The sequence below is a fragment of the Numenius arquata genome, chromosome 8, assembly GCF_964106895.1.
Source record: "Numenius arquata chromosome 8, bNumArq3.hap1.1, whole genome shotgun sequence".
NCBI classification, from domain to species: Eukaryota; Metazoa; Chordata; class Aves; order Charadriiformes; family Scolopacidae; genus Numenius; species Numenius arquata.
In genome coordinates, this window is record NC_133583.1 from 44,805,149 (window position 1) to 44,877,237 (window position 72,089).

Genomic DNA, 72,089 nt, shown 5'->3' on the forward strand with positions numbered 1-72,089 from the left:
TGCTGTGAATTTAAATGGTGCTTTTCATCTTCTGTGGTTCTCATAGCTGAGGCTTTCTCAGGCAATAAAGCCAGTTAGATGTACCACATCTCTGTCTTTCTCTAATGCCTGATGGATTTGGGGCTGTTCTTTCTGGAGGCTCTAATTCCTGCAGATAATCTTTATCAGTGTTGCTGTGGTTGAGTTCCTTCCCTGGTACTGGCATCTACAGCAGTACTGACAGAAAACTGAACAAAAACCTTGGCCTTTGCACCTCCTTCTGTCGGACTGGGAGCTGAGAGGTATCAGTGACTTCTTGTTTTTTTTGAACTGGTGACCTTCAATGTTCAATGCAGGAAAGTGGCTACTAAAGGGTTTGCAAAAGCAAGAAAAGAAAGCGTGCTGCTTGAATAATTACACTGTTTGAAATAATTTGGAATACACATCCTAGTGACAGTTTAGTCAGAGTAGTATATTTCATCCAGTCTGTTACTTGAAATTATGTGATCCCATTACACTAACCTTACACAAATTTGGTAAATATTACTAATTCAGGTATGTATCCTGTCTATTGAAAAATCATTTGACATTCACAATTGCATGATTTTAGTATTTCTGAACAAAGCTTTCATTGGGAAGTGAGACTGATTTAGAAGAACTCATCTTCTCTTACAACTAGTTGGAAACAAATTAATGCCTATTGTAATTTTCAGAGGGCTTAGGTTCTTGCTTTGGCAATTGGTCTGTATTTATTTTGAAAGTAGTTTTTTTCATAGTACTGTGTAGCCATAGGTTACTGCATTTTATCTACATGACATTTTAAAATGTACCTATCTTTAATCTGTTACCAAGATTCAATCAGTGGCAAGTTTTTGTCTCTGCATGCTACAAACCTAGATCTATATTCTTCAGAGGGAATTGCTAGGCAATGTTAGACAGTAGTAGTAAATGGCTTATGGTTCAGCTAGCCAGTGCCAGTTTTCTCAGTCTGGCACACAGTTCTTGCTAGGAAAAAATGATGATTATCTGGTTTTGGTCGTATTTGTTGCTTGGTAAGGTAGGAGGTGGCCAAGGATAACTTAACCTTTTCCTGTTGGTGAGGTCCTCAGCTGCGAGGGATGTTTTTTAATTTGGATTTCCATCTTTTAAATTGTATACTATGATACTGAACACTCCAGAGTTTTGAGATTGCTTTATATTAAAACAGTAGAAAATTCCTTTAGATAAATGAAAAATATGTATATGGAGTCTTTGTACTATTCCTTGTTTCCTGAAGCAGATACATTGTGACAGTATGCCTTACAGTAGTTTGTACTGGTGGGATTCTGCTCTTCTTTAGAGTTGCTTTGTTGTGCTTTTCTACTGACTTCGATCTTGAAAAATCTCTAAACCATTGTACTCCTCACGCCGTCCAAAATGCCTCATTTTTCTGATGAGACATATTTGTTTCAAGCCTGAGCCAAACAACAGCAGTCTCAGGAAACAGTCTCTCAAAGTGTGCATTGAGGTAGAGGATATTTAATGTATGCTTTTCTATTTTTGAAAACTTACACATCAGAATGTTGCTGTTACCTCCATGCAGTGTAAATAAATATTTGGCATTGACCACTTTTTCTTTATTCTTCAACCTCACTCCTATAATGCTTCCTTTGTTTTTAGCAGAAAATGTCTTTTTAAAAATGTTATGGGTGTATACAGTAGTGGGGGACTTTTTTGTCATTTTGCAAGTTACTGAGAGTACCTGTCTGCTGGTCCATGGACATCTGGGCCTTTTCTCTGAGCAGCTGCCATAGGACAATTCATGACTTGCAGAGCTGTATTCTGGACTTGAAGAGCCTGTTTTTTTTCCCAAGTTTAAAAAGGTTTTGGTCTCATGCACCTGCTTAATGAGACCAGGGCCATGAACTTTTGATGCTGTCAATCTCTTCTGTTGTATTTTGGATTTTAAATTGTTTACCATATCAGGTTGCTTATTTCATAAGCTTAATGCTGGATGTGTGACTTAATTGGGCAAATAACTATGATTCTGACTAATTCATCAGAATGTGATTCTAGATCTCCCAGCATGGGTAACCTCTAAAGGTTTTCATTTTGGATTGTAATAAAATCTAATGTTAGTGATCATTCAACCCTTTTTCATCACATAGATGCTGTCTCCCCAAAAGAAACAAATGCAAACATTTTTGGGATTTTTTTGTTTTCACTGTATTACCATAGATGTATTTTTCTAGTTCAGACAGGTTTAACCCCCTCCCAAACCTTCTTTCATACCTTTCTTCTTGAGTAAGATATTCCAACTGCTGTGGTGTTTCCATAGTTGATCTCCTCTAAGGTAACTGAAAATGACTGATTTTTCAGGACCACCTCTAATCAGAAATAATAGATGTCTCTTTCACTGGTGTGTACTGTGAACGAAGAAAGCTGGTGTGTGACTTCTTTTCTTATATACATAATCTGAAATTACTTCCATTACATCTCTCCTGTGAACAGATCATGGACTCTTTTCCAGATTTACTGCTACCAAAGCAAAAGACCACATTGAAAGGTATATTTCCAGTCCAGCAAACTCTCCATGTCTGCATTCATGTTTCCATGAAATTACAAATCAAAGTTTTAGAAGCAGAACATCTGAATCAGAATAAAGCATTCTTATTCCGGAACAGGTGAAATCACATAGTATTACATTAACATGCCTATGAATCCACATGTAGAAGTCCTGAATTTCTCTGCTCCATCATAACGATAACCAATAAAAGTACTGATCAAGTACAGAGCAGAAAAGTGGCACTTTACTTGGCTTCTGCCAAGACTTCTCACACTTCTTGTGTTTATTGCTAATGTGAGCTTCCCACTGTTTCATTAAACAGGCTGTTTGCGGCATCCTATTTTCTTTAGCAGATTTCTATCACAGCAGTTATTGTCAGACTTGACAGACTGGCAGCTGGAGATATGAACCAGGCATAGTAGGAAAAAATTTAGGTGATTAAGGACTCTTATCTTTTTCAATTGCTTTTCTCTCTTTTTTTTTTTTTTTTTTTTTTATTCTCTAAACTGAATTTTGTCCTGTTACTCTCCCAAAGCAGAAATGTAAGATTTAAGTTTTCCCTTTTCTCCTGTGGGTAGGAAGTAGATTACCATATGCAAGCTGATTTGGAATAGAAGAGAATAGGGGACTGTGCTAGAAGTGGCATATTTCAGTCTACTTTCCAGGTTTCGCATTAGGTTTGTGTTAGAGTGTAGAACTGGACATTGTAGGTGGCTCATTGGTGACTGTAGAGGTGTGAGTACTACTAGTATGCATGGGGGAATTTTCAAAGGAAATGTAGCAATGTTTAAGTGTGTTTTATTTTTTTCTTTTGAGGCGTCTGCTGTTTGCTAGCTGAAGTCTGAATTTACTTTTTTCTGTGGAAGCTCTTTCAAAGGGGAAATTTGTGAGCTAAGCGTGCACTGAGCATGAAGATCATGGAAGTGTATCTGGTTTGGAGAAGTATTATCTGGAAGCATTAACATCTGAATTAAGTCAGTGAAGAGAATATGCTGTAGGCAGTATCCAAATCTCTGGAAAAACGTACTGACCAACTTGCATGGCAATATTTCACTGCTTATGTTGTAACAAGAATGTGTGTGTGCTAGAGACAGGGAGAAGATAGTGCTTAAAAAAAGAAAGGTTTGTCATCAGCCTTGTCAGGTGAAGCTCCAACAGAAAGAAAAGATGTGTTTCTGAAGCACACATGTCCTATTTTATAACACTTTCCTGGAAAAAGTCTATTTAGTGGTGTCCACATCATGCAAGAGATGGGATTTAATCTCTGATTAAAGGCCTCCCAAAAGCCTTTGTGGTAACTGAGGCAGAAAAGTATGTACAGATACAGCTGTATGTATTGCTATGTCTTGTGCAAACCAAAGTTAAAAGTCGGGAATTAATGGGTTTGAAAAATTTAGGAGTGTGGAAGGCTGATGCATCCGGATCATATGATCTTGTGTCTGTTAACAGGTAACAGACTTGTGATACATTACAAAAATGTACCAGAAGGCAGTGCAGCAGTCCAGCAAGGCTAAAGGAAATGTACCTAAGTTACTGAGAAACAGAAACAACATCTGTGGCTTTCTAGCAATGAGATTGTTTCCTAAGGCTAATGTGACACTTTGCTATGAAGGATGGACAGATCGTGTTTAATTCTGTTTGAAATTTGTCACCTCTAAAGATAAAGTTATGTCAATGTTTATTTGCCTTAAGACAGTAATCGCTTCAGCATATATGCTCCTGCAAATAGGTCTGCATCATGAATTTCTTGTGAAACATCACATTAATAGGTGCTTTCCTTAGAGACCTAGTTCTACGGCGCATTCACATCATTGTCACCATATAACCTCCCTTTCTCAGACAGTTACATATCTGATCTTAGGACTATTTTCTTCTCTTCCATACAAGAGGTGGCTTTGAAATTGGTTCAAAACAATTGCTTTACTGTGTGTGGCCATTATGAAGGAACACTTGGGTCATGGTGCTCAGATAGCAGTACCACTCATATGAGAATATGGAAAATTGTGGAGTCTAAGGTCTCTGAAAACAAATATATCATGCTTTTCTAACTTAGTGAAAACTTGGCAAAAATAAATGGGAATTAGTTTGCCAAACAGAAATTTGGGAAGGCTGAGAGGGGGAGCTAGGAAAATCACCAGCAGGTCTGTTAAACTTTGATTCTAAGAAACCGAAGAATGGCTCTCTTCATTACTTATGTTAAGTCTCTGTGGTCATTTGGAGAACAACAATGTGATAAATAACAATCCAAGTGGATCAGTTCAATCAGTCGTATCATCTTGCTTGGCTTCACCCTTTGATTGGATAGCTAATTATGTGTTAAAGGGGATGTAGTAGAGATTGCGTACTTCTGTAATTTCTGTTTCTTTTAATTCAGAAAGTGCAGTATGGAATCTCGGCTTTTCAGAAGTCTTTGACAACAGCATGCAGGCAAAGGAAACTGAACTGCAGCACACGAATGGTGACTGTGGTCTTGCCAGCACAGAATCCCCTGTGTGAATTGAGTAAATCCAGTTTATTTGGCTTAGTATACACAGATTAGCTATATAGTAATTCTAATGTTGATTTTTGAAGCCCGACCCCATGTACATATGCTTTAAAGGTGGTACTATCATATGGCATTCTTGTGTGATTGGTGAATTATTTGGTTATTTTATCCATTGTCTTCTTTTAAGGTAGGGTTGCAGATAACTTTTCTGTTTGTTCTGAGATTCCCAGATATCTAAAGGCTGTAGAACATTGTAAACCAAAGCATGGAATGACATAAAAAAGAACTTCAATCATAATGCATCTTCTGATGCTTAGCATTAATGAATTATTATCCCACAGCAAGTCAATTTTGCCCTAGAAAGTAGCCTGAATACTTATCAACTTCAGAAAGTTCAGGAGCAGCTTATTAGCATCACGTAAGATGTTTGATGATGGATAACATCACATAAGATGTTTGTGGAATCAGGCTTGTATTTCTAGAAAGTCCATTTGTAGAAGACAGCTGAACTAACAGGACTGATGGTTTTATGGTGGTCCACTTTGTGGACGGAGACTAAGAAGATAAGACTTTTCTTCTTATAGTGAGTTCTCCAAAGGCAACTAATTTGAATTAAAAAATGCCAAACTTTTTTAGGATCAATTAGAAAATTTACCTAAGCGTATTAATAACTCTGCAAATGAAGGAATGATCTTCTCATCTCTGCAGGGTAGTCCACCTCATTTAGGTTTTTTTTAAACCATTGTTGTGAAGATACATGTGCTCAAAATATCATCTGCTGTGTATTTTTCATATCTTTCTGTTCTTAACAGGAGGTCTAAGACCTCAATCCTTCTTGTGTTGATTTGGTGTCATTTTGTAAGTGGCACAAACTTCCTTAATCAATTCAGTAAAGCAGAAAGATGGATGGGACCTGCTTTCCAAAACTATTTCCAGAGATAGTGGAAGGCACTCAGTGGAGGCTTATGTTAATTTAAGCTATTGAGTAGGCAGTCTTGGCCACTGTCTTCCCCCATAGGATGGGGAATAGAAGTTTTTTCACTCCTGCTTTAGCCACACATTGTGTCACTGATGAGTGAATGGGCAAGGATAAAGGAGGTGGCTGAATTACTGCGCTCATCTCATCTTCTTTTTAACTGCTGAGATTTCAGAAATGGTGCCAATTAGAATAAATTGTAACTGCAGTTTTGGCATTCATACTAAATAAATTTCACTAGTGAATCGAATTCTGTATAATGACTTTCTTACAATGGTTCTAATTCTGCTGGTTTTACTTGGACAGAAGTCCTATTGAAGTCCCTGTAAGAACTCTAGGATCAGCATTTGGTATTTGCCTCAGTTCAGTAATTGTTTTCTTTTATGCGACTTTTTTTAGAGTGCTCTGACAAGCAAGGAATGAACAGCTTATCTTATCAAGATTTATAGTCAATAGCTTCTGTAGTCTTGTGAAGAAGACATCTGCTGTGCAAATAGCAAGGTTAAAGTGATTGCGCATGAAGTAAATACAAACTTCAGCTAGTATTTTATCCTGAAAACCAGTCTGAACAATACTTAGATAACTTCACATGATGGAAGCCCTTTCATAATCTTAACCCATATACAGTTTTGTCAAATCCAAGGTCAGATAGAATTTAAAAAATAAGCTTTATTTGAACTTCTATAACCATGATTTCATATTTGTAAGCATGCTCTTTAATAAAAAAATACTACTGTTTGGTGGTTTGTTTTTTTTTTTTAATTCCTACATAAGTCTCAGAGCTTGATTAGTTGTAATAGAAAAGAAAATGTTATCTATTTGCTTAGGAAATGTCTCCTAAACCATTACAGCTACAGACAATAAAGACAAAAGGAGTTCATTTCAAATTGATTAATGTGTTGTAAGTATCTGGAATTGCTTGGTCCAGTCACTTTGTTGCTTTCTCATCTCTCTGAAAAATCAAATGAAGCATCTCTGAAGATTCCTGATTGATGCTGTCAGCTGTGTACTGATATTACAGTGCATTTCAGGAAATGTTCAAAGTGGAGCAATAATTTTCAATCTATTTTCAAGTATGCCACAGTAAAGTTTTTCTATCAGAGCATACAAAGTCTTTTTTTCCCAAAGAACTATGCATTTTTGTGTGTTGTGCATTTGTGGGTGGGAGCTTTTACATATGGATCTTTATAAATAGGCATGAGAGAGTGATGTATTGGTGATATTGCCTACTTTTGTTGTACCATGCCAAAATGCATTTTTTTTTTCTCCATAACCCATACTGTATATTTCTCTTTTGTAAGCCATTTGGAAGCCATTTTTGGAAGCCATTTGTAACTTGGTTTCATTCCATAAGGTATGTACAAATTTTCCAAATCTTGCTACAGAATGCTTCAGGACCAAATCCGGTAATTCATTGGTAAGAATGTTAAGGTACAGGAAACTGTAAGAAAGAAGATGATTTTCCTCCAAAAAAGGGAATTTGGATAAGATAATATCATTAATTCCTATATTTGTTTTTCTCAGCTTGCAGCGAAAGTAGGAATTACCTTAAGTTACCCATTCCACAGTCTTGTGTGTATATGATTTGGCCAAAAGAAGTTCACACACTTAGGCTACATGAAAAGGTATAAAAATCTTACTGCTGATTTGATTACTTTATGAAAGCATTCGATGAACAAATAACTGTTAGTCAACAACAAAATCCAGCAAGAGGAGCATAACCTTTTGTATCTGTAGGCTGTACATGCACACTCTGCAGGGGATCTCTGGCTGTAATAGAGGTGGAAATACAGAAGAACTCTAAAATTCTCTCAGGAACCCCCTCCAGTTCGTAGCAGAATGGCTGGCTGTTCGCCATACTGTCACTGGCTGCTGGCCAGCACCAGTACTCTGTGACCCCTTCTGATGCAGCTCATAGGCCATGAAGGATGAGTTAATGATGTTTCAAACAGCATTAATGAATCAAATTTTAAATGTGGATTCTCACCCGCAGTGGTGTGGGAAGGTCCATGGCTCTGAGCAGAAGGAGCCAGGGAAGAGAAACCTTTTAAATTTAGATTTCACGTAGGATAACAAAAGGTGCCTTTTTCCTCCTATCACCACCATAACCAGCGTTGGTTAGTGTCTTTTCTTGCCATAGCAGGAAAAAAGAAATAACTGAGTTTATTAGCATATTATATTGCTGTGTTTTGTATAGAATATCTTGTATATGCGCTCTGAAAGCTTCCTGAAATATAATTATCAGCATTCTTCTGTCTTAATCGAAAATACAATGGAAAGTCCCAATTCAGGAAAAAACCCCATATTTCAGCCTGTACTTAACTTTCATTGACTCTAATGAGGTTAAAACATACTTGTAAATTCTAATATGCTTAAGTGTTCTCACTTAGAAAGTACTTAGGAAAGATTATTTCAAAATATTAATTCTGAAAAATGTAATGCTGACCCCTTAAAATTTCATTGAGCACATTTTGTAAAGGTGTTATGCCATCTTTTGAGAGCAAAACAATTCTGTCTTGAAAATCTGCAAGTGGAGCACAAACACAATGAAACCAGTCTCAGGATCATTGTGATGTAACTTGTGAAAATTCATTAAGTAAGGTCCCCTAATGATAATGATTTACCAAAATTATTTACTTTAAGTAGCTCAACCAGTAACACAAGTGAATATTCTTTTGCAGGATAAGGTTGCTAAATTGTGTTCCGTTCAGTTTGTATTTGCTTGCTTATTGCAGCAGTGAAATAGGCAAAGCAGTTGTGTAATCAAGTCTTTATTGTATTGGTGTAATTTGCGTATTTATTGTTTCAGAACCATCACAAATTGTTATGAAATGAACAACACTTATTTTCATGCTGTATGGATGATTGAAACTGCTGAATGAATTTTTCTGTGCTGTTTTGGGGTTTATGTGATAAGGAAGTATCCAAAGACACTCTCTAGTTTTGTTTGTTGGATAGCAAAGTATATTCTCTTTTTAAAATGTCAATATATCCAGCCTTACACTTTTTTGCCAAGGTAATTTTGCACCACGAAAGGTATCAATAGGGTTGTGTCCTGAACACCTTCCTTCCTATGGGCATTATTTGCACAAAATTATTATTACTTGTATGAGCAGTGCCATTGTTTTCAACTTGACTACATTTACAGGGGTGTACTCTCTGTAAACTTGGCCCAGTGAGGCCTACTACAGCTCCATTAATGTAAAAGGAAAATCCTTTTGTTGAATTCACTGAAAGCTGAACTATGCTTACTGTGAGCACTGGTAAAGGTTCACCATGGTGTCTGAAAACTCATTCTTCAAAAAGAAAGGCATAACCAATAGAAAGTGGGTGGTTTTTTTTTTTTTTTTAATTTTTATTTAGAAATGGGGGGAGTGGTGGTGCTTTGCCTAATAAGGTCACTCCTGGCAAGAAGACTTCTGGTCTTAGTTTGATCTTACTCAGAGGCTTGATTGTCAAGGGCTACTCTAGTACCTTCGGCTAGTCACAGATCAGTTTGTGGCTCTGTGTGTGTTTTGTAGAACAGTGCCCTGTGACTCCCTCATTTCAGGTACTCTACTCCTGTTCTATGTGCGTGGCTACATGTTTTAAAGGAAGTTAATAGTTCATAAGATGTTCCAAAAAAATTCTGTCTCCATTTTCAGGTGCTTGTATTTTGTAGTGTTTCCCTTTGGTTGGCACTGTATCAACTCAAAGCTTTAAAAACAATAAAATACTTACTGACTTTGGGAGAGGGGAAAGGCTGAAAGATCGACCATGTATCTCTTAATATTAAAATTATAACAGTAGTGTTATATACGGTTTATGTTAGCACCTCTGTCAGCACTGAATCACCTTCTTGCAGGAAGCACATTTTCCAGACTTACCAAGTAGATGAAATACTTCCCTTAAAGTATAGCAGTTGCCCCCTGTAGAGTCTTTGAGCTTTGCCACCTCCTTGTCCTTCTCAAAATGTCCTGTGCTTCTGGCTCTGTAATTTGAAGTGAGGAGTTCCTGCGCTCAGGCAGCAAGAAGACAGGTTATGGCAGGAGCTAGTCAGTATTACGAGAAACATGTAATAAGCCATACAGCCTGCAGAATTCTAGAAATGATAAAGGGGAGACTCTTAAAGACAATTTTCTCAAAGTAGTCTCATTAACCTGTGAACCAGGGTTAAGGGATAAGAGAATTCTTGATCATAGACTGGAACCTGCTTCTTGTGTTTATTGGAAGCTTGTTTTTCTAAAGGTTATAGAGTGTATTTTCAAGGAGTCCAATAGCTATGCTGTAGTAACCTGCCCTCTCTTGATTTTCTATCATTACTGCTTGCAGACTGAACTAAATCCCAAATGGTAGTTCCCTAAGACAGTAACTGGGAATATCTGAAGGTAAACAGAATTTATAGTAGGTTTTGATTCTGGAGTCTTTGCGTAAGTAATCATCTGAAATCAAGTTGTTTTCACCCCAGGTGGTGCCACAAGAACTGGGTATGGCAGCCCATCTTCCCCAAAAGCTTTTCTCTCATGACTGTTTTAAGATTAGGTAGGGACATAGCTCCTGGGTAACAATTATACTTCCCTATTGAAATCATGTTTTGGAACTAATTCTTTCATAATTTTTATCACTATATAAGGATATGGAATATAATTTTGTGAAATTCCTTAAATAATTGGAAAAGGCTTTTGTTCTAGAAAAGAGGAAGTGTGTGGGTATGCAGGGGTGGGTGGGAGAGGGAAGGGTGCACAATAGCTCCTACCATAGTCCAAACTATGCAGGAACAGAGCTATCAGCAAAGTGGAAAATAGGAATCAGCTTTGTTTCTAAGGAAAACAACTCCCAGGAGGAAGCAAAAGTCCATATGTAATACCATAACTGCTGATGTGCTGTTCAGCTTTGCTTCCCACAGCACAATGAAAGTTCAGCGTATTTTGTTTCTTAAAGTGGTATCCATGAAATTATGGAAATTCTCATATATAAAATTTAATGCAGGGCATCTACTAATATAACGTCACTTGCTGCAATGTGTATTTTCCTGTGTTCTTCATCTGCGGAGGGGGAGGTGGCAGCACAAGAAACCTGTAGGAAAATTTGCCCAGCTACCCTTATTCAACCCATACTTACAGACCTATATTTGTCTTCTTTGTTGATTGTCCAGATTATACATGCTTAGAAAGGGTCCAACACTTTGAACTCTAGGTCCCTTATTTCAGCCAGTTACAAGGTGCTGATGCCCTTGTCTTGCCTACATGAAAGAGGCAGGAACAAACGTTCTGTTCTTGCAGAACCTGGTGGGTGGGCATGTGATGAAACTGCCTCTGACTTCCTTCTACCCAGGAAACTTAAGCAGCGGGGTGGAGGTGCTGGTGCCCCAGAGCCACATGTGACACATGGTCAGGGAAGCCAACCTTTAACTTATATGAAGCTTTTGCCCTCATAAATACTGCAAATGTAACATTTCAAATTAAAATAGTTGCATTGGTAAATAATTATGGTTATAGTTATGCTGCTGCTGTCACTTGTAACAAGTAGGAAAGCTGGGTTAATGAGGTAAAATCTCTGTCTGTTTCATGCCAGTAAAAGTTTTGTGTATGTGAAGTTATATAGGCAAAATTGCTGCTGTAATCTGTTCTGTGGATTATGGCTTTGTTGTATTGGTATAATGCACATCACTCTCACATTCACAATAGGAGAACTTTGGGGGTATCCCTCTATTAGAGTGCTCATAGTATGGCGGTAGCGTGAACAAATGACAGATGAGATACCTCCTATATGAGATACCAATACTTCTTTACTTGTGTTGCTACAACTTCACAGCGAACTTTCAGGCCCCTCAATACAGAGTAATGGAGAAATTGAAAATCAGCACAGAATATTAGGGTTTTTCTCATATAGTTCCCATCAGGAGGCATCTTTCACATCGGCTGTTAACAGGTTAATGTCAAAAGTGCAGCCATGTAAAAAATGTTAGTTGAACGCCCCCTAGCTGAAATAATTTTCAGAACATGACTACATTTCCAGGGGTTTCCAATACACAGCAGGGGGGATCCCTCACAGTTCCTTGTTTGTTGGTTTCAACTCAGCCAGGCAGTTACTCTAAGGTTGGATACATTTGGATGTCTGTATATCTATGGGTATATTTATGTTCATATACTGATCCTTTTAGAAAAGTATTTTGTATTAAGGAAGCAATTTTCATTTTCTGTTCCTTTTAATTAGGTTGGTACAAAATTTGGAAATATGAGGTTGTGTGTACAGTTAGCTTGCAAAACTCATCTGAAAACTATATTACAAAGCCATAAATGTGTTCATATTTCAGAGCCAAATTAAGCGATTCTACAAGAGCAAGTGTCATTGAGCTCTGTACTTTCTCTGGTGTTATATATTGCACAGGCACTTCTCAAAGCAAGAGAACTCTGCCTTTTCTATTAGTACAACTGACTGATCTTTGAATAAGCATTGGTTTTATCTTCATCAAACCGGACTTTTCAATATTGGGAAAGAAAAGAAGGAAAAACTTTCTTTGTAGTTAAGTCTTTTTTCTATTACATATACACAATGGCATTGATTCTGCCCCTTCCTTGATCAGATTGCTCAGAGTAGATCTGTCCACAGGAACTTCTGAGTCTGCCAACCCTGCATACATTCAGCAAAAGTTTTATTGTATCCAACTCGTGAATGGTTGCTATTGCCCATATTCTCTCTCTCTCTCTCTCTCTCCATAAGCCTCATTTTAATTTCATGTTAGAATGAAATACATGGTCACTTTGTATAGCTTTGGATTTTTTAAAGTTAAGTGTATCAGGTGATTGCTATGGAGTTTTGGACAGGCTCTGCTGTGAGTTTCTACAACTGCTGAAAAATGACACTTAGCTAGAAAGCAGGTGATAGGAGTGTTAGAACGGCCACGCAGCCCTTCCATTGCAATGCTAACATCACTATTTACACATTATACAACAGGGTGTTTGATGATGTAGTAGTTTTATCACACTTAGATTAGCCTGGTAGTTGCAAAAATCAAGCTATTGAAAATTACAGACTGTCTTTCCTGACATTATTGAATGAATTTTTGTTGTTTCAGTGCTTTCTGTGCATGTGAGAGTGCATGAAAAGGTGGACTGCCACCACAAACCATCTACATGTTAGATTCTTCTATTCCTCCAGGCAGAAATCACAGAGCTGAACAGCAGTAATTGATAATACACTACATAAAATGCTGTCTTGTAGTTTATAACAAGCATAACAAAAGTGTATTCAGTATGCCTCAAATGCTAAGCAACAACAGTTGTGAGGAAAAAAAATTGACAAAGGTTCAGCATTTCCATCCCCTTCAATTAGTGCTGAGCAAAACCTGCTCTCCCTTGTATATCAAAAAGCAAAAAATAAGCTTTTAAGCATCTTGTAAACCAACATCATCTTGTTATTCTGTAAAATATATAAAACCAGCAAAAGAGCACAACCTATATGTTCTGCTTAGTGGATCACACTTACGTTTACAGCTCCTTGTAGAATGAGAGTAATGCAAAAAACTCAGCCTGAGATCTCTTTTTATTGTGGCTACAGCTGCAGCCAGCAGGCTAGCCCAAAAGTTGATGGGCTATCTTTTAAGGCCCATGGTCCTTTTTCCGTCTTTACAGGAACCAAGACTAGGAGACACAGACTGTAGAGTACCTGAAAGCACAGGACAGTAGCTCATTTCCAACCATGACTACCAAACATTTTAATGGTTTAAAGCTGTATTTGCGATAAGTACAGACCTTTATTTAAAAATATCAACGAGACCAAGATGTCCTGTAAAGTTTTAAGCTTACTCTTGCACAGTTCTTCACTAAATGTGACCATGATCAGAACATGGTCTATTGAGAAGACTACAATGACAAGGTATGGCAAGCATCCTAAAAATTCCCTCCACTTTCTCACAGGAATTTTTTCTGTATTAATTATTTTTTATTCTAATTTGAAAAAAAGAGAAAAATACATTTCTCTCTTCTCTGTCTCCATTTCTTTCACCAACTGGGAATCACACTGAAAATTAGACTGCTAAATAGTAAGAAGTTAGTACATTTATCAGGTCTTCTGCTTTTTGCTTCATACTTTAAAGCAGTCACCTAAGGCAAACTGCATTTGAAAATCACCAGCAACTACAGTGGTATTTGTGCTTTTTGCATAAATGAAGAAGCGATGGCTGCAGATATACTACTTTCAGCTAAGAAACTTATTTGTTGCTAAAACACTTGAGAGGATAGTTAGTCTTGAAAAATTAAGAAAAAGATTTTAGTTAGACATTAGTTTACCTCTGTAAGTCTTGGATATGCCAAACTACAATGATTATTATCAGACCTTAAAAGAATTACCTACCTACACTAAAATTAAACAAAAATGACACAAACTGTGCATTGCTGTATTAACATATCTGAACCGTTATTAATATCACTGCCACTTACACATTATTTAGAGTCCCAAATTTGATACAATTGCTGTTTTCTGTCAAAGTAGCAAACTGTAATAAAGGAACAGAAGAAATTAAAGTTTGACCTATATGAGTTCAGCATGTGTTGCAACCTTTTAAAAAAAATCATTCTGCCTTATTACTTTCATGTTTACCTAAATAGATAATATAGTCATGAAAGCTCAGCAAAAGAAATGGGTTCCCTACTTAGATACATAAAGTCATTCCAGAGTTTGAGGGGCGCATAGCACTGACTCAGGATTTTGGTTTATCCCTGCAATTGGCACTTCTACAGCAAAGACCTGCGTTTGGATCCTGATTCTTCTAAAAATCTAGTTCTAGACCCTTCTGTAACAAAATATCAATATGATGTCCTTCTATTCCAGGAACTACAGAAAGCTCCTATTACAAACAGATGGGTTTATCTATTACTCATTACTGCCTCAACCATGACATTTTGTCGCCATTAGAGTATAATCTATCAGGAGGAAGAACTCTTTGTTGCCTGTCCAGAGCTGTAGTAATTAATTCTCTATAGATCCTCATTAGAATGGAAAATTACAATTGTGAAATTTACATGAAATCCTGTCGGGTTCCTCTCTTCTCTCTTATCTGTAGCAATGTCTTAGTTTGAAGAAGCAGAAGGACTCTTTTCCTTTTCTCTATTTTCAAAATAAATGTTCTGCTGTTGGAAGTGAAGAACGTGGGCACTGGAAGAAAAGTATCACATGGCTGGTAACTTAGTCATTACATTTTTAACCATGATGGAAGTTTTGTGCTTTGCACAGCCATGCTTAATCTGTGCTGGTTGTTAATTTTAAGAACTAAGCTTTCTAAGCTCTACACTTTACTATCTTGCTTTAGCTGATCTCAGGATCTAAACAGGTTTATTACTATTCACTAGGCATTTTTTTCCTTCTGCAGACTGCTTTGTGAAAAAGGAAAGAAAAATCAGAAAAATTAGAAAATCTTGACAAATTGAAAGTCAAAACTCATGGGCTTTCACATTATTTTCCTGCAGAGAGCAAGAAAATTTGCCCTCATTCTTTACCACTGACATATCGTATCATGAATCCAAAGCTATTAAAATTTAGTGCAAATCTAACTCAACTCTGCAAACGTGAACACTTGATTGCATGTTGGTAGAAGCAAGGTTAAATGTTAACCATAGTCCTTTGTGTTGGAGTATGTCTGTCCTCTAATGGAACTGCTTGCTTAGTCTCAAGTGTGGGCTGAAGAAGAAAGGATGTGCAGGGAGAATAGGTGTCTCTCAGAACACAGAATTAAATGAGGGTTTGGTGTGTATAGGGTGGCTGCTCTTTGGCTATTTTCCTGTAATCAAACTTTAACACAGTGGTAACCACAGAATTGTATTTCCGTGGCACATCTCTTGGCTCTCCCTCTCGCTGTAGTGGTCTATAGTCCTAATGGGAAATAAGGATCACATAGAGAATTTTCCATAGATTTGAAGAAATTTCCCTTCCTTGACCAAGGAGCATGAATGGCCGATAGCATGCCAATGTTAGGCCAGATCTATGCAGACTAAATTCAATCTGTATATGCAACATCACTAAAGCTGATGGAGGTGGTCCTATTTGTGTAGTGTGTACAGAAGCTTGAGACTTCACTGATCTTCGCTGTGATTCTGCTCCTTGCGCTGAAGTTACTACCCCTGAGGCAAAGCTAGCAGAACAAGATATGTGAGTTTGTATCTCTGCTTATATACTTTCCAACCTGACGGGTTAATGCAAACCCAGCTTCATTGTTGACATAAATGAAGATGTCAGGTTTGGGGTGACTAGACAGAGGTGTGGATTTTTACCTTTCTACTGTCCCTGCTTAAGAGGATAATCTTTTGCAGAGACAGGTAACTGTTAAGAGCAGCCACGCTGATTTGCACTAATAAACTTGCCAAGCCTTATCTATTCAAGCTGGAAGTCTGAATTTTGCTCTTTTCAATATTAATGGATCTTCTACACATCATCTCAAAATTAACAAGAGCAAGTAATACTTTTGCAATAGTCTTAAGGAACACTTTTAAGGAAACTCGTAGCTCTTAATGATTACTGGGATATGTGACCTTGGATTTATATCTAAAGCTGTTAAAAATTTGACTGTCCCTAATTGCCACTTTAAGTGATAGTCAGATCATCATATCTTGTATATTTAGCAAGTCTAAGTTTTTTGAAGCTGCTTGAGATTTGACCTTGTGTAAATGCTTTTTAAATTACTCAGAATCATTTCACAAATCTAATTAGCATGTGATAAAATCACTTGAACTCACCTCATTTGACCCTAGTCCATTAAAGCAACCCATGAAGTTTTATTTGTCTATTGTTACATATTACTCACTGTCATTTCTATATGAAGAAAACTTCAAAAAGAGAATTGCCCTAAACAGAAATTATAAACCAGTGTATCACACTTGCAGTTTATAGCAGTATTTATCTTGGCCAGCAAATTGTCATGTGTCTCTTCTGAGTAAAAGTAAGCCATGCTCTGGAGGGAGAAAGAAAAAAAATATCTGTGCTATGCTTGTAGGAGACACCATTTAATCAGCTAGACCAGTTAATAACTCTTGCTGCCTTTTTTATTTGTCAAGGGCTCAATATTTTTTCAATATGAGGTCTGCTTCAGTGTGCTTTAAATGGCAGTTTATAATTAATGGTACTTGAGTGTGTCTCTTATTTCAAAAATTCATACAACATTCCTGGTTACAATTTATACATGATTTTAAAGTATAATTAACGTTCAGCTTTACAAGATATATGCAAACAGATATGCAAATTTGGAAATAAATATGCAAACATATAAAATGTTGTTGAATTAAGTAGTCCTTAACATTTTTAATGAAATCAATATTTTATTCATATTTTGCACACAATTTTGAGTACTTAGTGATTTGGTAGTTCTGAGACTTCCGTGGACCATGTCTGAAGATTGATTCTCTTATGGCTCATCTTGTCTTCCAGTCTCCTGAACCTCATACTTCCCTTATGGAAAACAGGAACTAATCCAAACCCCTCTAAATTATTGGGATTCTTTTCCACTGTGTGGATATTTAAGATAGTAAACTTAGCATGTTACTGAAACAATGGAAAATAATCTTTATAAAACCTTTCATATTGAATCACATTAAAGGTCTGTCTAGCCCAATATCCTATTTCTAACAGTAGCAAAAAAAATTCCTAAAACCCCACCTAGAGAAAAATATGAAAATGTACATCAAATATATCACCTGTATATTTTTCTAGCCTACAGCCCCTTGTGAGTCAAGAAATGTCTGTGGTGGTTTCTATGCAGTTAGTTACCCTCCTGATAAAATTCCTGAAATTTTATATATATATATATATAATCAACAGAATATATATGTATGTTTTGTCCCTGACCATGTTGGTGGCTCACCAGTTTACCAGTGTCTTTCTAGCGGCAGAGATCTCCAAATACAGTATTGTAGATGTAGTCTAACAAGTGATGAGTCTCTATTCCCTTCCCTCAATCTGCTGATTATGCTGTTAGTACAGTCCAGGATGATGTGGGCTGTCTTCACTGCCAGTCGCACTGCTAACTCACTGCTGCAAGTGAGGACACTGCCTCCACCTGCCCCAGCCCCAAAGAGAGGACCCTGACAATCCCTGCAGCCCCAGAGCTGGAGAACTGTATCCTCCCTCAGGAGCTCATCTGAGTTAAGACATCTGATGTGCTAGGGGTGGTTGCTCCAGTCAGTGCTGTTGTCCATATGGAAACCAGTCCCTTCCTTCCTACCATGTGACAGTGATGACTTTTTGAATATTCTGTCTTCCTTTGTCTTCGCGACTATCCCCAAACATTTGACTGATATTTTCTTTCTCTGGATGCAGGAGGCTATTTTCACTGCTAGACGGTGCTGGTAGCCCTCACTTGTATAATCTTATCCATAAATTTGCTATATAATTACTGTCCCTGAATACGTGCTCTTCCTCAGCTTTGGTTGGCCACACACTTGATCCCTACCAACAAAATGTTATCTTAGAAGGACATGTAGTTAAGATACCCAGACAGGCAAGGTATAAAGATGTATGGAGTTTTGTATTTAACTGATAAGAGAGAAAATCCTCGGGGATCCTGAGAGAAAATCAGTGTTCTGGCTGTAGTTGCTAGTAAATAACTAGGTATTAGTACTGGGAGACTGATAGGTGCTTCACTGTTATAAGAGGTATATATGTCGTGATAATGTGTCAATAGATTGACCTAGGAGCTCAAAAAATACTGCTGCTTCAAACTACACCCTTTATAGTGTACTTGTGTAATGCACACTGAGGAGAGGCACAGGGAACAGTTGAAGGGTTTGGTGTCATAAAGGCCAAAGGCTGAAGTAGCAGGCAGTGTGTAGAGAGGCAGGTTTCCATTCTGTCTTTATATTTAAATGTAGAGTGGATGAGTGTGGATTCAAGTCACAGAGCACCATAGAAGGCAGCGTACCCTATACAACTTCCAATCTCAGAACCTGAACCAATGTTAAGCTTTACAACACTTCAGGTACTACAGATCCTAGAAGATGACTATCAGCTAAAGAGCAAATGTGGTTTCCTATCCTTGGTTTGCAAGATCGCATGTCGAGGCTTTAAGTCATTTAGCATTACTACATAAACTTCTTACTTACATAAAGAGCCATGCTGAAGTATATGTTGTTGATTATTTAAGACTTGCTAATTTTAATAAAGTTTGTAGGATTGGTCCCTTACATTTTTTCAATAAAACCTAGAATATGTTTCATTTAGTTTACATCAGTGCACAAGTAATCAAAATCGTAATTATATCTCTAAGAAACATCACTTAAAAATAGACATATGAATGCTGTTTTCATCATTGCAAACTGCTATTTGTGGTGCCGTGTTTTGGTTATGAGATGTAGAAAAATTTATCTGCCCTTGCAGGTGTGTACTCAAAATACTATTTCAGGGCAAGTAGTGCTATAGTATAGTATTAGTGCTGTGGTATTTTTCTGAGAGTTAGTTATTTATTTGGTGCTACAGATATAGTGAGTGAAAATCATACCACTGCTTCCCTGTACATCTGTGGTAGTTTCAACATTTTTAGGATATAATTGACTGAAACCAAGAAGACCTGATGTACTTAGCAAAACAGTGTTCTGAGCTATGCAACACCCTCTGCCTTCAGGCCAAATAACCTTGGTCTTTAGAAGGCTATATGTAGGCAATTGCTCAGTTCCATATGCCTTTTATTCTCTCAGCATATTTCAGGGCTGTTTTCTTGCAACATTTTGTTTTTGTGAGCTGGATTTCATTTCAGCTGATTGCCCAATCCCCTCTTCATTCTATTGTAATTGGTTTTTGAATTGTCTCAAATTCTCCAATGGATTTATGACAATCTGAAAATTAACAATGGCCCCTTAATTGCACAGGGCTATGTGATTCACAAAGTCCTTACTTGACTAATATTTCTTTTCCCCTCACTTCCAGCCAGGCAATCCTGTGTGCTTTTTAAACCAGTGTAGAGGCAGTAAAATGTGTATACATTGAAACTTTTTTCTTCCTGGCACTCCATCACTTGGAAAGCAATCTGAGGCTTTTCCATAGGCTGATGTATTGGCAGTAACTTATAAAACCCCAAAAATATGGAAACATGGTTTTTGATTATGCTATAAATTGGGATTATTTCCTTCAGGCAGGCGGAAGGACATGCCAGCTGGACTTTATATTTTGGCTGTTAGAAAGCTTTAGGAGCCAAAATTATAATTAGCTCACTCATATTGAAATATGTTCTCCCTGGCTGTATTTTTTTTTGCCAGAGCCTGATACAATTCCTGAAAGATGCAGTTCCTCTCAGCACAGGAAATATGCATCATATTGTTGGCAGTAACCAACCACCTGTGCAGTGGCTGGTGCAGTGCTTGCACAAGGAGGCAATACATCTGCTACCTGCCACGTTCTGGGTATGGGTCTGTGCTGCAGGGACTGGTGTAGAGGGCATGGACTGGCTCTTTGCTCAATACGTTAACTGCAGGGATCTACACTCTAGGCAGATGGGGTATGTATTGCTCAGAATTGCAGGAAATGCTTCTAAACACCAAATTTGAAGAAAAGCAGGGCTAGTTCATCAACAAACCATCAGTGCAAGAAAGTTGCTTGTATTTCAGCAGCACCTAGTTTTGTGTTGTAAAGTAGTACCTAAGATCCAGTTGAGATCTGGGTGCTGCCTACACAGTTACTCTTGCACGCTGTAATTAAGTGATGGGAGTGAAGGTCTGGTAGGCACAGCTGAAAGAATCTTTATCAGGGGACTTTGACAGGAGATCATGGGCTACAGCAGAGGATGCAAAAATCTGCTAGACATCCTAAGTGCTTACTGGGGTGACTAAAACCTCACTAGGATAGTTGAGCAGGCCAGTGAGCGTAAAGCTAGTCTGGAAATATTTTCACTGACATTCGTCTGTTACTCTTCTGATTTTGGCTTAGATGTGCCCACTGTGAGAACTGGTCCATACCGGCTATAGCTCACCAGAGTTGAGAGTAAGAATGAAGGATACTGAGGCACAGAATCAAGCACTGACCCCTTCAGATTTCATAAAAAGTCAGGCACAGCACTGCAAACAGAACCCAGATTCTCTTGTTTCACAGTTCAGTGCCATCCAACGGTTCATTTTAACTTGACTTTAACTAGCTTCCCCACCACACACAGCACTTGGACTACGTATGTGCAAGCTGGATGTTTCATCATCAGGTGGTAAAATGCTTTCACCTAATAGTTCTCAGATTCTATGTTTGCATGATCCCTTTTACTTGAACTTGTTTTTTCTATCTTTGTTGTGGCTGCTTATGAATTAATGGGGCAGTTTATCACAACAAACCCATTTCAGAATTCTTTTTTGGATATTAATTTGATTACTATGGTGATTATATACTTGAATATTTTGAATCCTTTTTTTTTTTTCTTTTGTTTTGTATAAAAGACTTTTTTGTGACTCTCCCTTTTACTACTTTCTTCCCAGAGGAATATAAAACTTTCTTTAGGAACATAATTTAGTTTGGGTGAGAGACTGAGATAAGGTTCTAGCATTGGGGGAAAATGAACAGGGAATATTCAGGATGGGAGATGTTATGTCCATATGAGAGTTGTGCACCATTCACAGCTGTGGATTTAATTAGCTAGCTCTTCCAGATGAAGGGGCCAGGCAAAGGCAGCCGCCCCTGTCGCCTTGGCATTGGCAAGGTATGTATTCACATTACGGCAGGGGGCTCCAGAGCAGCAGAGAGATTTCACTGAACAGCAGCCAGTCATCCCGCAGAACTGAAAGGTACTTTGAAGAGTACTAAATAGATTCATTTTATTTATTATTTCAACTCAAAACCCTATAGTAAGTCTGTGAATTGACTAACTCATTATATGGACAGCATCTTCTCAGTTTGAATGCCATAACTGGTTTTGAAACTGATTCTTTGCAGACATAAGAAACACATGGAAAATATAATTCTTGCAACTACAAATGCATTTGGGTGTTTTGGTAGTCAAAGAGGAGAAATTCAAAGCTAGAGTTCAAGAAAGATCTAAAATTCATGGACCACTTACCTTGAAGTTTCAAGACAAGCTGTTAAATGTTACTCTATGAGGCTGATGATAGTAATCCAGCGAGTGTTTTCCCGGGTAGAAGACGTGATGCAAGTTTCTCTCCTTAAAACTCTTTGTTTTTCACCTGCTTAAGGATTAGAAAAAAAATTATTCTTCTAATGCTTGAGTTGAAGTCTTTCTTACTAATGTTAGTAATATTCAAAGGAGCAGTTTAATACAGATTTGACTTCTTAAGTAACAGGCATCATGTATCTTGGTTTTGCTTAGACCCTTGAATTCATGCTAATCTTAGTTAACATCTCTATCTCTGCTTTCTTCACATAAGAAGAATGAATACTCTAGGTGATGTTACTACCAGATCATAGAATCATAGAATGGTTGGAGTTGAAAGGGACCTTAAAGATCATCAAGTTCCAACCCCCCTGCCATGGGCAGGGACACCTCCCACTAGACCAGGTTGCTCAAAGCCCCATCCAGCCTGGCCTTGAACACTTCCAGGGATGGGGCATCCACAACTTCTCCGGGCAACCTATTCCAGTGTCTCACTACCCTCACAGTAAAGAATGTATTGCTAGTATCTAGTCTAAATGTCCCTCTTTCAGTTTAAAACCATTACCTCTCGTCCTGTCGCTACAGATTCAGATCATACTGAAACACTAAACAGAACAAAATGTTTAGAACTAGAACTCCAGAAAGTAAGCGCAAAGTTGTATCACTTGAAAATTACTGTGGTTTCCATGGTGAAAATTTAGAAGGATTGTAATACAATTTGTGACATCTATAAAATGTTTTTTGTTGATTTCAAAACACATCTTCTGTGTTTTGAAATCAATGAAATGTAAATGTTGGGAAGGTGGTAACAAATATGAATGGGGTAAAAACTCGAAACCTTCACTGCCTGAAAAAAGGGGAACACTCATGCTTTCGTGCTTCATGTTCTGGAAAGTACTAGTAGCTGAATTGTAAAATCTTATTTTTGTAAGTTATACAGTTACGTACTTGCTAAGGTAGTATTTTTTCTCTTTAAAGCTGCATGTGTATTATGAAAACGGTTGATTTCCTCACTTTTTATTGGCTTAAGTCTTGACAACTTAGTTAAACTTTTTTTTGGAACTAGCTTTTAATTAAAATACATGATACCACAGTAATTCTCTTGGTTGTTCATATTTTGATAGGACTGCATATTACTAAAATAATTCTGATCATGCTTTCAAAAATCTCCATTAAGCAAAATGCATTGGTAGCAAATATCTGTAGATTTTTTTGTTTGGATGGATGGGGAAGAAACACATACATTAGAGGAAAACATTTGTATGTGCTTCAGGCCGGATTCTAGCACCTTTGTTGAGTATAATGGTACTAATAAGCACTGTTTTGCTATATTCCTAGTGATTTGCTACAGAATAGCAAATGTAGACAAAGATCAGTAATCCCACCGATTTAAGCACACTGTCTTATTTGATTTTTACCTCTTGTTTTTATGTATGTAAGCCAAGGTGTACAAAGCAAATAGATGTTGTTCTAAGGCTATTTAATCTGAAGTGAGTCTTGCTTTGAAATTATTTTTGCTTTTTGAAATTTGTCTGCTTTGCTGTCTGTGCCTAGAGAATTTATAGTCCTAAGGCTACTCTGCCAGCTGAGGATAACACTACTGTAGCAGTTAGCAAATGTTTTTGATGTATGAACTTACTTCTTGACAATAGACTTCTCTTAGTTACCTATTGTGGAGCCAGGGGCTCCATGGGCCTCACAGTAAAAAGCAGTAATATTTCAGCCAGATCATCTGCAAACTCAGGCTGATGGTGACCATGTCACAGGAGCCAGTAGGAGGTCTGTTATGCTTCCCTCAAATAGAGGTGGTTAACCATTAGCAGTTACCTAAAATAGTATTAGATGTCTACAATGAAAAAGAAGCTAGAACTTTGTTTGTGTGGGAGAAAGTAATGTAAGAGTGAAAACTGTGACACAATAAAGGTAAAACTTCATGCCAGTATAGAAGTTCTCTATATCATTTGATGGCTTTAATACAGAGAAGTGGCTGTGTGAAATAACAAGCTGTACTTCTCTAAATTTACCATTGAATAAAGAATCCTCAAAACCAAAAAAATAAGACCCATGAATAAATGAATAGGCAATGAGCTGTCAGCTGAAAAGAAGCAATGAAAAACTAGAAAGAGAGAGAGAAATCAAGAGAATTAGGTGCCAAAAAAACAAGGTGCCAAAAAAATCAGGGTCTGTCATATTGGTACAAGTAATGATCCCTAGTTCCTCATTAGTTCCATATACAGTGTATGTTGCCAGAGTCCTTTGGTCCTACATTAATTTACAAAGTATTTTGATAAACAAATTATTCTTTGCACAAGAAGTACCAGCGGAGACAGTTAAGGGAGGAAGCCATGTGTAGGAGCAGTCATGTAGTAAAGGCACAGAATACAACCAGGGGTTCTAAAGTTTACTGAAATTTGGATCTCATCTAATGCAATGATCAGACCAACAATAATTTTTCTTCCCAGGTCTTCTACAGATTACCAAAGAGCATAATTTTCTAACTTCAGTAATTATTTATATGTGATACTAATATTATAGAAACACTAAATGTACTTCATTGTTTTTTATACAGTGCAAGTGACATTGAGGAGAAGCCATGCAATTATCCAGCTGTACTTACACCATTAAGGGAGTTCTTTCTGAATCACAGGTAAGTCAGAGAAATATTTTGGCTTTGGGTTTACGGGTACAGAGCCTGTGGTCAGCAGTTGGTATTTGGCATGCAGCTGCCTACTTTATCCATTTTTATGCCCTAACTCATTTCCTTGATGTAGGGATTTAGGGACAGGGAAATAATTTCATAAATTATAAGCAAAAAAAAAAATAATCTGTTTCATCTACTTCATTCTGGAGAGCCATTGCATAAAAATTGTCAAAACCATATTGCTGTGGGTTCATCCCTGCTGCAGTTCCATTGATTACACTGGAGTTAAATCAAAGATGAATCTGTCTGCTCAATTTAAATCTAATGATTGGTTAAAAAGTCGGGGGGAGAGCCCTGTCTAAATCCAGTGCTGTTTTATCCTTGTGTCAGCATTTAATTCCATTTGCATATAAGCCTATTTCCCTTCTCTAAATTTAATTTGTTAGAGCTTGGCCCTCAGCAACAACAAAGTAATTGCATGCAGTATTGGGCAATGGTGCCAATACAGCATGTGCTATAAAAATGTCTCACGCAAATTTATAAAATGTAGTCATTAGTGACATTCTGCCTGGTAACAGCACTTTCTGGATATCTGAAAAGAAACAAACCAAAACATCAAGTTACCTCATGGACATGCGACATCTAATAATACACATATGAAGAAGCCTTTTCCTAATGTCAGCTACTAATTGCATTTCACCAAAGGAAATGAGATATCCATGACTTATATGACCAGTAGGAATTATCCTAGAATTCTTTGAGACAAGATAAAACTGGCTGAGGCTTAGTTCTTAAGCTACCCTAGATATCATCTGTGACTTTGCACAATGTACTTTTGCTGCCTTAGTGGGCTTGTTTTAAAATGGGGAGGAGTGTTTGGCATTGTAACAATATACCTTTCTTGTTTCACTGCTGCACTCCACTGCAGTACTGTTTACTCATGTCACCTAGCCTCAAAATGCTCAGTCCAGTTTTCATTTAGACCTATCACCTGCCCTTCTTACTACGAAAAGATTTTTCTAGGGGAACACGACCTGATGGACAATCATTCCAATTTAGTTGTTCTTCCAAAGGTAGTGCTACCTGCCTCAAGTTTATAGAATCTTTTATTCTCATTTTCCCTATCCTGAATATTTGGTTGCACCCAAAGGGAAAACCCCCAAATCAATAAATTCCTTAGGATTTAATTTCAGTTTATCTTTCTGCTTCAAAAATTAGCTTTTTCATGATGCATTCTGATGCATTAAAATTAATCATGACAATAGATTGTTACATCTTGTCACTTTTGCACAACTTCATGATCTATTGAGAAGTTATTTCAATTTCAGCATTTGTGGAAAGAAGACGCTGATGCCAAGAGGTAAAGATACTGGCCTGGGGCACTGCGCAATATTGTGCAAATAGCAGAGTCGGGAAGAAAATCGAAATTTTCTGAATTAGAGCCACATGCTCTGTGCCCAAGGCCATGCTATACATACAATATAAACTCACAATATAAGGAGAGTGGAAAATAAAAACATATCTTCCCACTTTCTGATCTCTATGTTTAGGTAAATCAGGTCATTTCCTAACATATCAGATCTTTTTGATACATATTGTTCCTCCTATGGATAGGAAAGCCCACTATTACCCTTGTTACTTACTCCCATTACCTCTTGATGCACTTGCAGCCTATCCTCAGTAGGATTAGAAGGCACCCAGGACCTTTCAGGAGGCACTTACCACTTTACAGGATTAGAATAAGCCCGCCTTTGATGTTTTTGTGATCACATCCATCTGTCATAACTGAACGTGGAGAATTAGGCTTTATTTTTATTTAATATTATTTTATTTAATATTTTTGTAAAAACATCAATGACCATATGTTGTTTTTTTAATACATACACTAATATTTTAAAAGTCAAAAACCACCACAGTTATTATCAGCAAATAAATCAGCAAATAAAGATGTGGTTTCACCTGATTTTAAGTTTTAACAATTCTACTCCATTTGAGGCTCCTTCCTCTTCTTCCATCCATATATTCATTACAAATGTCAGATGAGGCTAATCCTTCATGTGACATTACTACAGATGGTTACATAGGGGACTTAAACCAGATGCTGATTGTCTGGATAATCTGGATAAAAGCTGGTAACCTAAACCAAATCCATTTTGTGTATTACTCATGCTAACAGTTAAGATACATATAAAATCTCTTTTCCCTTTAACACTTGACATTAAATCTTATGCTTTCTTTTCATACTTTCAATGTTTTTATTTTGGAGAGGGTTCTTCTACATCTCCCACTGTCCTTCTACTTCAGGTAAATCATGCGCGTATGTATGTACATAAACAAGATCAGGGGAGAGACACTTTCTAGATAAGAATGAATCCCAAGTTTATCTTTTGTTTTAAAATCCCCATTGGGTTGAAAATTGGCATTCTTCAACAGGCACACCTGAAAAGTAACTTTAATTTATTTCATATGAAAGGTTTTAATGGAAGCATTAACAGGAACAAAGCAACTCCATTTTGTACTTTCAAAGAGTCTTTAAAGTTCAATGGTTAGGATGGAAGCTGATAGGAGTGCCTTCTGGTGAGTGGCCTATACCTCTGACCAGACTCGAGTGTTTGGAACCCATTTTTCTGTCTATTCAGGAACAGAAGTACCCTATCTTAAATGGGATTTACCCTGAATATTATGTATACCTTTATTTGGAAGACTTTCTTTCATTTAGTAGTGGTGTTTGTATTCTGAATTGCAGAATTCACAAAAAACTAGTTAGTCTAAGAACAACTCTCTGTGTGTTAAGCAGCCAATTATTTTGTGATATAAATATGTTTAACTACAGAAATGTAGACAATACTCAGAATATGTGCCATACTATGTCTTATTTATTCCACTGGTACGTACACATTCCAGTGAAACAGAAGGTTCCAAGATGCCATAGATGTAACTGAAGGATGGACTGGCTGTTTATCTGAGAATGGGAGACTGCAAGTTTAAACTAATCAAAGCAGTGAAGTGTGGTTCTGGCAGGGGCAAAAATATGATGACGGTTGGCAGCTGAGATCTCAGCTAGAAATGCTTACAGGAGGACTCCTTATACCATTCCCCTTCACTTCCTTCTTCACCCCCCAGGGCTTCTGTGCTTGTGTTTGAGATGAAGTAGGAATGTGAATTTTTGTTTTATTCCTGGGTGGGGAACTCCTGCAGAGGAAAAGGGAGAGAAAAATGTGCAGTGTTGCATCTAGTATCTGGATCCTCCCTTGCCTACTTATAACTACTACTGAACACTGCTTGTGGCTAGAGGACTTGGAGAGGAATATACTAGGTTATTGTTTGCCATTTAATATAATGCTATTTTGGGCTCTTTCAGCTCTATTATTCTCTTTTTTTTTTTTTTGTAATTAATAAGTTGTACTTCTATGCTGGTCACTAGTCTTGAGGTTTAGGAAAATAAGTTTAGTAAGAACCCAAGCTATGCAACTATGGTGTGGATTTTCATCTACTGCCTAGCACACTTGAGATTTCGGTTAGGATATGCAGCTTGAGCAGGCTCCCATACGATAAATGAGCTAGGGTCTAACCTGATCTCCCTCTCAGCCAATGCGCTATGAGGGCACTGGTCCGGAGCACGCTATGCGGTGGAAAGTTTCAGTGATTCTGTTCTTACTTGTCTTGCCCCTAGTGGGTACTAGAGGAGCAGGTAAAGAAGCCAAGCTCCCTGGTCAGCCTAAGCAAGTAGTGTACTGAGGTTTGAATACCAGGATTTCATACAGCCTTCTGTTGCCAGTCAAAGCTCTCAGGTGGACAACGCTCGTTGTCTGTAAGTTAGTAGTGTCTACCTCTCTCAGAGTCCTTACTGTGTCACTGATTCTAAAAGTGCATAGATCACACTGTTGGCTTAAATTAACATAGTTCTACCAAAATCAACAGAATCCAGATGACTTATACCACTAGAAAACCTTGATCCTTCCCTTCATGAACAGAATGATATGGCAGTGAAGTGCTTGCTGTGGGACAGATAATTCTCTGCAAATTGCTGAAAATGTTTAGAAGAGTAGTCTGTCATTAGAGCATACTGCAAGGAAATCTGGTGCAAACCTTCTGCAAGAAGATGAGTAAAGACATATTGTCCAGATATTTTCTGTCGTTAATAGACACACTGTGATCAGATACCATCATAATTGTTGTTCATTATGAGATCATAAACCTTTATAGTGGAAGAGACGGTAAATGCTTTGGTCTGAAAGGTTAGCCAAAGGAAGACAAATTATTGCAACAGATGCGTAAAGGTGAAAGAGGTGAGTAATTACATGAGACGTTGTTAGCAAGGAACAAAACTCATACAATTATGTGTTTTGCGGCAAATGAGGTCTTGGTAGGATGATGCACATTACACTAAATATTATGATTAATAGTGATAATGTTATTTTAATGTTTGTGGTTATCAAAGAGTGGAAGCAATAACCGGATCTAATTGATAGCAACATTTGACTAACCTTTGACAATTACTTTTTTAAATGTAAATTTTTAAACTGTGACTTTAACAGTAGCAGTTCCTTAGTGATTTATTTTAGAGGCTTACAAAAAGTATGAAAAGCGAGTAACATTCTATTATTGACCATGTAGATGTGGTTGAAAGACCTGTGCATGGGCAGATAATTTACTACCATCTGTTTCACGTTAGAGGAAATGGCCAATTCAGTGGAACTATTTCTTTGCATGTTGTAAGCTTGAAAATGCCATTTCATCAGTAAAAAGTCTGATTCATCAAGACTAGAACATCACTTCCAGAAATGCTGTTTAGTGGAGTGTGTATGTATGGAAATGATCTCCTAGTATTGAGAGGGTCCTGGGGTCTGGGTACTTTATGATCCACGTATCTCTAATTCATCTTTTGCTTTTGAAACATAACACATGTTCTAGCTGCACTGATATGGGTTCTTGCTTACTGTAGTTAATGGGTTATTCATCCTCTTTGTCCTTGACATAATCCTAAGTATGTGCATAAAACTCAGATCATGTTGCCCATAAAAACCAATCAGCCCAGGGTTCTTCTGTAAGGTGTCGAACATTCACCCAGAGCAGATGGTAAAGATAATGTTTAATAAAGAGTTAGAGGATTAGTTGGAACAGAAATAAGCTAAGAGAAAGGGATAATTTCATTTCATATGAAACTCCATGACATTTCATGCACCCAAGGACTGATTAAAATTATGCCAAAAGCTGCTCTTTTTGGCCAGTTTGTCCTAATACTGACCCTGCTTATGTTGTCAGCTGCTGTATCTGCATGTGTTATTTTACCACTTTGTGAATAACTCAAAAGAAAGCTCTTCTGATTCTCCTGTGGCTGGCAAAAGTAATTCTTAATTAAATAAGAACAGGTGAGGTGATAGGATTCTGCTAAATGTGTTGAATATATTTAAGCAACTGATACCTCAACTGAGGTTTAGAAGAAAGGTTTTATAGGTCATTTCAAACATAAATTAATTTTAAATGGTAGTTTTCATAGTGTGTGGAGTTAAGCTTTGGATTACCTTAAATATTTAGATGCTGAATGAAAATCAGAGCAGTGGATAGTCCATAAATAATTTTTAGTCTTGTTTTAGGAAAATTTATTTTTGCCATCAAAAAGGTAGTGAAATAACAAAACCTACAGATTTTGCATATCGTGTAGCTTTTGTAATGAAGGCCTAACTGTCCTTTAATAAGGCTTAATCAAAGAAATTGAACAAACCAAACCAGACAGAAGCAAGTATTTTACAGATAGGGTGTTTCTGGGCCCATGGTTGTCCTCTGGTATAACTTTAGTCTTATAATTCAGAAGGTCTGACAAAACATGTCAGGTATGGATGCTGTAGAAGCAATGTAAGTGGAATCTACTGGTAAACACAGTGTCCTTTGTTCTGAACACAAAATTTAAACTCTTTGAAACTGTTCTCATAAATACATGGGCTTAGAGAAGACATTTTAGAATGGTTGGTGGGAGACAGAATACAAGGATTTCTTTTAACAGTTACGGCACAGGAGTAGAACAGGGTCAAAATCCAAACTATTACCTTTCTTTACTGAGACTCAGTTGTCATTGAAGTATAAAAACAGATGTAAGCATCTCTGGACTCGTTCCAGATGAAGCTCAAAGCTCTAATCAGCCTTTAATGGTAGCCCACTGTTAGCCGTTTCTGTAATGCCGGAAGTCAAAAGTATTCTAGAATCAACATAGTTGCTTTTACACTGAAGTGCGCCAAAGCTGAAACTTTTGAAAGCCTCTTGAAGTTTGCTGGCTTGGATAATATCACTGCCTATGAGCTCTAGAAGTCAGTGGAAATTTTCTCAAAACCTGCTCAGCCATCTCCTGCTCTTTACTTAAGACAGTGTTTGGCTGTCTTAAATAAAGGCCCAAAAGCCTTTTCTTCTGCTGCTGATTTTTCCTACCTTAAGTTGTGCTCCTGTTTCTCCAATTGGTTACTTTTGAAAATGTTTCATAGGACACTTCAAATAGCAAAGTCTATTTAAAATAGTCTGGATTAACATAAAAATAGCAAGACAGTGTTAAGAATGAACTGGAAATTAATGAAACATTGATTTCACTGACAATAATTGTACTTACTACAAAGAGCAGGTTTAGCTGACTCTTGACTTTGACAACTACTGATTGTTGTCAAATAGTTTACTATGAAACTATCTAGTAAAATTATTTCCAGATTTCCTTAGGTTTGGTAAATATTTGTCCATATTTCATTGCAGCCACCTTTTGAAACCACAGTGGCAAGAGTAAAGCTCAAGAAGTCTGTCAGCTGATACACAGTATTAAAATCAGATAATGCAGCTCAGCAAGAGGAGAGGGTCATATCACACAGCTGAGATGAGACATAGATAAGTCTAAAGCAAGTTATCTCAGCATAACCTTGAACCGGATGCCCTTTTAAAAACCCTTCACTCCCCTTCTCCCCCGCCCCCCCAATGTTTACAGTGCACATCAGCTAAGCAGTAATAAACAGCTAGAATTAACAAAACTGGAGATGGGTGGAAAGAGGCCTTAGAAAGCGTGACATTAAACTTATCTTTAAGGATATTTTTCACCAAAACATGTTTTTTAAAATGTACAGATAGAATAAATAGATTGCCTAGCTGAATTTTTGAATGGAACAAGAAATTCAGGTATGAAAGGACTTTTTCTAGTCAGGACTTCATGTTAGTTGAATAATGATTGCACTGAAATGTATTGCAAAATGAAGAATTTTTTTTTAACTCTTATTCATGTTTCTCCACTTAAATATTATTCCTGCTACTATAAAACCCAGAAATGATAACTAAGGACTAGGTAGGAGTTTTAATTCTTTCCCAGATTGTGAACGATTAACATACAAGTAATTTCTGCTGGCACTTAGAATGTTGTTCACCTTGTAAGTCCCTTCAGTTACTCACTCTTTAGCCTGCCAGTTAGTGTTTTCACATCATCCTCAGATATTGCTTTTCTCTTTTCTATCTGCATTTTTCTGGTCTTGTCAGGGAAATGTCAGAAAACAAGCGTTGTTTTGATTTCTTCTCCTTTGTTCTTCTCAACTAGTGGTTTTTCAAAAGTTTTCGGAAGTCAAATGTGCGTTGGTTCTTTTTTATTCCTCTTTTATCTGTATTGGTTACCTAACTTGCATCTTCCAGCTGTAATCTCTCCTTTAATGGGGTCTCTCATGCTGCTTTACTCATAAGGTGAACACTTGCTTCACTTTTGTATCTGAATTATACAGTTATACTTCACTAAGAGATTTCTGATTTTGGTAGCCTTGGAATAAGTGAGATCCTAGCACTAAGTGTTCCACATTTTGGATGCATTTCTTGTGTGCATAGTTACTGCTCTTGACTTGGATTAATAGAAAGCATTTTTTTCTGTGAGGCTTTTATATTCGAACGCATCATTTCTTCTTTCATTTTTAGATGCTTGTCCAAAGGAAGATTAAAGTTATGCTTGAATATCATGAGACACTGATTTTTTTAACAGAAAACCCACGAATTATTGATTGGCCCAATGTAAGTGTCTCTGGAACATACCCTTGTGACGACAATAACTGTGATGATATGTGCTTTTCTGTAGCAATAGTTTTATTGGCATATGTAATGTTTATGCTTCCTAGTTACATCAATGGGTTCTAATAAACAGATATCATGCAGCTATAGCAAACTATCTAATAGTATTTCTCATACCGCTTTTCCCAATAGAAAAGACAAGCCAGTAGCAGGAATACTTGTCACTGCTTTTCTTTACAAATACTCTTAATTTTTACCTCATTTTAGGCTAGGGGAACTCCAGAATAATACAGTATATCACACATGTCCAAAATTCATGGTACAGCTAAATTTTCTCTCCCTCTCTAACTTCTGAGGTCCCTGCTGAAGATTAACTGTCTTCCAGGATCTGATGGAAGTTCATACCCGAGACAGATCTCAGCCTGTAGCTGCAATTCTGTATCCAAAAGAGTATACACAATGACTCAGTTCCTGCTGCTAGATTATTGCTGCACCTGTGACTTCTTAAATTAGCCACAGCTGGACTAGCTGGGACCTACTGGCTGCCAGTGGAGAGCAGCAGACTGCTTCAGGAACACCCATGGCTTCTCCATTGCATGCTGTTGAACTGAAAAACAGCACTCAGGCACGAGAAGGGCAATGGCAAACTCAGGTTCTCTTTCCTCTTATAGGAAATAACCCTTATTCAGTTTTAGCTGAGCCAAAGCCATGTTGTAACACCTGCTTTCCAGATAACCACCTAAATTTCTGCATACTGAGGAAAAATAATAGGCAAACTCCCTTCTTAATTCGGAAGAAGACCTCACAGTCTTTACTTTACAGGAAGTAAACTATCATTTTTCACCACTTGCGGCTTCTACTTCTCCAGATATGCAAAAAAATCCTGGTGTGGAAGAAGAACTTGAAAAATCTATTATAAAAAGAGATTTGGAAGGTTTTTTCCACCCAGTAAATCGTGGATTCTTTAAAAAAAAAAAAAAAAATCAAATCCAAAACAGAAGCAAAGAGTCACCCTTCTCTGCCCTTCCTTAGTTTTCCTCTTCTGGAAAAGCCTATAAAAGAGGAATGAATTATATGCTTTAAGGATGCCCTTGATTAGCATAATTAGAGAAGCAATTCTGCCTCACTGCTTTCTTCTGACACAGCACCTGTCCCCTGGCTCGGCTTACCTGTGCAAGTCACACTGTTTGAGCTGAGTGCCACTTCATGCAGTGAGAATGTGGAGGAGCTGGATACAGGAAAGATTGGATCACCTCATTTTCTAGTAGGATCATATCTTTCAACCTCCTTTCTTAAAGAAATATACAAATTGCTCCAGGTTTCCAATGAAGAGTGGTAAGACACAAAATATATTCCTATTCCACAGAGGTTAAATTAGTGGGTAGGAAGTGTTCACTGATGCCTTGATTGCTTGTAATTGCTAATAAAGGAAAATGGAAGAAATTCTGCTGTTTTGTTTTGAACAACTCTGTCCCCTTATGAATGTGGACAGAGGTTTACATAAGGAAATCAAACCTATAATATTTCCAATACAAATAAATGCAAGTATAACACTTTAGGTCTTTAGCAGATACGTATTTCTGGGGGATCCAGATTCATTCACTTTCCTCAGCTGTGCTCTTGTTGATAAAATAGAGCTGTTTGTGACACTAAGTGTGGTGAATTTGATTTTGCTTCAGGTTGACATTTCATGGCACTAAGTGCCTTCCTTGGTGGAGCTCTTGGAGACAACCATAAGACCTTCTCAGGCTAAACAGAGCTCCTATGATGGCTGTGTGGTTGCTTCATGGTTCTCTTTGAGTTTTTGACACTTAGTAAAATGCTAAAAATGTGATGGAAGAGTGAAAAATGAACGGAGAACCACAAAGACTACCTATTTGTTTTGTGTACACTTAAGTGGCATTATTCAAGCAGGTCAGTTTACTTGGAAATCAAATTAAAAAGTTATTTGAATGGAGGATGGCAGGTATATTTATCATTGCTAATCTGGACTAGGATTTTCTCTCCATTGATGCTACAGGAAGTCATGTAAATAGATAATGGTTTTACGTTTTCAAAATTTATATATTAATATACCTACATGTAAAATATAAATGTCTAATTGTCAAGCATGGTGGAAGTTTGTAGAGATTGTCTTGTGAATCAATAACAATGAAGCCTTGACTTTGTGAAATTGAGAGCCTTGGATTACAAATCAAAGTAAGTGGGGGCAAACCAAGAGTTAATGTATGGCAAGGCTGCTTAAGATCAAGGGCACAGTCTGTCTTTTAAGGGAATCCTCTTTATGTTACTGAGGCAGAGTTTGGTGATACCAACACTCGGCAATGCCACACAGAGAGAAGATAAATTTAGATTGAATGATTTCTCAGTTAAACAGGGACCAACAGGGAGTTTATAATAAAACAATTTACACTCACTTTGGAATATGACAATGGCAATTTTTCTTGTGCTGAAAACAAACCATTACTGATATATGTTTGTGACACAGCAGGAAGGTTTCTAATACAGACTCTTTCCACATCTATTCAGTAGCAGATGTAATTTGTCCAACTTGTCTGGCAGTATATAATATCATGTATTATTACTACTGTCACATTTTCCTGTGATGCTAAAATTCTGGTAAAAAATTTAAATTCCTTTCAAATCCCCCAGAAGTGACATATGTCCTTCTGCCTTGAAGGTTTAGTTCTTAATGAATTAGAGGCTTAAATTCACTCATCTGTTTTTACATTTCACTAAAAATATTTGTGATGTAATCTCTGATTCTAAAAAAATTATCAGGTAACATTTTGACATATATACCAATTTTTCATTCATATACTGTAACGTAAATCAGGAAGTGTTCCTTTGTCAGTGCAGTAAATCAGGGTGAAAGAACTGACTTCCTTCTTGCAGGAAATTTTAGTTGCACTTAAAATGCTTGATAGGAGAAGTATTGATATTACTTGTGTTTTATTTTAGCTGTGTCAGCAGGAGGAAAGGATGTCAGTATTCCTAATCTAAAGTCTGAGGTCCCAAGTTTCTGTCTTCTTCAGTATGGATCCAACAAAGCCCCACAGAAGTACAGTCAGTAGAGCGTAGTGACAGGGAATTGCTTATAAGAGCAGCTGAACTCTCAGGTGATGTTCAGGACCACTTTTTGTCAGATGGAACTATCATTGCTCCCTAGCATCAAGCAGAGACATTTCTAAGACTTTCTTGCTGAAAATAACATGATATTAACCCAGCTGATTCTGTACTAGAGAAACAGCTGGTATCTATAAACGTAGGATCTTGAAGAATTGCCCATCTAAAGAAAGCTTTGGTTCAGTATAGGTATGCACCATTGCTGTTAGGGGAGAAAGGATAGCAGAAATTAATTGCAAAGTATTGATAATTGCACTGAAATTTCTGTGCAGGCCCAATGGGAACATTCTTCCCATTCAACTTTCCCTTAATGAAAGTTGTATACAGACTTCAAAAATATTTCCCTCTTTTGAAGAATAGAGCCCAGTTTCTTCAGTTCTTTCCTTCCTACTTTGTTTTTACTTCTGAGGAAATATTCAAGGAAAAGCAAGTGCTGGTTACACTTTCATAATGGCAGTAGGATCCTCTGCTTCATCATGAGAAACTGTTTTGGTAGTGGTGGAGAAATATCTAGGACCAGATTAGTAATTCTGTGTTTCTATGTTTTATTTTGTGATTAGCTTTCCACAAGCGTAGCTGAGGGAGGAGAAAGCCTAGAACAATAAAAGGCAAGGCTCTGTTATTAGATGAGATTGTCCACTGGAGGAAAAATAGGACACAGCCAGAAAGCTTGGAATACCATCATTCAGCTGTGAAGCTGAATGATTGCCAAACACATTAGTAAATGACAAAATTGTCATTTGTAATTTTAAAATCTTAAAATTTCTGTTTGGTCATTAAATATTGCTAAACATATGGCAGGTGAATTAAAATGTAATTTGCAGATAAATGAAAATGTAAAACTTTAACTTATCTAATTGAAATTTAACTATATATATAGAAATATTTGCAGATGCCAGCCATGCAAATCATCAAGCTAAAACAAAGGTTGCTTAGATCAGTCCAGTTATTAAAATTTGATATAATATTTTTGGAGCCTTTGGCTAGGCAGAAATGAAGACGACTATATTAGGGTCTCCAGAAAAGAAATTATTCACCTGTCTTTGGATCCAGTGTAACTGAAGGGCTTGGGCTGTTCTGAGCACAGGAAAACACGCTTACTCTGCAGTATGTATTGGGTTATTTTGTCGTGTAGGAGAAAGGGTAGTGAGAAAATTATCGACTTTCACAACTGCCTGATTCAGTAGCCTTGGCAAGAAGAGAATGTGTTTCTTCCTTTCATAGTGATCTGTGATGTCTCAGGGATCAGTGTGCAGCTCTGTGTCACTGTTTCAAGGGCATTGAGGGGGCAGATAAAACCCCCATTTTTTAATGTCACAAATGAACTTGCAGTTCTGTGAGTAAGATTTAACAAGGGAGATACTTTGTCACATCACATGTCTTGGAATCTGTTTAGAAACACTTTCTAACCATCCATAACTGAAGAACTCCCATTAGGGTAAGACAATTGAGAAGAATTTTTTCCAAATTTCTATGTATTAGATATTTACAGCTCCTAATGTGAGACAGAATTTCATCAGATGTAGGAGACTTTGAACCCTTTGTGGCACTTCTGTTTGTCAGAGGCAATTCTGTTGCATCTGAAAACTTACTCATTAAGATGGTACAATTTCTCATTAAACAAAGACTGGCGAAGCTGGCAAGCAGTAAAAGGAATCCAAATGGGTGTAGCGTGGCCTTTTCCACTATCAGTGTCAAGCAAAATGGTCTAGTGTAACTGATTCAGGCTTGCAGATTTGTATAATTTTGTCAGATACTGGCTATCGCATAATAAGAATAAGATGCTGTAGACAGATTGCATTACGGGCTAAATCAGACACCTTTCCTTGCAGGCTGAGAAACTTTCAAAATATTCCACCCTTCAACTGTGAAATCACAGGCTTCTAGAAACAAATTACTAAATACATCTCCAAGTAGGATGTCATGGTCGGGATTTTTTTTTCTCTGTACATGAGTCACTATAGAGCAGTATCTTCCCTGTACTCCAAGCTGGTAGGTGACAATGGGCTCATCTGGTGGTGATCTCATATCATATTCAAATATAGCAACATCTTGATGATATTATGATGATTACCACTTTGCAATTGGTATGTCTTAACTTGGCACAGGAACATAACATTCTTAATGAGATATAGCAATAATTTGCCTGTCACAAAATGATCTTTCCCTCCCAAGTGACAGTGTGTTGCCATTACAAACATATGTCCCCATCGACTAAAACAGTAATGAATACCGGTCTAGCATTATCATATTAGATATTTATGCCATTTGATAAAGTGTAGAACTTAATCTGGATCAAAACTGTTCATATAGTCCATGAATCCTGGAGTTAGTTAAGGCAGTGAGGATATTTGTCCTCTTCGCCTGGCCCGCAGGAACCTTCAACTATTCAGGAAATAGCTGGGGCAAACAAAGAGATTTTCAAAGAAGACTAGAAGAGTTAGGCATTGCAGTCTTAATGTAAGTTTTTGTAAGCAATTCCTCTTGGAAACTCTGAGCCATTGTTCATGTAAGGCTCAGTTTTGTACTCCCTCTTTAGGCTCTGAGCCCACAAATTTATATGGGATTAATTTTAAGCATGTGGTCCTGTGGACTTCAATAGGGCTACTTAAGCCTGAAGTTAGACACATGTGTAAGCATTTTCAGAATCAGAGCTGTAGGAGAGATTCCCATTTATTTTGATGGGAGTTTTGCCTGAATGCAGATTGAGCCCATGTGTTACAAAAGCCATTCTTTGACGCTCCAGTTGGACTGTAGTAACTAGGGAGAAGTTGATTCAGTGAGATAAATGTCTATTGCAAGTTTTTGTATACTCATCAGAGGAAAACTATTTTCTTACTGCTGAATTTTTGTAGTGTTATAGGTTTAAGTTTACTTCATAGTACATAGTTGATACATAGCTTAACGCCAATATTATCTAAATTCTGTACTGTTGGTTTTGTATTTTGGTTACTATGAGCGTGATGGAAGAGATGGTACAAATCTTCAAAATACACATTTTATGTGTAGTGTATTTTTTTATAACCATTGTATCATTTTAAAAAGAACTGTATTTCTTTGCTGTGTTGTGAATTTTGGTCATTTTCTTATGCAATCAATGAGGATGACTGAATATTTGAATAGGGTAAAGCTATTGACCATTGAGATGTTTAGAATTGTGTTTGAATCATGCATATAACTACTGGTCAAAATCTAATGACATTATGTAGCTCAAAACAAAAAAAATAATTCACTTTCTAATAAATATTTTAAGATTAAGGTTACCATTTCAACATAATAGCATACCTCCTGCATATTGGTTTGCAGGATCTAATGGAGACCTGGGCTTCAGAGGATTGTATTAGTTTGTATAATGCTGTGCTTATTGACATGAATCTAGATATTGCAGTCTCTTTTTGAATTAAACTGTTTTTTGAAGTGAAAGGGAATCTTAAGGTGCAAAACTTGATATATTTTGTGAATGGGGCACGACAGCCTGTGAACTACTCGTCAGCAGTGCAATGTCTGTAAGACAGAGGGCAGGGACTGAGGTAGATAGATACAGGAATTTGTGACACGTTGGAGCCAATGCCCTGGAGTTCCGGTATGGACTTTAACTACAGGACTGGGTATGATTTCACTGGTAACATCTCACCCGTGTATTTCCTCTCTGAATGCCGAAACTGATCTGAGTCTGGGTTTGAGCATGTGCTAGTGGGGCACATGCTCCCTCCAGCTAGAGCCTATCTCTAATTACAGGGAGTGGTATGTATTAGGTTGCTTTAAAAAAACACTTTCTTTTCAGAAAATGATGAACTGGCTTTAGCTCCAGCGTACTACCCTAGTATGTTGCTTTTGAAAACTAGAAATATGAAAGAAATTCTGAAAATTCATGTGACTGGCACTAGGCTGCCACATTGGCTCTGTCCTGTAGGATCGGAATGAGGGGTCAGGCACACAAACAGGAGTCATGAGATGATGCCAAGGAAAAATCCATATGACTGGGGAAAGAGCATCATTTGAACTATTTGTGATGGTTGATAGGAAGTCCTCTTGAATAGCATGTAATTTCCCCCACCCCCCCCCGTTTACATGCTAAGAGGTATTTGGTGGGATAGAATGGAGTCTTGGATGGCTCGTAAACAGTCTTTGCAGTATATAACAAAATACTATAATCTTGTATATCTCAGATGCTCTTCCATCTGTTTAAATACTGGTTTGCTAATATAAATTCACAGAGGCCAGCTTACAGCAGCCATCATTTTTGGACAGTACTAAAGTTGAATAGGTTCAAACTGGTGACATGGAAGTGCAAAACTGTATTTATCTGTGTCTTGACCTTTTGTCAGCACAGTTTATCCTGGATTAAATTTTTTTTTACCAAAGGCATTAGAATCACTTGAATAATTCTGATGTAAACTAAGTTTGGGTCATTCTTATTCTAACACCTCATCAGCCAGAATAATGTGATGAAAAATGTCACTAGTCACTTTGGGAAGATTAAGACACTACTTGTTAAAGTGATTGGAAAACCTCTGATGTGTGTGAGAAAAAGAAAATCTATCCCATTTTTACTGAAATATGCAGAGAATCTTTAAACTGCTCAAGCAAGGCTATATTCCAAAATGGTACGTTATTAATTTTGAGCAAGTAAGTACAAAAAAAAGCACACAGAAGGTAAGTAATATAGAGCAGATGCAAAATATTTCTTTAGTAATACTACTGGAATGTTTCCTGTTACATGACCATATTTGTATTTGCTTTGTAAGAAACCATTTGCTTTTGAAATAAAATCACATTTCATACTTGATGTAATTTCTGTTATAATAAGATGAAAATGTATTTAAAATGCTACATGGAAATGATTTCCTTACAATGCCCCAAAAGCTGGACTTAGCAACTGGCGAAACTGAGGAAGAAAAATTAAATGCAAAACTGTATCACTGAGCCTAAAGTTCTCTGTGTTTGGATACTTAGTCTTTTGCCTCTGGTACTACAAGTGTGTTGACTCAACCCACAGACTAGTAACTAGCATGTAGAAATGAACCAACTCTGAAGTATGTAACATTTATGCCATAAGCATAAATGTCAGAGGTAATTAGCAAAATTGGGGCAGCAAAAATTTTACATCTGTGAAAGCTGAAAGAATTTAATATTTTAATGATGTAATGTTGCATACTAAAGTTCCTGTGAGTTTGAAAGTCCCTATTGAAATAGCTATTGACAAGTTCTTTTATGTACTCAGTGCACTACCTGCTCAGCAGCACACTGTCATTTTAGAGCAATTGCCCAGCAAACTTTTAAAATGCTGTCACAAAAAATTGCTAAAACAGAGGTAGCTCTTTAATTTGTCTGCCACTTTTCTGTCACTCCTACTGCACTTTATGTTGAGTGCAAGGTTTAGCTGTCACATCTGAAGTCCTTCCACATATTTCTAGAGATTGGGTTGAGGCCATGTTGCCAATTTGTCCTACAATGTTAAGGGAAGTTTTAAATAAAAATATTTTATTCACACTTCTTTTACTTGTACTCTTTAATATAGAGGATTGGAAATTATTCCTCCTATAGTTTGGGAAACTATTTGGGATTTGTAAAATTGAGTTTCAGTAGAGACAATGATTTGTTCAAATCCAGTTGTTTCACAGGATCATGTGTATGTATGTTTATATATGTATGTGTATACATACCTAAATGTATTTTCCCTAGTTGTATATATATATAAATATATGTATAATTTATATACATATATAACATATATATATATAAAATACAGCTGCTTAAGACTGGACTGTAGTTGACGTCCTGTCCATGTATAGGCTCATCCTATGAAAATTTTCTGCTTATGCAAGTTGAAAAGGCTTCAGTGGGAAGTTTGAGAAAAACTTACCTCAGACTTCCAAGTGGCCAGGATGCTCAGCTGGGATGTGAGAGAACATTAAAGGAAGAACAGGAACATTCTTGTGTGCACTGTATTTTTGTAGTGGTCAGTGGTTTATCCAGACATGAAACAATAAAGCATTTAAAAGCTTTGAATTATCGTGAGATGGGAAAACTATTCTTCACAGTTCTAGATCCAGGAAGTTTCTTACATGTTAGCTACTCTTGTGTGATGCTGGAGGCAGAAAGACAAAAACATAATTCAATTTTTTGTACCTCTCTTCTAAAAGCCTTTATTATCTGCTTGCTTTTTTTGCGGGCCCTTCCAAGCAATAAAATTCCTCGTTATCATTCTCCCAGGGCAGAGTGTATAAGGCAGCTATGTCAGACAGCAAGTTCTGTGCCAAGAAATGGGGAAGAGTTGCTTTAAGGCCACAAGATAGTTATGTAGGCATCAGACTTCCATGTGGTTAGTACTGGTCTTCACTGAATATCCTGAGATCATGAGCTAACAGTAGGAAATGTCTGGGTCTGTTATCCTTCTTACAAAGGGAACAACTATGGCAGGTATTGCTGACTCTACTGTTGAAATTGAGTGTAAAATTCTGAATTACAGCAACTTGATCAGCTAAACGCTGTTACTGCTAGAAAACGATTCCTGCTGTCTGAATCCCATCACAATTGGAAACTGCATTAGGAGACAGCTGAAGTTCATTATCACATGGATCATTTTTTGTTTTCTTATTACTTAAACATAATTTTCATATTTAGCTTTCAGACTTTTTGAGGGTGAAATGGGAAAGAAAAAAAATTACTGTTTATGGGATTACTTTTAGATTTCAATGAAACAAAAATTGCATTTTGATTTTCACCATCATTTAATTCTCTCAAGTGAATAGTTAAAAAAGTAAAACTATGAAGAGTTGAGTATGATATATGCATTTAAATGGTGGCAGAAAAACTTATTTTAACATACAGAGTTACCAACAGTTTACACATTTGACTGTAGGGGGAGTGAATATTCATAATAGAAGAAATTTCACAATATGGAATGACATTAGTAGTTTCTGACAATATGTAGATATCAAAGAATGAGCACTGGCACATTAATAAGGAACTTAAAAGCAGTTCCACAGTCTAACATCTTAGTAACTATAAAACTACAACTTCTACATGTCATATTTTTGAACTCCAAACTATCTTATAAAATTTAGCTAGAACACATTTTTCTTGATACAAATGAGTATATTAATTTCCATGAGATATTATCTCTTACCATATATTTAATTCAGAGTCTCTTTCTACTCCCACTAAAATAATTGCTTACAATATACTGACTTGATTTTATATGGCTAATTAGAGCAGTGCATGGAAAAAAAATAGGTTTGCAGGTAATACTGAAATTAAATATGTTAATCCGTACCTCAGTGCACACATTTTGTGTGAGCTTTAATTTGCTATATAAATTACAGTTCTGCGTTTATAAAATGCCCTTGAAAGAATGTCCTATTTTTTGAATACTAATACCATAGGGAAACAAATATACAAAGCTTTTAGCTATAGGCTATATTTGCATAAATTAAGACAAGTAGTCAGTCTGAATATGCAACTGAAGATATACTTTTAAAAGCTAATTCTACATATAGGTGATAAGACTGTGTATTTAAGATTTACATTTAGTTAAAATATAGCAGCCTTTCATGATAGGCAAGTAAATTTTGAACAATGAGGCATAAATAGTATAATAAATAGGCTGTGGTTTATCAGCTAGAGCACTGGAAAAATAATTCAAAAGGCTCTTAACTCATTTCTCTATGAGCTAGTAGCAAATATATCCAGTACTGGTCTGCTTTACAGGTTTTTTTTCTAGAAAAAGCTGATACAGCTCTCTCAGCGTAGCTGCCCGGTGCAGTGTTTGTATTTTGTGACATGACTGCAGTGACGTGCAATTCCCCACATAGATTCTGGTAATTTCAGCTAAAAGCCTGTAACTTCAGCTTTTTCAAAAAATCCTCACTGTTTAGAAAACTCTCCTTCCATGTGAATTTATTTAAGAATCACTAATGATGTGGAGGAGGCAATTACAAAATCTGTGATGCAGAGTATGTCCTAAATTTTACTTACAGTTTGTTATTCAGAAGGGCAAAAAGTATATGTATGAACAATACACTTTTATGCTTTTTTTATAGTGGTGATCAAAACTTTCTCTTCTGTTTAGGCAATAGCAGTAAATCCAGTATTGGGATAAAATCCTTAAATGTGTACAAGAACCTAAATCCTTTCCATTTCTGGCTCAGCAACAGTGTCTCTACTGGAGGTACATAGCCACGTGTTGTGGAATGAATAGGAAACATTGCATGGCATTCAAAATGCATCACTGAAAATGTTTATTTTGAAAGAGCTTCTTAATTAATTTTTATTTCCAGTAGCTCTGTATCAGTGACCAAGATCTTGTATGCTCTTGACAGAACAAAGTATCACTGGTCAGAAAGGTTTTGATGAGTCTATGACTTAGACATTTAGTAGGGTTAGACTATTAACATTTGGGCCATATGTTATAGCTTCCTTTACCATCTTTGGAGGCAGCAGTATGCTCTGAGTCTTCCCACTAGCTTCACGGTAGAAGAACAGAAAACTCAGAGTTAATTTAACCTTCAGACTGTCAAAGTAAAATAAACAGTTTTTAAAATGAAAATAGCTAGTCTGGAATAGTTCACAGTGAATAACTTCATTTTTTATTCATTCTCTTCATACAAGGTGAAGATCATACAAGTGAATGTCTAATAGTGTCCCTCTGAGAGACTGTCATTGAAAGTACCACCTAGAATTAATGGCTTGATGATGCTGAACAACCTAGAGAAAAATGTTCCAGAATCTAATGTTTTGTAGTGACAGGACTATTTTTGGGTAAAGATTCCCTGCCGCCCCCCGTTCCCCCCCCCCCCCCCCCCCCCCCCCGGTTTTCTTAATAATGCTGTTAGTACAATTAAATAGTGAGTTTAACTTTTTGGCAAAATAACCCTTCAGCAAGAGCTCTCCAATAAGACTATTTTAATTGCCCATTCCTACTTGCAGTTATATGGAAGTTGATATAGCCTGACAATAAATCTCCTCCTTTACTAGAAGAAGAAAAAAGCACATTACATAACCAAATGTCACCAGCTGCGACTAAAAGCATGACAGTACGAGCCAAAGTCATAGTTATGAGAATTGGTAGAAGAAATTCAGTCTCTAGTCAATCTTTTATCAATCTTTAAGCCATGGTCAGAAGTTTATCTGATACCTTTTAACCTGTCTTCTCCATTACTAACCTAGTAAAACCTACAGAGTAGCAAATAAAAAAGAAAAAGGAACATTTAAAATATGAAAATTCCAACAAAACTCAACTTATTCAATGTAATGATTTGAAGAGAAATCCAGAGGAAGAAATCTATCCCAGAAGTATAACAGAAGTCCTGTTGGCCAGTCGATTTTTATTTTTGCTTTTTTAGAAAGATGGCAGAAAACTAAACTGAAGTTTACAGTCTTTAGGGCCAGTTAATATGTAAAACCGTCATACATAATTTCAAGATGCAATGAAAATAAACAGTTGGAGTGCTTAAAGAAAGACTGTTTCCTAGCAATTACATTGACAAACTAACTATGACTATAGAGGGAAACATGGCAGCTGAATGATAAAGAGAACGCAAAAAGGTCTAACACAACTTCCCAGATTGAGTTAGCCTATGAAGACAGTAGCCAGATTTACTGAGTGGCTCTGCAGATAAAATCCACGAGCTCCACTTAAAGACTGCAGAAATCAGAGGAGAAGGAAGAAGCCTTAGTCCTTTCCTTTCATTGCAATGAGAGATCATCCGATCTGTTAGCTTATTTGTACTAAGAGCAATTTAATTTGCTTCTCCCTGAAAACTAGCAGCTAAGATAAAGTGAAACTTAAAATGGAAAAATTTCCTGCAAGAGATGCTAAATTCTGTCAGTCTTTCTTTGGAACACTGGGGGACAAAACAGGGATGGGCTGAAAATCCATATTTCAGGATGGAGTCTCTGTAGAGGCAATACTAGAATGTTTGGTTGAACAGAACATGGAATACTTATCAGAAGAGGGAGGAGAGGGAGAAAGGAAGGAAAGAAAAAACAGACATTGATAAAAGCTGTTCCTGCCTTTTTAGATCATAGGTTTATCCAGATACTGCATGAGTCTTGGCATCTCTGAATTAGTGTTTCATTGAGGTGAGAGCTTACCTAGTTCATTTCTAAAGAATATTTTGGATAGAAAGGCAAGTAATTAAAAACACAGGTGTTTATCTTCATGTTTAAAGATGAAAAATACCTGTACAAAAACATGCTGAGAATAGCACACTAGAATATTTTTTTTCTGACAAAGATCGCTGTAGGGCATTAAAAAGAGTCACAAGACCTGCATCTGATACAGAGTCCTATTAATTAATTAGTCAACAAAGGTCAGGTCCTGAGTCAATGCACCAGAATCATTGGACTGGACTGGACTAAATCTAATTATTCCCAGTCCTACTATCAGACAAAGATTTTTTGATAATGACTTCTAACAGAATAACAATGATAGGGCTCAAAAAGAGGAGGGAGTAAAAGATGATTCTTCAAAATAAAATCAGTTTTATATCAACTTATATTTTTATCTGAAAACTGCAAGTACCATTTCTTAAATCAATCAAACATCTGCTTTTTTATTTTTAAAATTTTTGACTACTATCCCACTGAACTTTTTCATTTGCTCTCATTGTAAAGGGTATTGTTGAAACCTGTTGACATAGTTTTCCAACTTTCCACATTACAAGGTATGTCACTGCATTTAGCCCCTAATACACTCTGGTTTCATGCACATTGACACTTATTCACTTTTACAGTTGAACGTATTTTACACAAAATAATGAATCATGATACTGAGGCTATAGAACTAATTCTGAATCTATCACACATTGCATCCCCCCTTTGGGCCTTGGCTGGAAGAGAGGTCTGTCTGGCAGTGAGGAAAGACATAATGGAGAGAATATTGCCTTTAATTTACTAATTCATCTGACCTTTTTTTCATACAAATTGGCCTGGCTATCTGCCTCTCCTTCAGAAGCTCATACTACTGCTCTTCCAGCTTGAAGGTTCACATGGAATCAATTTTTCAAGCCTTGGTGTCACATGTTTTTGAAAAATATGCTAAAACCCTAAGTGTTAGGGTTTTTAAAAATTTAGGAAATGCATTAGATAAAAAAAAAAGGAAATATTTAAAAAATCCATCATAACAAACCCTACACTAATTATGCTGAGTACTGTCAATATGATGAGATCTATGCAAATTCTTCAGCTGTGGCTGTGCTACAGAAATTCTGGAGTGGGTGATGTTTGAATCAGCAACAGGTAGTACTATGGTTTAACTGCTAGCAAATATATATTTTTAATATCAAAGTTTTGCTATATAAGCATAAGAAAACTTTGCAAGCCATCAAACTTCATTTTTTATTACACTTGTTTAAGTTAAAAATCACTGAACTAAACTTTTTCCCCAAAATAATAATTATATTCAATTAATTCCATTAATTGAGTCCTTACCTGCCAAGTTATAGCGTGATATCAAAGTGTAAATATTTAGCTATTAAGAATTCCAATAAATCCTCCGTATGACTCTTGGATCAAAGCATGAAATATTTAAAAACCTTTCCTTTTGAATTTGTTTCTTCCATCTTTCCGTGATTATGACAAATGATACACCTATGTGTCTGGATTCTGTGCAATGCAGAATTGTACTCGCTTTGTTCAGTGGAATTACTATTTTTGCTCAGATATTTTATTTTGAAGCTACAATTAATTCCCATTTAATTACACATTGCAACCTAACTGTACAGTAGAGCTACTTGAGAATGTTTCATCAGAAAATGGTGATAATTGATGAGAAACTATTGAATACATCAATTTTGAATATTTTTCTGTAGAAAAAGTAATTTCTGGGCTGGACTGCGGTGGAAAGGATGGAGACTTGTTCCAGCCACAGAGAAATGTGTGTTTCTGTCCTGGAAAATGCATGTTTAAGTATCAGCTCTGGTGGATGTTTGTGAAAAGAATTGTCAATAAATTTCCATTTCAGAATCACCGTTGATCTTTGGGATATGCTTTTGGCATAAGAATGGCTGTTGATGCTAAGAGATGAAACCTCAACTCTTAAATAAGCCTGACTGTAGGTTAGAAAGGGATGGAAATCTGGCATCTAGGACACACATTTAAGGCCTTCTTTGCCATTATCCCATATCCTGTGTTAATGCTCTGAGCACTTGGTGTTGACTTTAGATGCCCGTGGCCTCTTTCCTCCTTTTCATAAAAATCACTCAGCGCAATCATCTCGTAATCAATTGTACTACTAAACCTCAGCTGTAACATTCTTCAGGGTGCAACTCCTGTTCTGTCCTTGATCTCCATTTTAAATCTAACAATGCATATTCTGCAAATGACAACACCCATCTTTGTCTTCTCGTCATTGCGGCCGTTTCATTATTTCATGTCTCACTCAGCAGTCATCACGTCCTTTTGTTGACTCGGAATTCTATGAAGCTGAGAATGGAAATAAACTCAACTGGAACTCTTACATCTGCTGCTTTGACTCAAGTCTGAATGTTATTCAAGTTGTGAGTGATCATAAGGTCTGCTTTTAACTCACATATAACCCAACTCATTATAATAGCTAGCTTTCACCCCAAATGTATCACTTCCATCAGAAATCCAATCCAAATTTCCATTCCTACTTTTTTTTTAAATGTAGTCTCCGTTATTAATGTAATCTTTGACTCCTAAGTTTACAAACCCATCGGACTGAAGATCCTTCGTCCCATTCCATGGTCTTTGTGGACCTTAGGTTCAATGACTACGTTGGTTTATGAGTTATGTTACAGTGGTTTATGAGTGAAAGCTCACCAAATTAAATAGATGGAACTGCAGCTTGCAAATGAGCATCAACAGGAGAAAAGAATGTTTTTTTGGTTTTCAGTACATTGATACAAAAGGCTTCTCGTTGCCTTCAATACTGCCTAGTACTGAAGTTTCCATTCGGTAATAAAATACATCCCCTTTACTTCAAATAAATTGTAGTTGTTAAGATGGATCCAGAATTTGAGCAAAATAACACAATTAGAATAGAGGGTATCTCATACTTTGGCTATAAAACACATAAATATTACATACAGTGAGAAGTTCTCATTCGCTGCAATGGTTCAGTGGTCTGAGAGATCACTTGTTCAAAGCAACAGAATAAATATTAAGTTCTATCTACAGATTAACAGTTTGGGGCTTGATCCTATAAATATTCCTATGAGTAATCCCAATGAAGTAATTTCTTCCTAAATGATTACTTCTAAATGCTTTAAAAAATTGTAGAGGCTGTATTATAAAAAGATACTACCTTTCAGAATACTTTCTCATTTCCAGTGCATAGTGTCCACTGCCAGCCTACGCATCAGCTTCAGGAAGCTGCGTAACTGGTTTCTCATATCTTTTTTTGCAATCTGTGAAAAATCCCAGTGCTGTGAAAAGCACTAATTAATGCCAGTGAAATCTGCAGAGGCGGACCCTTGTGGGAGTAGCTAAATCAGGGTAAGCAGAGTGTTAAGTTTGAAAGCCTTATTTTATGGCTGCCAGCATTTGAGCCAGATCACAACCCTGCCAGCAGTTCATACCTGTGGCATTTATTCTTCATCTGTGTCGAGGAGAGGCTGATTTGTGAAGTGTTGACCCATGCATTCTGTCGTGAGGCCGAGCGGAGCCATGGGGTGCTCCATTGGCGCAGAAGTCGGAGGCTTACACATATGGCTAGCCTTATTGTTACGAATAAATGAGTGATAGTACAACTGACAGGCCAAGCGGAACCTCCACGTGCACAGCTGCCCCAGCCAGACCTTCTCCAGCCTTGAAGGCCCTACCAGGCTATGACACATAGGGACCTCGTCCCCTTACCGGGGCAGTTAGGCAGAGCATTTTCTAGGAGAGGGCTCGGGCTTGCAGGAAGGTCGCAGGAGGGCGGCCTGAACGGCAGAGCTTTGTCCCGGCCCGCCAGGAGGGGCAGGATGGGTGCCCCCTGACCAGGCGGTGTCCCTGCGCCCAGCCGCGGGCCCCCAGGCCCTCTCCGCTGCGCTGCGCCGGCCGGCACGTGCTCGCCTCCGCCCCGGGGCCGGCGAGCGCCTCTCGCCCTGCGGCGGCCCTGCGGCGGCCCTGCGGCGGCGGCGCGGTGCCTCCGGGGCGCTGTGGGGCACCCCCCGGCGGGGCCGGGGGCGGCTGGGGCCGGGCGGCGGGCGAGGGCAGGCTGCCGCCTGCTGCCGGCCGCGGCGCGGGTAATCACGCGTCCCCCTCTCGCTGCTGATTTGCAAGAGCAGATTAATCAGAGCGCGCGGCTTGATGAAATTTGCTGTTATTGTGCCCATTTTTAGCAACATCTTTTATTATCTTCATTATTCATTTACAGGGGACCGGCGTCAATTATGCAAATGAGTTCACAGACTTTGCAGATTACTTCATTTGCCGCTATTGTTTGTGGAAATTTAATTATTAAATATTATTAAGCTTGCGTTTTCTTCAATTTTCCGAGGCTTAGTTTCATTTGATTTTTCCTCCAGCTGCTCTCGTTTCCTTTCAGTGCCAAAACAGCTCCTCATCAAAGCGGCTCTGGCATGTGAAGACCAAATAAAATCTCCTCAATTTAATAATTTTGATGTTAGTCCCTTGTTCTCAGCTGCTTGCTCAAAGCAATGCAGAGAGAAACGCAGAGCACATTCAATTTAATGAGCAGAAATTGAATTCAAGTTTGTTCGGAATTGACTTCAATTAAGCAGAGTCTTAATGATAAATTAATCTCTTTTCTTTATTCCCTAGAATTTGTTTTTCAAAGTAGGAAATTGGACTACATTGAAAGACCAAATAAAGAATACCAATTTTAACTAGATTATGGAACCGATAGCAAAATTTAATTCTTTATAGTAACGTACTTGGACAAATAGCATTCACTCTGTGGCATGTATTATAATTTATATTCATTGTTACCACTCACACTTTCATGGCATGGATAAAATGGCAGTTGAATTAAATATGGGCTTGTAATAGACTTCAGAGTTTTAATCTTTATTAAGAAACTCTAATTGAATGCATAATTAGCTTTTCAGGGTCTAGGAAACTAGGTTTAATATCTATGTGGGCTGAAAACATAGATCAGGCATTTTTTTTAAGAGCATTTTTTATGAGTTTATTTTTTAGGAGAAATTATCTTGTAATGTGGCTTGTATAAAAAGCCACATTTTCACTTCATTGCAAGAAGCAATGTATGGAGGAGCAGTAGCAAGCTTTTCTGTGCACCCTTGAATGCCCGAAGACAGGCCGTCTTACGTTCTGGGTCAATGGTGGGTAGGGCAACCTTCTTTCATTGGAATAACTCAAGATACCTTGTGCCTGTCCCATTAAAACACGTAGGCAAAACAAGCCAGTGGTTATGAATAGCGATGGGACTGGGCCCTTTTCATTCTGTGTTACCGTTCTACTGCACTTAGTCACCTTAATACCTTAACTATTTTCCTCTGTGTTGTTCTTGGCCATCAGGATCAAGCTCTTTATATTGCGATTTCAGAGGGCAAGGTATTTTTTTGAGAGTGGAGAGTGATTTGGGTGCCTGCTCTAGGTTTTCAAAGGTGATCAAGCTTTTTTATGATGTCTTAAGCTGGTCATCTCATGTCATTGATAATTTTTGAAATTTCAATCCTTTACCCCTCAACTCAATGGAAAAAGAACAATCTATATTGCTGTTGATGGTTGAAACTGTAAGAATAGTGTTAGATGGGGGTTACTTCAAGCCGATATCTGTGTTCATATTTTTGTTTAATAGAAAACCCATCCATAGTACTAGCATTTTAGAACTATTATGCAAACATGGTATCCAGTGATGTCTCAGGTATTGAAGGAATTTATAGTAAGACTAATTACAAATTCAGGGGTGTGTGTTAAATTCTGTGCTTTTGTATTTCAGTGGAGAGAGTGGGTAAGTTCTGCCAGCCGAGGAGCATTCGGTCTTCTGCCTTACCTACACATATGTTCTTTGGTTCCCAGGCACTGGGCAAAGGTATATACTGCTTTTTAAATAAGAAGTAATAAACTGAACAATTTCCTTTAGACACCTTTTACAGTCTGCACTGGACTTGTGAGCACCTCCCACTGTGTGTCCAGCACTGGTATGTTTCTGTTTCCCTAGAGTTTCCTGCTATGTTTTCTTGGTGTAAAGGATCAGGAGTCTGCCAACAGACTCTTTGCATGGCACACAATTGAAAATATTTATTAAGGCAATATGTTTGTTTTTACAGATCTGGGAGATTAAGTTTTATTGCTTTAAGGATACTCATGTTCTGAAGGGTATGGGGCTCCAAAGATTTGGTTTCCATTTTCTGAATGAATTTTTCTGTAAATATTCTTTTCTATTTTCAAAAAGGATCAGAATTTTTCTAGAAGTGATAAAGAAAGGTTTGTTAATCTAAAGCGTCCATATACTATATATTTCAGAACTGCAGTTATTTAGAAAGAGATGGAGCAAGTGTTTTTTACAAGAAACTGCAGTTGCGGTTCATACATAGCTGTGTTCTTGCATGTAGAGTCAGCCCATGTGTTCCAGTAGACATAGACCAGATTTATAAAAATACTGAGGTGCTCATACTTACAGAAAGCCTTGTAAAGGTGAGCAATGTAAAAACTCCATCAGTCTTTACAGCCTACATGTCTGATTAAACCTGGTTTTCAGGTTGACACTGTAGGTGTCACACACACACGCGCACACACACTTGTTCCAACGATTGATTACATTATAAAACATCTACAAAGAAGTCATTAAGATAGTGTTCCTGTTAGAAATACCTATACTATAATAGCGCTGTGGTATTCCATATTCCCTTGTATATCACCGATTCTCTTATCAACTTCTGCAGTGCACAAGCATTAAAGGCTTTTTATTGCATATAGATCTTACAAGTTCACTTTAAGGTCTGACCATTAAACCAAGCTCTTTCCATCTATTTGTCATCATTTGTAGTAATGGTTCTGTAGTTAGGTGCCTACCTTCTGCAGTCCCAATGTTGTCTGATTAGACTCTTGTTGACACCTGTGCAGATCACAGTACTATCTTTTCCTTTCATCTGAAAAAGCCCTACAGGGCCCTATATGTGGTACAGTGAAACAGTTTCTCAAAGTTACTTGTCTTATGTACAAAGGAAGACCATATGTCAAAACAGCTTTTTTTTTTTTTTTATCTTAAACTGACTTTCCCCATTTCAGAACTGAATCTGATCTCAGTGAACATGTCCTTTCCTTTGGCTCTAAGTTAAGAGTACATTTTCCCAGGAGGTTTGGCTTTTTTTGAATATCAGGCAGAAATGGGGTGACTCTATAAGCAAAATTCAGACAAAGCAGTAACTTTCCTAGAGAGGAAAGTAGCCATAAGAACAACTTTAGCTGGTGAATATGTTCTGAGGCTGAGCCACAGAAATACCATGCATGTATTAATATGCCTTTTAAAATAGAAAATTAAGTGCTTTTACAAGATAAGTTTGAGTCAATTTTGGCTATACTAATGAGTATAGTTACTAGTAAATTATGTAGCCTGGCTGGAAGCTAAATTCCTTACTTCTCAAAGAAGGGTGAGACAAGTTACTGGAAAGGGAAATCAGTTGTTATTTGTTCCTACAAGAAAGATATACGAGGGACAAAAAGATTGCTGCCTTTAAATTATCCTTTTGCAGTGTGGAAGAGCGCTGGTTTTTTAGTCTTTACCCACCTGCATTATAAATAATGCTCCACTTATGAGAATATTAGACTTATTGTATATTCTGAGTTTATTTTCTGGAGACTGCAAAATAATACATTTCTTATGATCAATATTGTACAACTTTCTTTAGTTAACTTCTTACTAGACAGTACTTTTTCAGTGCTGCTCTTTTCTATTCCATTTTTTTCTGCACACTTCTTCAACAGTCCTGATGGTAAAAGCACGTAGCAAGACTAAGGTTAAGTATTCAAAAGGTAAGAAATGTCACACTTATAAAATCCGTTTAAGAGGCAACTCTTGACTACATTGTCAGCTACTTTTTCTGAAGTACAATTATCATATCACTTCAGATAATGTTGCATTTTGTGCTGTTGAACACTTTGTATATGCCAGAGAGTCTGGCAAATCAATTGTCTGTCTCAGCTTTTCAATGTGCATGAGGCAAATGTGCATTCATGACTACTGCAGTCTCTCCCCACTGGTCTGTGTTCTGTTCCCATGGTCAGAGGCAAAGCATGGATGTGCTGATCCACCAACACCTGAGTACTGTCCAGTGAATGAGTCTGTAAGTCACAGCTGGTTTACTTCACAGGTTTATTCTGCATTGCACGTATCATCATCCATATTTCAAGCCTGGCTGATGATCCAGGTAGTTATATTTAATTAACATTCTAGGACAGAAAAAAACCTCTATTCTTGATGTATTTTTTGTTTTCCAAAAATTGAGAAAATGTTCTAGAAATATATTTTTTTCAGCTAAAATCCACTGTTATTTGTTGATAATAGGTTGGCTGGTGCTGCATAGTTTGGCTACTTGTCAGATACATCGACAAGCTTAAGAACACTGTGAGATGTGACTTGCATTTGTAGAATACCTGTGCATGCAGCTAAGTTAGCTTCAAAGTAAAATCTCATCTCAAAATTGAACTTAAGGTAGAATTGCTGCTGGTTGAAAAGAAAGTCTATAGCATATGACTGCTGACTAAAATAATAAAATATTTACTGAAGAGAGATGAGAATTTAATCACATAAAAGTCTGTCAGTAAAGACATACTGGGCCATTATGGCAATGAAAAATATGATATGATATTACATCTGTTTCTGAGTTCATGGGAGAAAAAATATTATATTGACAAATAAGTGATTATGTAATTAGACTGTACTGTAAAGTATACGCAAAAGGTGTAGCTAAACAGATTTTCAGTTTCTGGGCTGTCATGTGACATTCCTAACATAATTTTCTGAAAAATCTCAAAGTTCAATTTCTTTTACTATGTAAAGAAAAAAATACTAAAAAGCTGAGTTCCATTATGTGGAGTTACTCGTCACTGCTAGAAGGCTTGGCTTCATTTGCTTCAAGGAGATCTTCCCCTTTTCTGTAAAATTTGATGCAGGTTTTGTTGCAAAAGATCTGAGCAAAAGCTCATTTCAGACCTTCTTCAGTAAATAGCTTCTTTTATGCAAGGCCTTCTTCTGGAAGATGTTGAAGAGGGCTAATATGAAAGTTTTCAGTGAAGGGAAACCAAGGTCTCTTTTCTCAATTTTTATGTGGATTGAAGTCTTGTCTAGAGAGGGGAAAAAAATCAGGCCTTTCAGCCCTAGTGGAATACTCTACTTAAGATAGGGTAAGAGAAGTGGGGCTTTCTGGAGCTGTGATTTTGCCAGGGCTTTCTCTGTACACAGGCCCTTGGATTTCTGTAATTCAGTCATTGATAAAGACCATTAGGCTCTCTATGGTTCACATACTGCCCAGGTATGTCCTAAGGTGAATTCTTCTTTCCATTATGCCCTTCTAAACCAAAGGCAGTACTATTAGATTTACTACTAATTTAAGCTAACATAAGCCACACCTCGAGTAGTGTTCAGTTTTGGGCCCCTCACTGCAGGGGGGACATTGAGGTACTGGAGCACGTTCAGAGAAAGACAGCAAAGCTGGTCAAGGGTCTGGAGAAAAGGTCTTATGCGAAGCAGCTGAGGGAACTGGGGTCATTCAGCCTGGAGAAAAGGAGGCTGAGAGGAGACCTTATCGCTCTCTACAACTACCTGAAAGGAGGCTGTAGCGAGGTGGGGGTTGGTTTCCCAAGTAACAGGCGATAGGACAAGAGGAAACGGCCTCAAGTTGTGCCAGGGGAGGTTTAGATTGGGTATTTGGAAAAAATTTCGTCATTGAAAGTGTTGTGAAGCGTTGGAACAGGCTGCCCAGGAAGTGGTTGAGTCACCATCCCTGGAGGTGTTTAAAAGACATGTAGATGTGGTGCTTAGGGACATGGTTTAGTGGTAACTTGGCAGTGCTAGGTTAACGGTTGGACTCAATGATCTTAAAGGTCTCTTCCAACCACAATGATTCTATGATTCTATAGTTCTGTAAGCCAAACCAGATATTTCCCCTGAATAAAAATTTGTGGGCCACTTTTTAAATAGCACTAGATAGAGTAAATGCACATTTTTCTCTTTTGCCCATAGCTGTGTCCTGAAAAGTAATTTTAGTTGTAGCCCATGCTGGAATATCAGAGGTGTATCAAGAGTTACTGGAATGAAATCTTACATAAAAAAAACCCATCTTGGTGTTCTTTAAAACAGTTACTTAATGTTTTTTCATCTCTGTTCTTATGGTAGCTGTCCTTAAAATCACTGTTTTCATTATTTGTGTCAAATGACTGCATTGCAAGTTATATTTTGTTATTGCCTACTGCTGGGTTTCTTCTGCGTTCCCCTGATGCATCTTCCCTGCAGGAGATAGAATGTTAGACTAAATGGCCTGTGACTCTGATCATGTATGGCAATTCCTATGATCCTAAGTTTGTATACTATATTGGAGCTTTGAAGCTCTTGCATTAGATGGGATATGGTTGCATTGCCCCAGGGATGCAGAGCTGAAGTACCAAAGGAACAAATTAACAGGATGTCACATTAAAATAATTTTTCAGCTGTAATTTAGGTAACTAGATTAATGTGAATTAATTTAGGAATACTTAAATATAATATAATCACACCTAAATGATGTACAATATAAACAATAATTAAGGTAGAAAAATCAGATTTATGTAAAAAAGAGTCTAGACTTTCAGTGTTTGTACACCTCAAATACATCTGTTGAAAGAAAATAGAGTCAGAAAGGAATGGTTTAAATTCCAAGTCATGTAGTAAACATAGTGCGTCCTTTGACTCTTGGGAGTCTGTCTGTAGGGAATTTTTTAAAACCTGACATTTTCTTCTGGCTCATTTTCTATTACCAAGGCTGGCCAAGCCCTTCTGTCCAGTAGAGAAAACTTTTGAATTTCTGGTAAGAATTAAAGTGATGTGACCGCAATCTATTATCATTCCTGAAAATATGTGTATTTTATTTTTTTTAAATACATGTGCTGTGGTTCTATTTTATGAAATGTTTAGCAAATGGCACATAAAGTTGGTGACCATATATATCAATACTTTTTGACATGGATGTTTTAACTGCAAAGGAAGTTTTAAGGGTGAAATGCAGAGAAGTGCCAGAAGGAAAAGAACATTTAAAGCTTATGACGTAACTGAAATTGATTAAACAGTATGATTAATAATGTGGAAAAACTCATTTTCAAATGGTTTGTGAAAAGCAAGGAATTCCATTCACCATAATTCATAGGTCAGGTTACCCTGAGAGTGTTAGCACTATTAATTCAGCCTGCAGAAACAGCAAAAATATCTGTTTTTATTTCCCCTGTGAACAGATTTCTTCTACTTGTTAATTTCCTTATGAAGAAAAAAAATCCTGTTTGTCCATCCAGGCACCAGAATTCCTTAAGAGAATGTTTGTGCAATGGTCAATATTCTGTACCATTTAATCTTATCGCAACATGATTTTTAAAATTATTATTTGATTGATGATTTTGGTGATTATTAAATCACTTTGATCATGAAGAACTAAATTGAAAATGCAAAATCAAACTATGTAGATTTTGATGCTACATGAAAAAACAAGAATCATCCATAACCTGGTGACAAGTTGCTATTTGAAGAAATGAGCAATTTTTTAAGTTTTAAGACTTAAGGCTATAGGTGGTGATTGCAGTGGATTCCATTGTGCAGCTTCCCAGAAGTTTACCTAATTTCAGTAATTCTATTATATTTCATAGAATGGACTCAGCAGTTTCCTGTCTGCAAACTTTCTCCCTGTTACTGAGCAATCAGTTGCTTGAAATACAAGCTATTGACACGTAAGGGGAACAGACAGGTGTTTAATCAAGACTCTGCTTAGGTGATAAATGAACCACTGCAGAATATAGCTTACTACTCTGTGTAGTGCATCTTAATAGAGAATATTCAGCTCTGTGCCAAAAGTTTCATCATATGAACTTTTGGATCCAGAGCTTTTCCAAAACTCTGCTTAATTGGTGAGAGAGATTCGACACTATGGGTGAACATCAGATTGATTTATAGCCTATTCAACACCACTAGCGTGGTAGTTTTGCAAAGGATGAGATCATAAGCAAGCAGAGAATTTGTCCTAATTAAACTATACATGTATACTGTACCTAATATGAAAACAATCCAGAAATAAAACAAGAGAAGTCATTATTAGGTTCTGCTCCTCTGAAGCTCATTTTCTTTCCTGTTTTTGCTCATCTTATAAATGCCGTTGAGAGATCTACCCTTAAAAACCTGCTAAAGAAAAAGATGAAAGTAATTATTATTTGAACTTTCTTAGACCTCAACCACAAGCTCTTTTAAAGAAATGTAATGAAATGAGGAAAATTAAGATAATGAGTGAAGAAAACATGAATCAGAATAAAGAGAATAAGTTACAGAATGCCAACAATGGAGACTTCTGCTGAAGCTGATCTGCATTCCTATTTACATTCATGGAACTGTCAGTTTGCTGTGAGCATGGGATGATGTGGAAGGCAAAAAGACTGTCCTAAAGTGCATTTCCCACATAACTGATGAAAAATAAGGCTTGCTAAAAAAGAAAGTGACAATCCATGCACTTTTCTAGTGCTCACTGCAGATTTTTTACCACCAGACGTGGGAGTTACAAATGGAAGTGTATGCATGTCTAGGGACAGTAGTGTCACTGAGGTGAGTCACCTCAAAAGCGAACAGTTGGTGGAAGTGCTGCTTTCTTCTCCTCGTAGGAGGAAGCACCAATTGGTGGCTGAATATCTCTAGTTAGTTAATAGGAAGCTCGTTCAGAGAATGTCTGAGTCAGCTATCTTTTAAGCCCGCTTCTTAAACAGATTTCCCAATGCCTATCCTAGAGAGAAGCTGTCCAGAGAAGGTTTGTGTATGATACCAGCTGCTTTTTCTGTGGATGAATTAACTTCTTTTTGTTCCATCAGCACAGCAACTTTCATCAACATTCAGCTCTTAGGAAGTAAAACGTTTTAGACTGTGACTGAGGTGGTGCCTATTACCCACAACTTCTATAGCATTATCCTTTGTTATTAACTCTGGCAAAATCTATTTTCCACTTTAACTTCCCAGTAGTAAGTATATTATTCAAGACCAAGACTTGAGGTACGTAAAATAACCGGCAATATCATACCCATTAAGCTGTCAGTTTTCAGCAGGGCACTCGTGATATTACCTATGGCTTCCTGTCTTCCTGACTCCCTCCAACAATCTCCTCTCCATCAGCTGCCTCTCTTATGCCCCAGAAACTGCTGTCAGTGGCCTGGCGGATGGCTCATTTGACATGTCTGTCATGTTGTGAAGCGTGTGTAGGAGCTAGATTAAATGAAGAGAGAGCTAGCTCATCTGACTGCCTACCGAGGAGCTTCAGGTCAGGGAAAGCTTTCTCTACATTAGGACTGCAGTAATTGGTGGAGGAGTAAAGTAGAAGGAAAGGACAGCTCTGCAGTAAGGTAGGGAGAGGGGGGCAGCAGAGACTGGATGGAGATGGCTGAAGTACATATGCTGTTGCAGTATAGGAATAATAGCTCTTTTCAGTGCCACATTGGAGAACTTATAAGGAAATCATTTACTGTCAGCTTTTTCAGCCTCAGTCTTTTAGCGCAAAGTCTTCTCCTAATGCTTGTAGGCATTAACTCCTCCTGCTTCTGGAAAATTGGAGGGAGAAAACGGAAGTAGAAAGGCATTGTAGAGAGGATGAATTCTGTCTGCCTGTGGATAGAAAGAGAGAGGCACCTTTTCCCTCCCCTCCCAAACCTGAGTTTTTTTGTGGAGCTCACGGTAGGTTATAGAAAACTCATATGGATAATTCTGCACTTTCTGGATATCAGCTGCTTTTTTCAATAGATTTGTAAGGCTCCCAGATACGGTGGTGAGGTGAGCAGTGAAAATTTCTGCCACATTTTTAAATAAAATGAGAGAGCGAGCAGTACTTAATATTGCATTAATGAAAAATCATCCCTGGAAAATAGTGGAGAGAGTTATTTTTATGCAAGTGTAGATTTTTGATGCCAAGACAATAAAGAGAAACCAAAATTTGTTCCATTAAGCTTGTATCATATTGTCAGCACTTGCCCATATGGAAAACATATAAATTGTCATGAAAACATGAAAATGGGACAATTTGGTAATGTTTTGAGTAGGCTTTATAAATATCATATGTATTTTTAAATACATAAGTGATGCAGTTTTGAACACAAAAGAACCACGGTTGTGGCAGCCAGATTTTGCTGTGTTCCCAGAGCAGCAAAATTAGCAGAGCTACAAATGCAGTTATTCAAGAGTTGAAAATCTGGAGTAAGTCAGAAAAACTATTAAGAGATTTGGTGGGAAACCAGTAAAAGCTAAAAGGGGCACAAATATGCATTCTTTTTTCTCACTGGAGGTCAGAATTTGTGTGTGCACTTCTAGATTTAACTGAGCTTTTGTACAAAGGCTCAGTCATTAAGCCTGACAACTGACTTGGTGACTGGAGCAAATCTTCAGCTCATGGGTGGATGAAGCAGAGGTACGCTTGGGCAAAGGCTAGCAGCTCTATGACCTTTCACAACATTATGTGCTTGTATGGGTTTGGAAAGTACTAAGGCTGGGTCTACAGGTTTATTCTTTTAGCCCTGCTGTTAAACACGCCAGTTGTACAGAATAGCAGAGACCAATAGGTATGAATGGAAAAATGAGGCTGTGCATTAGCTGAGAAACAGGCTCATTGTCCAGAGAGGAGGAATCAAAGGCATCTTTGCATTTTTTTTCTCTTACCTTTTCCCACTAACTGTCTTTGCCTTAAGTTACGTGTTGAGTTCGTGATGGTCTCAGTTTCAGGAAAAATAACTTTGGTAATACCAGCACTGTTGAGTATTATGGTGTGTGTTCCAGTAATTGGTGCAGGATGGAGACTAGGAGGTGTTTGGCAAGGAGAAGTGTTATTTTGGGATCCAGTTGGCCTGGTATTCCTTCACACAGGGTAATCATCCAGTACCTTTCTGCCAGAATCCTTTCAGACTTGATTCCCTGTTTGTAGAGTCAATAACATTCCTTTCTCACCTCATGTAGGCCCTTCCCTATGGAGTTTGAACTCTCCAGAGGAAATCATACATGCCTAACTGAGGTCCTTTAGTACTAGTATCCAGTGCAGTTCCTAATGTATTAACTTGTAATCAGTAGAGTGTGTTCTGGGCCTTGAAAACAATGTCACCTGATTGTACTCGACTTACCCCTTGTGTCTCCTGGGGCACCATCTGAATGAGAACAGCCTACATCTCCACGAAGGCCTGCTGGGTGTGCCAAACGTACCCTTCTGTCGCTGCCTGCGATTTGTGACCTACCGAACAGGAGTACTCCTTCATTGAGGAAATTGTGCTTCCCTCTGTAGATTTTTTACCATTTTTCATCCCAGTGCTATGAGAATTTGCTTCTGAAGCTGGAGAAATCTAACTCAAAATGCCAGTGCTTTTAAAATATATCATAGAGGAATTCTGCGTTGGAGCCTCCTGACAGGGAGGAAAGGGAACATGCAATTAAAAATTAGTAATTCTTGTTGTTACTGACAAAGACAATAATAATGTCTGTCTTTTAAAAAAAATCTGAGGAAAAGTCTTAGTGATTCATATTTATATAGAAAGCAATATTGAACCAATTATTTCATAGCTAGTGGTCAAGGAATAAGATAAAATTCTGGTGCTGTATTTATATTGTGTTTTGCAGACATATCTAATCTTCAGTGGCATGAGAAATGTTATAGAAAAATATGTCATCAAAAATTGCTGCAGCATCATACTTAAAAAACTATCTTCTAGAAACCAGGTCAACTTTCACTGTAGCTTATGGTAATACATACAGACACTAGAGAGTTTTTTATATCTTATAATGGAGATGGTATAGATAATAATATACTTTCATCTATTACTTTTATCAGATCGTCTTATCTCCTTTGTGGCATCAAAAGCATGTATTCCAAAAAGATTGAGACAGAAGTGTCTGCTTTATTTCACATACACATGAAGGGCCTGATTCTGTTTACATTGAAGTCAGTGGAGATTTCTGTCCTTGATGGGAGCAGAAGCAACTGTCTGAATTCCACTCACATTCCATTAGTGTTCTTTATGGTATGCACATGGGCAAAGGAGACTGACCCCTCAAATCATAAAAATACTGTTATAATTGAAAAATTGAAAAGATACTAGTGCTGTCAGTTTTGTTCTGTCAAGGTGTCTGTGTGACCTCCCAGTGTTACAATATCCAAGTTCTGGCAACAAAATGAACTCAGAATAACATGCATATACTTTCTTTTTGCCTTCCAAGTCATTAGAAAAAAAAAAAAATAAAAGTTTCATTAATTTTTCAGGTTTTCAAGAAATGATTGTCCTGTTGGAGAAGAAGTGATAGCGTGAGGCATTAGTGAATGAAACTTTTCTCCTGTTTTTCTGCTGCCTTGAGTGTGGATTACCAGACACAGATTTTGTAGAGTTATTTGGAAAGAGGTACTATTGATGTCTCCCGCAATTGTCCCAATTCACCATAGGATACCAAATTTTCAGATTATGGTACCTTAACAATTTTTTAAAGGTCTTTTTTAATATATATTGAAGAACTCGAGGAAGGGGGTTACAGTTTTAGAGAATCTATGAATAAAGTCTTTGGCAATGCAGCAGACAATAAGCTTCTGCATTTGGTTTGAGACGAAAAGTATGAGTAATTTCATAACACTTTCATTCAGCGGCTCCTTTTGACTCTATGGTAGCAGCAGTCGGCTGAAATAATAACTGTCTTTTTGTAAGATCTTTAATACAGTATAATTTTTTCCCCGCTCATCATGCTATTGCGTATTTTTAGTTTCCTCTGGGCAGGAATGTTCCTGAGAGACTTTATTTGGTGGATCCAGTTGTTTTCCCTCCTTCATCTCCCAAGGAGGTTGAAGATCAGCTGTAAGTGGTGGTCTGAGATCTTTTTTGTGCTTCCAGGATAACTGCTTGTGTGTATAGTACCACTTAATTGTAAAAGAAAGAAGTTAAATAGGCAGTGTAACTTTCAAGCCAGTCTTATCAGGCACCTATGAGATCAGATCAGTTGTGAGTCACTTTCTCAGAAATGTTTCAGAAGCTCAGCTCAGGTAAACATAAAATTATCTAGATATTCCTTTCAATTTCATTGCTTTCCTGAAACTGTAAATGACCTTGGAAAACTTGGTCACACCAGTAGGCTTGTGAAGCGACCCTTCTACTTGTATTTAGAATTTTTTTTTCATGAGACCCAGGCAGAGTAAGAAACTGTAAAATGCTTCTATAAAATAGTTGAAACTTTAATTAAATGCATAAGCCTTCTATTGATCTCATTAAAGAACTTTGTATTTTATTTTATCTGACTTTTGTTTAATATTTTTTAATTTGGTATGTAGTTGGGGACCACAATGACAGGATTTTTCTCTTCTTTTTGAAACACTAATAGTTTGTTAATTTTAAAGTAACATTACTTTTGAAAATGCTTTTCAAATTGAAGATCCAGTACATCGCAAGTTCTTTAGATCTCTTTAAACCTTTGGTGAGATTTCTGTGCTTTCATTGATGGAGGTATAGAGAAAATATTTTCCTAATTTTCTGTTGCTTTAAGAGGCAGAGGATATCTGTGGTGAGTCATGGAGGAGTTTAGCTGCGATACATTACTAAAATGCATTTTGGGAGAGGATGGAGAACTAACTACTCAATCTGTTGTGAAACAAGAGAGTCTTTCAACCCATTTTTCAAAGTGCTCATAGTTCCCATTTCAAGGCAAGTCAAACAATAAAAGTAGTGAGCAAAGAAAATTAATGTGTATCTGGAATACTTAATTAAAAATAATAATTATAATGGACCCATGGTGCTCATGAGCTCCTGTTTTCTTATTGTTGATTGACTCTGCTAAATTTTACTCTCACAGCAAATTATGTTGCTGTTCTGTTACATTTCATATTTCATTGCTGAGAGATAGCGAAACAATTTAGATGGGATTTCTATGAAAAAAGGAGCTCTGGTTTTGAATTGAAACAGTATCCTTTACTTTAAAGAAAGTTGTTTTAGTACAGGGATTTTATAATAAAAGATTTCACAACAAAGAGCCCAAGCAAGAATTAAATACTTTAGATGATAGTTGGAGAACTCTTTTTTGAAAGCATGAAGCAAATGGTGACATCCAGGAAATTAAAATACAGCCTTGGTAAAGACAGAGTTCGAACAGAGTGATTATGGACCAATTTCTACATATGAAATTATTTCCCATACAGGCTTTGCTTCTAATCACAAGTTCCCATGCAAATACATGTTTTATTCTTTTTCCTGGAATGCTGTGCTCCTTCTAAGCATTCTGTCAGCTCTACTCCAAGAACCCCCTTTCTGTTGGTAGGATAAGCTAGTTGTGTACAAGCTGTTTCAGTCTGGAAGCGTGCTCTTCATTTTCTGCCAATAAAGTTAAATTGCACATATTTTTGTTACTTGATGCACATCCTTTAAGACAGGACAGATCTCCGAGTCTGTAACTCTAGCACAAACTGTAATTTTACCTTAATTTGCAGTGATTCATGTATTTCACACTACAGTCCAGAATGATATAGGAGTTCTGGCAAGAAGAGGAGAATGACTGTCAAACTGTCTTTACTAAGAAACCTTAAAAGTAAAGTATGACGCTGCAGATATTAAGGTGTATGAGAGTGACAGAGGTTGCTATAAGACCAGCAGTCTTTAGAAGAGGATTGTGGTTTGATTGTCACAGCTTGCTGAAAACAAAGATAAAGCAATGACTGATTTAAGAACGCTGTCTTTTTGTTCTGTGTTCAGTAAAACAGGGGAAGTGGCTCAGGGAAAATCTGATCTGATTCTGAATCTTTTCCTCCAAAACTTGAAGAATCCAAACAAAGTGATGGGCTTCAAATAACATAACCACATTTCACTTTTTGTGAGTTTTCTAACTTCTTTGTGCAAGAGACTGAATGTTGTTGGGAACTTCAAGTCCTTACTGAGAAATGTGTTGATATTTTTAAACTTTGAACTTGAGTCTTAATGCTGGACATCAATGGACTCAACTCTTTGACTAAACTTATGCATGTTTTTAAATTTATTGCTTGGAATGGTATATGTGAAAAGATGTTTAGAGCTTGAGCCTCATTTTCTTCATTCAGAGGAGAGGTGGTAGCAATATGCAGGACTGTGCACACATCTTCAGGGGGTTCAGTTGTGCGACAGAGCAAGAGCTAGTGGAAGATGAGCCAGTTTTACATACTTGAGCAAGGAGGAAAGGAAGAATCACAGGCTTCTGTGGGGAAAAGGGATAGCTATGTTATTCCACTCATATACCTGTGAGCAAAATGTATCTATTTCATACAGAGACTGGCAAAATGGGAAGAATGAAAGTAATGCCACTTTACATTAGAACATGTGGCAGTTGATTCAGCCTCTGAAGAAGAGAGAAACTGAAAACGAGCCTTAAACCACAGGCTGTATATAGAATCTGAAGTTTTCGTGAACAAACATTGTTTATCCAAAACGTTCTTGTGTAGTTTTCAAGTATTCCTATCTTATCTCATGAGATAATCAATCTGTTCTCAATGTATTTTCTGACCTTCTCATTTTCTGACCAAAATAGTCAGACTCATGGTGACAGATTGTCGTATTTTGAATAGGAGATGTATCTACATTTTGATGGAAAGAAGGGCATGTACAGAATAGTCACAGAATCAAACTTGCAAAGCTAAAGAAATAGCTGTATCTGTCTTGGCAGTTTCTCATTTTGTTTTGCCTGAAACAAAGCGAGTCTACACATACCTAATTGTGTTCCAATATTGTAGTAATTCAGACCACGTAACAAAAACACCCCATCAGATATGGGGAAAGAACATAACAAAACTGTTTTTCACTGATTATGGTTTTTAAAATAACCATTGAAAGGAACAAAGTTATTAAAAAACTTTCATAATTATTTAGAACTCCAAACAGACTTTAATTCATTTGATTTTTATAGACTAGTAGTCTTTAATCTCCATTGCAGAATCTGAAATGTACCTGTTACATACTGGTAAATTAGTTGTCAATCCCTTGGGCAGTATATTTTAATATCAGTATTATATGGTAGATGATATAAATCTTGTGTACTGTATTATTAGCTTAGGCAGCTGCTGACTTAAAAAGGCCAGTTTAACAAGTCACCACTGTATTATGTTTAATTAGGTACAGTTTATATAATGAGGTGTTCAGTTCTAATGGAAAGACATGCTGTGAGCAGCACATCTGCAGGAATAACTATTACAATCAGCATTGCAGAGACCCATGGAACTGCAAATTAGACTTACTTATCTAGAAATAAATTACATCCCAATGCCTTCATAAAGCTCATTAATTAATTCCACTGGCATAAAGGTCTTTTTCTTAATTTCATGTTCCATTAGCATAATAAACACAATTTGAGTTACAACAGTATGATCAGTTTAATGGATGCTATTTATTTTAGTTTTTTATTTAAAGTCCCGGTAACATAGAATTAACATCAATATGCTGTTTGGTCCTTTATTAAAAATTCCCATAGGATAACCAGCACAGATGTTCAATACAGCATCATATATTTGCTGTGTTTTATGACTTCACTAATTGGCCATATGGAAAGGTGTTGCTTGGATTTAATTTTTTTTTTTTAGATCTGATAAATTATATGGATTGTAATAGTCACAATTGGTTACTATGTGAAGTTGGACAGGTTAATATACACTGCATGCTGGGAGCAAAACAGGAGTAAGCAAAGTTTTTATGTACATTGATTCATAGTAAATAGTACCAATATACTTTATGGTATATTAAAATCAGTTTCATTAATGTGTAGTTCCTGACAATTATAATTCTTTAATTTATGCAGACACTGCTTAATCAGAAGGAAATGGTAGCAGCTATTTGTTTAGTCATACTTAGGTTATAGACAACTCAGCTTTTCTTGAACCCCACATTTCATGATAAACTACACTGTTAGGAACATTTATGGTAAGATGTTGTACATTACTAGAACAAGAGGTTTCATTGTCCATCCGGTTAATACTGGTTATTTTGAATGGTATCCATATCTATGGTTTTGTTAGTTTTAATGTCTTAACAAATTTTGTTTTTACCTTATATTGTCTAACATTTTATGCTAAAGCCTATCTGTTAATATAACCGAGGTAATTCTGTCATCAACTTGGTGTATATATTTTTTAAGGATTGTCTCTTACATTGTTTTTCCATTTCCTTGTCTTATTTCTCCTCTCCGTGTTTAGTATGAATGACTATCACTGCAAATATCTCTTCTTCAGCCTATAATGTAGCCACCTTCTTAAGTTACAGAGTGATTTTGGTTAATACTCACGTGCCATATAAATCCATCATCTGATTTTTCACATAAAAACTGATTTCTGTCATTACACTGTAACTCACCTTTCTATTTCTCCCTTACTTTCCAAAATCATCCAAACAGGAGTCATCTGTTTCTGCTAGTGTGATTTCCTTCTATTAAATGACCTCAATTACGGTATCAGAAAGAGCTGCACCAGAGCAGATGAGGGCAAGTTGCCTTAATTTCAGTGTGTATGTCTGTACGGGTGTATACATACACAAGTATATAGTTCTCAAGGGTTACGTGAAAGCATTTCTCTTTAAAAAATGCTCCGTGGCTCATTGCTTTTTTAATACCCCCAGCCCGGCACATGCAAATACCCTTGGGACTTTAGTTTGAGCTTGGGGTTTTTAACAATCCTTTTCATATATTTAATGGCTGGATGTTTTTTTAAGGCATTTAAGTATGTAACTAATGTTAAGAATGAAATGCCTTTTACCTTGAAATTTAGGTTTATATCATAAATGGAAATTGTCTAGCAACATACAAAAAAAGAAGTGGCTCATAGTAATTATATATAGCTAAAGTAACCTTTAGCTATATAAGTAGCAAAGTATAATCCCTTGTCAGTTACTCTGAGCTGTAGGAAACACAAAACAGTGTAGGTTGCACAAAGCAGTGAAGTTGTATGATCAGACTAATGTTGTTTTCTTTGTAAGTTCTGTTTAGAGCAGATGCTTGAATGAAATTTTTAAAATGAATCACTATTTTCAGATGTTTCGGTGTTAAGTCTGAGTGTTTAGTTTCAGTTAAGTTTCAGTGTTATGAGTCTTAAGATGCACCTCAGAAAAAACTGATTTTGCACTGAAGGACAAAGCTAACGTTATTACACAGCTGCATTGTCTGTGAATATAAAAAAGTACTTTCATGCACTATATAGCCACACCATGTAAATTTCAAATTCACCTACAAAGTTATAATCATAATGACAAGTAACTGGCATAGAAGATTTTGGAGAATCTTCTACCTGCCATTCCCCTGACTTCAGAGCAGCTGAGGTATCAGCCTATATGGAGTTGAGCACTTTGAGTTGCCTGGCAGTGCACCGAGTATGTGACAGGTATTTTTTTCTGAGCTGTCTTTTGTCACAGACACCACTATCCTATCCCCACTTCCACCACCAACTTTGCACTGTGCAGCTGAACAGACAGTAGTGGGCTTTGTAGGGTTGAGTGCAACGCCTTGTCTGAAATACACCCAGAAATTTTCTTTGATCTGTTGGATTCAGATTAACAGAGAAGTCTTGGGATCAGAGGAAACAGGTTCTTCCTGTTGATATTACCTGATGATTCCTTCTCTATCCCAATTATGATTGGGTTTTCTTAAAATCTGAGAGGATGGAGAAAGAAAGCACTCAGGGAGTAAGTAAGCAGTTTTTGTTGAATGTGTCCCAAGATACATACATCAGAAGGAGATGATAGTTCATCGAAGGGCAAAGCTAACGTTATACTGCTGCAACACCTATTACCCTCTGCGCAGAGGTGTTCTGATGAAAGGCTGACATGAAAAAGATAGGGACAAAATAAAGCACAACACAAAAGTTGCTACATATGGGTTTAGTCTTCTGAAATAAGGCATCTTTTGAATGTTGCTTATTATCTGATAGAGTAATAGTGGAGAATTATTCCATCTCAAGTGCAACAGGTTCATAGTTTGAGACTGATACGAGTTTAAAAGCATACCATGTGAAATGGAGTTTTAGTGCCTTAACGAAAGGTGCCTCTTCTGTTTGGAATACTGCAGTATGGCGGGATAGTTAGATAAATAACATGTTTTCTTGTTGTCAAGATTTCATATTATTTTTGAGCCAAGTTTGTTTTATTCATTGTCTTGCAGATTCACTCAGCTGAAGTGAGGTCTTTGATGTTTTTAGACTTTTGGGAATGGAAAAAAAGATATCATGGAGACTAGAGCATAGCTGCCTCATTACTTCTGGTCTGGCCCAAGATGAGAAACCAAAGAAGGTGGCTCAGGTACATCTGGAAGTATTAGGTAGTACAAACCACTGTGTCCTAAAAACCCAATGCAAAATCCAGATTCAGGTAGAAGATAAACATGCCCTCTTTGTTTTTAGGCTTTGTGTGTGTGCTATGACTTAGGATAGAACATCCTGTCGTTGGGGAACACAGAAAAGCATGGCTACAGGTATCATTTCACAGGCATGGCTGGTCCTGGGAAGATTTGGCTAGGGAAGAGGCAAATAGCTCTTACCTTCAATCAGAGCCCAATCACACAAAAATACAGTTGGGTCAGAATAAAACAGCTTTGCCACATAAACCTAAATGTCACCTAACCTTACTGTGTGGCCTGGCTAGAGAAGCTTCAACAAGAATAGTTGAGCTTCCCTAACTTATGAGCAATACCTAGCGATTTTCTCTTTCATTGGTGTCCTAATAATGAGAGATGGGAAATTTCTTCTTTCTTTAAAACAGTAGGAGGAATAAAAATGGAATTTAAATGCTTTTTAATGCAGTCTTAATACAGACATTGACCGGATGTCAGGTTGGTGCCCCTGAATAAAATCTTAATACAGTCAAAAATCTTTCTAAAAGCCATTCAATGAACATTATTTCCACAAGACATCACAGGTGTTTTGTTTGCGGCCCAGTGATAAGTATTTGAAGAGCAGAAATACTATTTAAAAAACTTATAGGACTACAGTTGTCACTTTTCCTAATAGAATCTATTTCCACTAGTAGTTTATATCAGTGATCCTGTAAGTATCTATTAAAATGTATGTATTACTTTCTGCTTACAAGTGCTGTTTGCAGTCTGTATTTTGCATGATCCTGAGGAAGCAATGTCAAGCACCATGCTGAGGCCTTAGACTTCAGACCAGCAACTGTAGCTTTCTGGTTGTTGATTTTTTCCTACAGTTCTTGCTTAAAAAAGTAGATAACTTGTAGAAAAAATGTCTTCAGACAAAAATGAATAGAGAAACTGAAGAGTAACACTAATGTTGAATCCACAAGCCTTGTGACCTTTTATATTTGTTTAAGCAGCCTCTTTAATTAGTAATAGATACTGTTGCACTCAGATAAACATTAGTGACAATTGAAACCAGCACCTTATAAGCAAAGGATTTGTAGAAATTTAATACATATAGCTGAACTCAACTTCTTTAAGAAGTTGCTTGTTCTTGTCATAATGCTTGAAGTTAATGGACAACTAAAATGGAATGGCTACATGTGTCATACATTGAGTGAAGAGGACTGACTAAAAGCCATTAGCGTCCAGAAAAGAAAGACAAAGGCAGAAATTATATCGCTTCCAGATGAATCCTAACTATTCCCCAAACTCTGTGTTAGTATGACAGGCAAGAGGCAGGGCCATTAATCGAAAGGTCAGATAGTGCAATTTTAGCCAGATTTTCTTGATTGAAAAGGCACGGGAAAATTATCTAGAATGCTAGTGTTACGGAATCTACAAAATACTTTTTAAAAACTAGTTTAATGGCTTGATGGTCTAAGTGACAATTCTACCTGTCATCCTAAAATGGAAAGTTAGCTTTCAACACTGCTTATGGTAGAAGTGCTAGAAGAGCTGAGATATGCTCCATTTTGAAAAAAACTTTTAATTCTTTTTTGTTTCTTCAGAATTCTTTAATGCAGTTAAAGTGTGAATCTTAAAACTCCCTACCATTACTACTGTTATCAAATTGATTTAAAGGCAGCCCTCATAGCTTCTTTATTCCTGAAAAACTATTTTGCTAATAGAACTCTATTAACATTTTATCCTTAACAGTTTAAAAAAGTAATAATATAACAGTTCACTCCCCCACATCCTAATTAGAGATTTTTGAATCAGTTTTATCAATCATATTTACAATTCATATAATGAAGGAGCATTTCAAAACAGTTCACTATTGACATCAAATACTAAATACAAAACAGGTACTTTAATATATGCAACATGGAAAAATCCATTGTAGACCATTTGTAGGTTTCTGAAAAAAAGTCTCAAACCTTTCTCTTCAATTAGCAGATGCATTAGCTAGAGGTTTTTGTGCTGAAGACTGTACATGACCTGGTTTTTTTTGACATTTGGTTCCTCCCACTTCTCACCCACTAAACAGTGTGGGTATTTGCTGGACATCTGTATAAAGTCAGTCAGGAGGCATGCCTATCTACTGAAGTTTACCAGTCTTGAAATTCTGAAGTTAGACTAGTGCCAAAACTTAGGATGGAGAAAGAGGAAAAGTCTTAAAATCCTCTTTTTGCCTACCAATAAAACAAAAGTTGCTCCAGCCAAAAATATTCACATATCTATGGCCTCATGATTAACATAAGGTAACATTTGCTCACAGGCCTTTTCTCAGTTTTGTTCTCCTGTTACTACTTTTTGTTCTTTACTTTCCTCCTGTCAGTAAATCCACATGAATAATAACTGAAAGATCATTCTGTTAGTATAATAATTGCTGTAATGGATCATTGGTTGGCCTGACTTATCTGCTGCTTGAAGCTTGAAGGAGTGTCCACATGTTGCAGTAAATCTGTCCACAAATTCTCTGCAATGGAGCAAACCCCAAACACTGCATAACAAGAATCATTGAGCTTGAGACACTACAGCTCTAATTCTTGTATCCTTGGGCTCTCAGTATATGTTGGATACCACCTGCAGTTTTGGATGAGAAATTGGACAGGCTACAATAATAAGTGGTCTAGTTAGTGCTGGCTGCAAAATAACTACTTGTACCAAACAAATGGTGTTTTGCTGTAAGAGGAGGTTTTAGATTAAAACCTTTCATTTTCCCATTTTGGTCACACACATTTTTCTGTACATCTCTGGAAGTACAGTTCTGAGGAAGGTGGAGCAGATGTGCAGTCAGGCAGTGGTATTTTGTCATTTGACTTGGTGCA